Here is a 72,089-nt window from a genome sequence, read left to right as displayed (position 1 = left end):
GCATAATATCGTGATTTTAGCAGTAGAATGGTTGTATTTTTAATAGGTAGAGATTATTTACAAAAGCTATTTATATATGTGCTATGCATGTTTAATGTATTGATATGCATGTTTTAAGTGAGATTTAAGTAGCAATTACGTTTCGGTCATGTTGTTAATACATCAGATCCCATTTGTCTAGTTTCCCGCCAACTCTTGTATTTAGGGCATTCTTACAAACAATTAGGGGCCGATTCACAAAGGGTCGAATATCGAGGGTTAATTAACCCTCGATATTCGACTGGGAATTAAAATCCTTCGACTTCGAATATCGAAGTCGAAAGATTTTAGCGCAAATAGTGCGATCGAACGGTCGAAGGATTATTCCTTCGATCGAATGATAAAATCCTTCGCATCGAACAATTCGAAGGATTTTAATCCAACGATCGAAGGATTATCCTTCGATCAAAAAAAATTTAGGAAAGCCTATGGGGACCTTCCCCATAGGCTAACATTGAGTTCGGTAGCTTTTAGATGGCGAACTAGGGGGTCAAAGTTTTTTCTTAAAGAGACAGTACTTCGACTATCGAATGGTCGAACGATTTTTAGTTCGAATAGTTCGATTCGAAGTCGTAGTCGAAGGTCGTAGTAGCCCATTTGATGGTCGAAGTAGCCCAAAAAACACTTCGAAATTAGAAGTTTTTTTACTTCGAATCCTTCACTCGAAGTTAGTGAAACGGCCCCTTAGACACTTTGAGAAAGGCCGAAACGTCAGTCTCCCATTTTACAATAAAATCTTTTATTTTTTATCTAAGACCTGAGAGTGCAGATCGTTCTTGCTGGTTATATATTTGAATTTTAGATACTGCACCCAGGCAACTTAAACCATTTATCGAGAGTGCTGGCTACTTCGTGGACTATGTGTGTGTGTATATATATATATATATATATATATATATATATATTAACACACAGTATCAGCACTCTCCTGTTAATGGAAAAAGTTCGTGGTGCACAGCCTTTGGGGGGATTGCCGAGTCTCTCCTCCTCCTCATACAAAAAAGACACATTATGATCTATATCTCTTTCTATGAGTATGTTGTAAAAAACTTGATGCTGTTAGATACAATTTGGACTGAGCCTATCAATATATCATGTGCTTGCAAATTATGTCAGATATGGTAGATTAGAACAGGTACATGAAGGGTAAGGGCAATATGTATGAAACATAATGTAAACTTAGACCTGTAGGGGTTACAATTGTGCATTCAACGCTGATGTCACTTCTTGATAATCTCTCTTTAAAATCACCTGACCTTGCACACCTGCAAACTATGTGTAACTTTGGCTTGATAAAGGGCACGATGGATGCCCGAAACGTAGCCTGATGTTTTATATTTAATACACGTTTTTTGATTAAGTGAGTGCTGCCTTACCTGTGCCTTTTTATATATATATATATATATATATATATATATATATATATATATATATATATATATATATATATATATATATATATATATAGTTCTCCTTTAACATTGTGGTCCTATTACTGTAATATCTGCTCTCCCCACAACCATTCCATTAACCAAGCACTATTTAATAGAGGAAGTTGATTTACCGACTGTGGTTAAGTCGTCTACGGTATTTATTTAGTAATCCAATCCTCTATATTCCGTCCATGAGCTAGTGACCTCGAGTCAATTTAGCTTTCCCTCCTGATTTTATTTTAGCCTTGGTAATCTCTTTTACTATACTTTTACTATAAATTATACTTTTACGATAAATCATTAAAGGTTACGTTTTCATTACGCTCATATGGTGGGAACCTCTGGCATATATTGTGGGGTGGTGCAACTTCATGGGTCATTCTCTCTCTCCCCTTGATTTTGATTTACTGTTTCCTGACCCTGCCCACCACTTTTTTGTTTTTCTGCATTATATCCAATGGAAGGTGCTACCCTTGTGTGTATAATATAAACGGATGGAACCTATTGCTTGTATCTGATGGCAGATGTAAAATTGATATTTCAGCATGGGAAGGGTGTTGGTAAATTCTTTTCTTTTATATGGAATATTATGGCAGTATTGTGTGGGATATGTTATTTAAGTAGCTTGGTAGAGGGCTAGTGATAGCAAAAACAGCCTATAGTGGCATAAAAGTTTAATAAAGCCATGGGAAGATGTGTTATTACTATTCTAAGGGGTAATATTTTCTGACCCTCAAGGTCTGCATGCTTACATATGTGTTAACCAGTCACTAGGCCAGAACCATAAACTGGCAATTAAGTTAACTATCCCGCATGAGAACCTTGTTACACCAAGATTACATTTGTTTACAGCAAGACATTTTATCCTCAAGTGGAGCAGAAACTATTGTTTGAGCTACATGCAACGAGCTAACCCAGTACAATGCCTCTAAGGCTCCATTCTTGTTCAGGGATTGTGATATAAATCAATATGTATTATTATTGGCTGATAGAAGCACTTGCCTTCAAGTATCTTTTCTAAAGTGCCCAATGCATTTGTAAACATGCTTAATTTCTACCTTTGTTTACACATATTGTGTGGCCTGCTCATAAAGTAAACAACTTCACTGGATTATCATCTCAATAGGACCGAGATGGCTCAATGGTGTAAACAAACTTGTTGACTTACAGATGTATACGGCTTTAAGGAAACAATTTGTGTTGTTTATTTTACTGGCCTTTAAAGGTATGTCAGCAATGATATGAGGGTGTTTGGGTCTGGTTTGAGCCTTAAGAAACGCCAAACAATAAAGTGGTCAAAACACCGCCCCCATGAAGGAAAAACATGACTAAGGGGTGGTGCTATGATGACTCAAGGGGCTCTAAAGCTGAATAAAGGCTACAAATTGATAAACCCTATGGGGCAAATTCGCTAAGCAGCGAAAAAGCGTTAGCGACGCTTTTGCCACACTTCACTGCACTTCGCCAGGGCGCAGCTAATTCACTAAAATCTGAAATTGCGCTCAGGGAGGCGAACGGTAGCGAATTTGCGCTAGCGTTAATTTGTCAAGCAAAGCGGTTACGCTAGCGATGCTTATATGCATACGGCGCCAAGTTAAAGTTGAATGGACTATATGTAGCAGCAAATACATTAAACTACACAAGCCTGGGAAAGCTTCATTAAATAAAATAGAGTTGTTATTTTGCCCTACACATGTGCCCATTGTATAGTTGATTTGCCATATGTTAGAAAATGTAGGGGGGAAGGAGGGTGTACCCAAAAAAATTTACGATCTTTTTCAGCCTATCACCCTTAAAAAAGGAAAAGACGGCCAGCGTTTTTTGTGACTTAGACAAAATTTAAACTTTTTTTGAAGCAATCCCTATCTACTCTATTGCACTTCGCCTGGTCTGAGGTGGCGAAGGCAAGTCTGGCGCAAGAGGTAACGTTCAGCAAAATGCGCAAGTTAGAGAATAAGAGTAGTTACGTCGTCCCTTCGCCATAGCGCAACTACGCCTGGCGTAAGGGTGCGAAGTAGCGCTAGAGTAGGTCGACTTCGCTAGCGAATTTACGGCAGCGCCCGTTAGTAAATAGGCCAGTAACTAAATGACATCACGCTGGCGAATTCTCGCTAGCATTAGTCACTTCGCCCTTTAGTATATTTGCCCCATATGGTTATTCTGTACCAGCCAGAAACCATCACAGCCTTTTAACAGTGAAGATCTATGTTTCCAATTATGTCCCCAGTAGCACCCATCTTCTTTTCTGCTGACTTGCATCCCATGATCTGAGTAACACATGCCCCAATTTAAAATATAATTATTCAAGGCTGATCAGTGATCTATTTAAATTTGCAATGCATGGCAGCATTAGGATAATGTGCTTTCTACATTAAAATAGCTCAATAATCTGAAATCTCACAACATAGGAATATTTAGGCTGCTGCTGCATGTGTCTGCAGAAGACCTGGTAGTCAGATATTGTGAAGTTCTTTGGGTCTAGACAACCATTCCCAATGTAAAAGCATCTGCTAAGTAGATCAGGCAGATGTCTGCTTGCCACTTTTATATACCATGATAGCACTAAGGAACCCCAAACCGTATTCCACCTCCATTGCCAAAAATATTTACGGTCCAGGGAGTTTGTTTGCCTTTAGAATGATGTAGACATTGATCATTTGCAATTAGTTGTTGTTTCTTATTTTCTACAGTTATTCAGTTATCTAGCTGTTTGTTCAGCAGCTCTCCGATTTGGGATTTCAGCAGCTACTTGGTTGCTAGGGTCTTATATAGGCTAAAAACAGGCAGTAGTTGGGAAAAAAGAAGGGAATATGAATAGGAGCAAGACTTAAAAGCAAGATAAGTAATAAAAAGTAATAACAATAAAATTGTTGCCTCACATTTGATAGCTGGAAAGGATCAGAAGAAGGGAAATAATTAATAAACTTTAAGAAATAAATAATGAAAAGCAATTGCAAAGTTGCTAGGAATAGGCCATTCTATGATATAATAAAAGATTGATTGAAGGTGAATTATAACTTTAAGGGCTCCAAGAGAAAACTTGTGTAAAACTGGTGTTATAAATGGTATTGAGCTTGCTTGGTGATGGTTTTGCTTTTCTACTGCCTTTAGTTGAATGTATTTGTCTTTAGCTTATGCTTTAAATGTTATAGCAATAATAAATGCATCTTCAGTTTAACTACTACAGAAGCGTGCTACCACTGGTTTAGTTTGGTATAAATATTTGTTGGGAGACTGCAGCAGGATCGGCAGGAGTGAACTGGACTAAGGACTAATTTTGTTTTTTTTTACTTTTTAGGTTTAGTTTGGTATGAATGGAATGGACATTGGTCCAGATTCAAATCAATGAGAAATTATATTTTATGGTTTATCACTTTGTAACTTTTAGGCACTTTAGGAGAGAAATGCTTTCTGGCAGGCTGCTGTTTTTCCTTCTCAATGTAATGGAAGGAGTCTCAGTGGGACATGGGTTTTTACTATTGAGTGTTGTTCTTAGATCTACCAGGCAGCTGTTATCTTGTGTTAGGGAGCTGTTATCTGGTTACCTTCCCATTGTTCTGTTGTTAGGCTGCTGGGGGGGGGGGGTGATATCACTCCAACTTGCAGTACAGCAGTAAAGAGTGATTGAAGTTTATATGAGCACAAGTCACATGACTTGGGGCAGCTGGGAAATTGACAATATGTCTAGCCCCATGTCAGATTTCAAAATTGAATATAAAAAAATCTGTTTGCTCTTTTGAGAAACAGATTTCAGTGCAGAATTCTACTGGAGCAGCACTATTAACTGATTCATTTTTTCCCCATGACAGTATCCCTTTAAAACTGGATTTGTTTGATCATAATAATGATAATATTGTAGCCTATTTAGTTGTCCAGTGCTTCAAAGTCATATGATGGCAATGAATTTGGCAAAATCCAAATTCCTAGAATAACCTGCTGTCCATGGATTTGCCAGGGAAGGTTACGACTGAGAAATATGCATAGCAAGATATGATATCAAATGAATTCCATATATCAGATACTACTAGCAGAGCCCACACTTCTGTGTCAATCATCTTTTTTTCAAAAAAAACTCAACCCACCCGCACTAGGTTATCCACACTAGGAGGGAACTCCCTGTGCAGGCTGATATCTTGCATAGCACACATGCGCATAATAAGCAAGTCTCACATCATGCACATAATGAGCGAGTTGGCACGTTCGTTCATTATGCAGATGCATGTGCCCAAACATGGCTGCCTGGCACTGGCGAGGGCAGTTTTTTTGAAGGAAAAAAAAACTATTGTATGCCACAACCGGAGTGCGGTCTATGTTATCCCGCCCCAGCTACAAAGTATTCAGGAAAATAGATCCCATTCTGTATCTGTGCACGGCTAGTGGCCAAAGTGATTTTATCAGTATATGTATGGCCAGCTTGAGAGAAACGGCAACCCCTTGCTTTGGTATTTTCTTTTTCTTCATCTGGAGCCCAGAGGCTCTCAAAGGAGAGCTAAACCCTAAAAATTAATGTGGCTAAAAACGCAATATTTTATATAACTTATTGCACCAGCCTAAAGTTTCAGCTTGTCAATAGCAGCAATGATCCAGGACTTCAAACTTGTCACAGGGGGTCACCATCTTGGAAAGTGTCTGTGACACTCACATGCTCAGTGGGCTCTGAGCAGCTGTTGAGAAGCTAAGCTTAGGGGTCATCACTAATTATCCAGCAGAAAATGAGGTTGGTCTGTAATATAAGGTGATGCTACAGGGCTGATTATTAAATTCTGATGCTAATTGCACTGGTTTCTGTGCTGCCATGTAGTAATTATCTGTATTAATTACTAATCAGCCTTATATTGTGACATTTCTATTCTATGTGTACTGTATATTGTGAGTGGGTCCCTCAGTTCACTAAGTGACAGCAGCACAGAGCATGTGCAGTGAATCAGCAGAAAAGTAGATGGGGAGCTACTGGGGCATCTTTCAAGACACAGATCTTTACTGCTAAAGGGCTGTGGATCCCTTGGGCTGGTACTGAAGCACAAAACATAATATACAACATTTCTAGCTACTTCTTTAGATTAACTTCCCTTGTCCTTTAAATGGGACCTCTAGCCTCATAGAAAGAAATGCTAACCATGAACAAAAAAAACGAAGCTGAGGACAAAGTGATTGGTAGCATAATTTATATACATTTATGGCTTCATACAACAGATTGTTCTTGTGTCTGTAAGTACATCAGGCACTTGTCAGCAGATACTGAATGATGATTTGTTAGTACAGAAACATTACATTGCAGCGACTCACATAGAAAGCAGTTTACATGCGCCGAGAAGCGGTATTGCTGTTTTATTGTATCTGTGGAGAGTGAATGCTGGTTACAAAGAGCAGAAACGCTTTATTTCCTTTGCTTGCATGAACCACTTTTTAGCTTCTAATTAAGACTTAATACAAGATTAATTCAAAATCAGTCATAAGTTAAGAAATGTTATCAACGAAAATATGATATCAGTGGGGGGGGGGGGGGACAAAACAAAAAAACACTGATACCATTTCCAGTGGTTTAACAAGTGCAAACACATTATTTACAATTGCAACATTGGTCCGATCCTTCGCTTGCCCTCCATTTTCAGAAGGCAGAATTCATCTTTAAGCCGATAAGCAGATCTTACTCCAAGAAACTATCAGTGTCCCCAGCTTATTGGTCTATGTTCTGTAAATATCATCTCTGAAGTCCAAAGAACTTGTGCTTTAATCGCAGAATACCGACTGGTACCTACTCACTACCATGTCCTTAGTACAACTGAAGCTTATTTGGCCACAACCATGTGAACAAAGTCCCATGAGGTCGAGACAAGCCACGTTATTCTGCCATGTCAACAAGGAGATCTTTGTATGTAGATCCTATTAAATAAAAGGCTGTAGAGCTTAGTGAAGCAGAACAAGAACTGCATGTACATATGCCTATATAAACAATTTGTACATTATCAAAGACAATAAAGGTTTTCACTTAAAATGATCTCAATGTTCTAGAACACAATAAACAGAGCTATAGAATGAGGGATAAAAACGAAGCTGCATAGAAATAATCATCTGCACGTTTCAAGAAAAATGTAAAATCTGTACAATAATTGGAAAAATACACTGAAAATGTTGCCATTTGCAGGAGATCTCTATTCAGACTGAACCGAGGTTTGTTTTATAGTGGAAAGTAGGTCTTTCCAGCTGACGCTCGATCACCCTTTCCAATTAGAAGAAAAGAGGTTCTGCTTAAATATTCCGAAGGGTTTTTTTTTTACAGTGAGAGCTGTGAAGATGTGGAATTCTCTCCCTGAATCAGTGGTACAGGCTGATACACTAGATAGCTTTAAGAAGGGGTTGGATGGCTTTTTAGCAAGTGAGGGAATACAGGGTTATGGGAGATAGCTCATAGTACAAGTTGATCCAGGGACTGGTCCCATTGCCATTTTGGATTCAGGAAGGATATTTTTTCCCCCTCTGAGGCAAATTGGAGAGGCTTTAGATGTTTTTTTTTTTTATCCTTCCTCTGGATCAACTGGTTAAACTATAGTTAAAGGGTTGAACTTGATAGAAGTGTGTCTTTTTTCAACCTAACTCACTATGTTACTATGACTAGGAGGTCCCTCTGGAACCTTACAAGAACCTGAGGGAGAAAATTGCTGTGAAATATATAAAAGAAACACTATAGATCTCACAGGGCACAATATATTCCTCAGAAGTAATGTTTGTTACTGGCAGAAGAATACCGACATAAAAAGACCAACGCAACGAATTAGCTGCGACCAACGCTCCTCAGAACATGAGATGTGTTTTGGATGGAAATTAGTGGCAACTACTCTGTGGGTGGCTTTACAGCCCCGTCAGGATCTTACCGATAGGCCAATTCCAGGCATGGGATAACCATCGGTGTTAATTTAAGTCTGTATACACAATTTTATCAACTCTGTAGATGATGCACCCGGTTTGTTTTTGGGACAATGAATGCTCCACTTCAGGGATAGTCGGTACCCCTTACTCCATCTGTATAAGGATATCTTTATCTTTATCATACTGCTAAGCCATAGGGAGAAGCATTTTACAGATTGTATGGGAAATTTGGAGGCCCATTTATCAAAGGTCGTATTTCGTATTCATGTTTTTTTTCCTCTAATAAATTTTAAAAAATTTGAACTCTAACAAATTTGTTACAGACTCCAAAACTCGAATCGCTTTAGACAAAAAAAACTTGGATTGTCAGGAAGGCTATTAACATCTTCAAATGGGTCACTGGACCTCTTCCATTGACTTATACATGAATTCGCCAGGTTTTTAGGGGTGAATAGTCAACTTCGAATCGTTCCAAGAGTCAAGGTTTGATCAATCTTGATTTTCGAATTAAAATTAGAATCAAATTTGGATTATTCCCAATTCGAATTTGAGAGTTTTGACGGAAAAAAAAAAGTTCAAAAATCCAATTTAGAATTTACTATTTGACCCTTATATAAACATAAAAATTATATAGATCTGCCCCCTTAGCGTATAAGCTGTTAGTATATTTAACTCAATGTTGCAACATTCAAATATATTTTTATGTTCTGGACCACTGTATGCCAAAATCACAATGGTACACAGGCCGATTTCAGATGCTTTGAATGGCTTTTGAAATGCCAGCAATTAAAGGCAATGGGGTAACTACTGCACATCCCTGTAGTAGTGTGCCAGTTATGTCACTGTTCAAAGGTAAGTTAATGGGTAAGGCTAAAGGTGCTTTGGCATCACATAACATTTTTGAATACTTAAAGGAGAAACAAACCCTTTACCAAAAAAAAATCCTACCCCCTGTAAACCCCCTCCCTCCTCCCCGGGGAAATGGCCCTAATTTTATACTTACCCCTCGGTGCAGAGTCACAGCATTGTAGTTCACCGCAGCCATCTTCTGGGCCTTTGTGTCTACTTCCAGCAATTTCCATCCAATTCAGCGCATGCGCAGTTGTTGCAAACAGGTAAATTGCTCCAACTGCGCATGCGCGGCTTCACCAGTCTTCGTCTTAGCTTACCGACGACCAGGAAGATGGCTGCCGTGAACTCTTATGCTGTGACTCTGCACCGAGGGGTAAGTAAAAAGTGAAGGGCATTTCCCCTAGGGGGGCACATAGGATGGGGAGGAAAAGGAGGGAAGGGTCTATGTGGGGTGGGGGGTAGGGTTTTTTTTTTGGTAAAGGGCTTGTTTCTCCTTTAAAAACATGGCCATAAAGCACCCAGAATCACTAAGTGTATACCACTGCCCTAAATCCAGAGCAGAGCTTTGGATTTACCCACCTTACTTTGCCAAGGGGCAGTATGATTCCATGCCAAGACACAGCACAAAAGAACTCAATAACAAACTGGTTCCTTCAGGTGCAGGACAGGAGGTATCCTGTCCAATGATATAATACACATCTGTATTTAGCTTAAATGCCCCTATATTTGATAAAATATGAAAAGGTGGTCATTCAATTCAGTCCCCAATGTCTCTTTTCTAAGTAAGACTTGTAGCCTGGCCACCATAAGGCTTAAAATAACAGACAAAGGTTGCCCGTCAGTGAGAACACAGAGAAATAATTGAAAGACAAGATGGCGCACAAATAACTTCTAGCTGTACAAAAATTACAGGAAAATAGTGTGGACTTTGACATTGGCCCATTAATTACCATTGTTATAGTAACCAGATAGGAAAGCGGAGAACATGTAATGCTCTGGAATATCCTCCTGTGCTGCAAGTCTAACACATGGGACATGTGCCTAATTCATAGCATATTTAACATGAACAGCCAGGAATGGTGCCAACCTTGAAGTAGGTTTCCAATTTTGGTTTGAAATCACGGGCACAATAATGCTTTCACTTTTCTTAAATAACAAAACAAAAAAAACCTTATATTTCAAAAAAGTAAAGAAAACGCAGAAATAATAGTCTAAAAAGCAATCAGAGCCAATTTCTTGTTCCACAATGAATTTCCAATTTAAGCAGCTGACAAGTGCTATCATTTAAAAGGCCATTCCAGTTACTCTCCGCTTAAGGTTCAAGCCAGGAATGCTGACAAAACAGGTCATTTAAATACAAGTGAAATGGTAGATAAATACAATATTGAAATGTAAACTGGGTTTTGAGACCAGCATATGTAATAAAACGCGGGGCCACCAAAAAAAATAAATAGAACGTTCACTTCCCACTGCAAGAGAATCTAAGTTTACAAAGCACTTGGAATCACCGTGCCTTGGGAGGGGGGCAAGCATTATACAGGCTAATAAAGCATTTTAAACACTTTATGGTACTCATGGATATCAGTATAGAAGCTATATGCAGATGTATATGTAAAAAAAAAAAGGATATTTACCAGTCCACTTTTTACAGTCAGGACAGTGAGGTTGTGGAATGCACTGCCGTTAATGCCTTTAAGAATGGCTTGGATGATTTCTTGGACAGACATAATATCCAAAGCTATTGTGATACTAAATTCTATAGTTACTATAGATATGTATATATAGTTTATAGGGATGCACCGAATCCAGGATTCGGTTCGGGATTCGGCCTTTTTCAGCAGGATTCGGATTCGGCTGAATCCTTCTGCCAGGCCGAACCGAATCCGAATTTGCATATGCAACTTAGGGGTGAGGAGGGAAATCGCGTGACTTTTTGTCACAAAACAAGGAAATAATAAAGGTTTTTCCCTTCCCACCCCTTATTTGCATATGCAGATTAGGATTCGGCCGAATCTTTCGCGAAGGATTCGGGAGTTCGGCCGAATCCAAAATAGTGGATTCGGTGCATCCCTAATAGTTCATGTGAGTGTATGGAAGGGTCAGTGTATGTATATATAGATGTTGGGTTTCATTTGGAGGGGTTGACCTTGATGAAATTTGGTCTCTTTTGAACCCAATCTAACTATGTAACTTCCTCCGTTAACTCCTCAACCTGAAGGCAGCTAACCCCCAGCTTGTGACTTCACACCATGAGCACACAATTACGAGTCGGTTAATCTGCATATGTTTGTAACAATATTTGTTACAATTCGGCCATTTTTTTTTAGCCATCGTATCAAAGACAAATTAACCCGACTGGAAAGGGACATTCGCAGTTGCACGTTTGGTTTTTCTGCAACTGGGTGGTCGGAGCCTAGTGGGTCAGGGAATCATAGAAAACATAGAACCAGGTAAAGAGCCGTTGCAGTGGTCTTAAAACATCTTTAAAAGATCAATTAGATAAATGTATATATTGACACTGGTCGTTCATATTTGGACATTTGTCTGAAAATGAACATGAACTTTAATGCAAAATTATTCTCATTTACATAATTTTCCTCATTTCGAACCCATCATTTCTTATTTAAACATGAAAAAAGCGCCCAATTCCAGTTCCGTTGGATCAAACTTCATTATAGAGGAGTGGGATTTATTCTTGGTACCACCCATTATCCAGAAAGCTCAACAATATGGTTAAGTTTCCATATTAAGTCCTATTTAAACTTCATTTTTGACCAATTTGGTTTTTTTTCCCTCTCTATAATAAGACAGTACCGGGTGCTTGATAGCAACTAATACAGCTTTATAAGACCCTTGAATTCAGAAACCCCTCTGGTTACATGCAGTCTGGATAACTGACAACATACCTGTATTACATAAAAACAAAAACAGTGCAGATATAAGCTTAGAAGATTAAATTCATACATTTGTAATCATGGTTGAAAATACCCCAAGAAACAGATCAATAAGAAACGGCTTAAAAATATTATACATATAATAAAAGCATATTTGTCATTTTTTTACATTTATTTCTTTTTCAATTTATTTTCTACATAAATCATCTGAGGGTATGCTTGGCACGGCAATGTATCACTCTAACTTCTGTGCCTACGAGGAGGATACAGACTCTTCTTACTGGGTCAACGGAAAAAAGCAAAACAAAGCTGTATTCATTTAGGATGATTCAGTAAGAAATCCGAAAACTCTGATTTAAGACACTCTTGCTGTTGATCAAAGCTGAATAGGTCAACTGCTGCATCAGAAAGCACAGGAAAGGCTTGCCATGTTTGCATCAGCCCTCGGGAACATGTGTGCTAAAAAAATGTCAATCTTGCGGCTAAATAATAAGGATTTGGTGATTAAGAAAGCAGCAGGCAGCATTAATACATTGCAGGAGGTTATGTGGTTCTGAACTGCCACTTTGTGATGGATAGGACATTGTTTTAGGGTGTATTTCTGAAGCATCAGAAGTGTATCTTGCACTGCAGATTTTATTTGAACCCCTTTTGTTGCACGGCAGGTCTCAAACCCAATGCAAGCACCTGGAGCACCATGAAGCGACCTGCATTTATCCCTTAGATTCTCTGCTGCCTTTGCACCCACACAGCAGAATATGATGGCGGCCATGTATTCATTACATGTTCTAGTCAGTTTGGCACTTTAAAGTGATAAGAGGTCCAAGAGCAGCACAAAACCTGCATGTCCTGGTCAAAGTTCTGTTAAGAAAACTCAATTTCTCTGTTAAAATATGTACAGTTTTTTAAAAAAAAGCGACTGGAGAAGGGAACGGGACATCTTTGGCCGTTTCTTCCTCTCATCTCCATAGGGTCTGTCAGAACACCTACAAGAAAAAATAAGAGGAGGGATCAGGGCAGTTTTTATGCTCATTTATATACAGTGTACAAGTGTAAAAAAGACAAACTTGTCTACTTAATTCTATATAGTGGGACGGTTATCCTTAGCTTTACACTCAAGTACATCCAGTATGCACACCCGTCATTTGGTGGTGCAGGAGTGACGGTAATACAGTTTGTTGTTGAGTATTCATTAATTTGAATCAAACCAAAGTTATAGAGTCTTTAAATACACAATATTAATTATTACAAAATGTATATAGTGAATTAATAAAGAATTACGTCTACTCTGTTTAAAAATATAAAGGTATTGGAAGTTCATGGAGCTATCAGGGAGTCTTAAAACAGGTGGGACATTATTTTTCGACACAATTTTAGTAGGTCATGTGACAAGTGATAATATCACCTACATACATGTTTATTCAAGTAGCCCAATCTACTTCTCTTGACTGTGATTCTAGCTCAGTCTCATGCTAAAAATAGATAGCCCCCTCAAATCCTTTTGTTCCCTAATCTGTACCCACTAATAAGGGCTATTCCACACGGGGAGATAGCGACGCGTTTGCGGTCGCGGCGACAAAGCGCCGCGACAGTCGACGCGACCGGCGCAGGCGACAGTTTTGTATGGGCGCCTATGTAAAAACGCCTGTGCTAACCACACGAGGCGATGCGCTTTTCAACAATCGCCTGAAAATGCCTCGCCAGGCTTTTTCAGGCGACTGTTGAAAAGCGCATCGCCTCGTGTGGTTAGCACAGGCGTTTTTACATAGGCGCCCATACAAAACTGTCGCCTGCGCCGGTCGCGGCGACTGTCGCGGCGCTTTGTCGCCGCGACCGCAAACGCGTCGCTATCTCCCCGTGTGGACTAGCCCTAAAAGATCGGGAGAGAGAATAAAAGTCGATGGAACTTTTCAGATAGTTCCAATACAAATGCTGTAACCTGCCTAAAGGTTGACATACATATAAAGATCCCCTCAACTGGCAGTGTTGCCAAACAAGCAGATCTTTTACGGATATGCCCAATAATTAATTAATATTTGCCAACATAGACCATTGGGGAGAGTACTCCATCAAAATCAAACCTGATGGATATGATATAGCTTATGGACTGCCTATACAAGTGCCAATATATTTTCATCGCCTCATATCACCTTAATACTGATCTACGCAACACTACTACTACTGGTGCCTGCACTATTAAAGTAAATATCATAATAGTATCAATTTATCTTCACTTATCTCCACTGGCTGCAGATATTTAAAAGACCAGTATCTAAAAGTATCACCAAAAAAAATTAACATACATTAACAGACTGTATATATTTGTCCTGAAACTACAAATAAGATAATAGTAGGAAATGTATTATTTTGTATAAGCTTTCTTCCTATAAATGTGAAGAGAACCATGAGTGGCATGGCTACATGGTAGTTTATCTATATTACATCTCTAGAAACAGTTTTTAGACGAACATGGAAACATAAGGTTATGCTACAACAGATCCAAAGCCCTTTGCTGGCAAACCACCGATCAAGACTAAGATTCTGCTACACACAGAATTTTAGAAAAAAAAAAAAAAAAGGAAGAAGTGGTTCTATCTTTCGAATAGTATAACACAATCTAATTGCTTCCGGAATAGTATCTGGCTGTCTCTTTCATAACCACACACCTCATACCAATAAAACATTATATTGGTAGTCAGGTCTCCTTTAGCCATGAGAAACCATCTCAGTGTTGACTCCATTGTGATAGCCATCCCACATTGACCATAACCCACGACCACCTATGTAGCATATCTACTGATTTTAGTGTATAAGACTTAAAGTGTTGTACTAACAGGATACTTACCATTTACCCAGATACCCAGCTGTGTGTGGTTGTTGCTACACTGTGAGGAAAGCTTTGGTTAGGTAATATGCTATCAAAGTTAAAATCTGCTTCTCCGTCTTCCATAAGGTCATTGCGAATAATTGACTCCATGTCACAGTCCAAGCTTTCAATCAACATGTCATCCAAGTCACTGGGAAGGATCTCCTGGTGAATGGACACAATACCAACTCTTCCATAGCCATTACAGCTGTTCACTGGATAAGAACCCATGCTTGTCATGTGAATGGGTTGAGACATAGGCACTTGTACTGAAGTTTTCACTGTAGATAAGCGGGTAATGCCAGAGTTATGGCTCATGGGACGACCATTGACAGACGTCAGGCGATTAGGTTGATGTGAGTGAGGATGATTGCTCATTTTATTGTGGGATGGCTGACTGCCATATGTTGACATTACCGAGGGTCCCATTAATGGATTCTGTCCCAGGACTCTACTGTTGGCTTGTGAAACAGCAGGATCTACTGGCGTTAAAATATCATTATGCGGGGGCGAATCGGATGTTAGAAGTTCCTTAAGAAGTCCAGCAGGAACAGGATATTGGCCAACAGCTCTGTAGCCTGACTTATTCTCTGGAACGGTTTGAATAGGCATCTGTGAAATGGGGTTTATGCCAGTTTGAGCATAACCATATTTTCTGTATTCAGAATTGGGGGAACCCAAACTTGTGTTTGGCGATGTAAATAAATAACCGCTTTGCTGCATCATTGAAGCAGGTGAGGACTGTGTTGAAGTGTTTGGTGATAGAAGGTTTAGGTTGTCCAAAAGGTTCTCCATATTTTCTGAATTTCCCATTTCGGAAAGGCTTGGCAAAGTAGAAGTCAGTTTGGTTGCTGATGAAGGATACACCAGATTGTGTACATCTGCATCTCCAAGATCATCCTGTTCCGGCATAATAGGAGAGAGTCTCCCACTGATTGTGCTGGCATTGGAACTTGTTCTAGGTCGAAATGTGCTCCATGTTTCAAAGTCATCATTACTCTGTGAGCTAGGGCTTCCAGGCCATTTGGAAAATTGTGATCCAGGGCTATCACTACTGGCATCCTGGCCAGACTGCATTGATGCCTTTTTCTTGGCAGCTCTTCCCCTACTTTTGGCAAATTTGCTGTTGTTGTCCATAGAAGCGGCTCTTCTTCTAGGAGATTTGCCATTTTTCCCTCCTTCAGGGTTGAGGATCCACCAAGAGCTTTTACCAGTTCCTTCATTTTGTACTCTCATAAATTTACTGTGCAGGGATAGATTATGGCGAATGGAATTCTGTAAGGTACAAAAAAAATAAAATTGTTAATATAACAATTGAATAAAAATTTCAAATATAAGAGAATAAATCATGTGAGCAAATTATTTCGACAAGTAAATTTATAGAGATTTAAGTCTTCTGAAACAACTGTACCATGGAAATAGTAGAAAAAAAATAAACACTGTTTTCCTGGTGTAACTTTAGCTTAATAGCTCCATCATTCAGATGAATAAGAGAACAAGGGGCAATGAAGTTAGACTATTAAACGACAAACTCCTGCAAGATAAATGCAGTCTAGTGTAAAGTTGAGTCATCATGAAGAATCTCTACATGTGATTAAACTTGTGGTTTTACCTGGCACTTGTACAAAACAAACCTGTAGAGAAGGCAAAGAAGAACAAGACTACACTAAAAAAACCACCAAAATCCCACCCTTCCTGTTCAGCAGGCAGATGACATAACCATTGTAAATTATTCTCAACACTGTGTCCCCTGTGTCATATGCACAATTACTGTATATAGAAGATTACTATATAGCATTTAGAACAACTTTTTAAAATATCTAAAAACTGTTAAGCAAACAAGACTGGAGTCTTTAGGTGGTCACCAATGTGTTCAACAAACAAATAAAAAGGCCGCAAACCAACTAAATATTTTCTCCTAGCCTAGGCAGTGGTTTCCAAAATATGGGGGGTGGCGAAAAAACCCAGTCAGGATGAAATTTGAGGAGAATGCATCTTTGCTGTCCTAGATGCACCTCACATTTTTAACATCATTTATGTTGTGTCCTAGATATTCTTGGAACCTTGTCCGAATGGCTGATACACCGATGATGCACAACACTTCTCTGCTACCTTAAAGGGGAAGGAAACCTAGTTGGCGCAAAACCCTCCCCCCTCCCGTGTGTTGCCCACCCTCCCTCCTCCCCCCTGGCCTACCCGTCCCACTGGGCAAATGCCCCTAACTTCTTGCTTACCCTTCTGCGCAGGTCCAGTCCATGGAGTTCACAGACAACATCTTCTTCCACGCGATCTTCTTCCTGCTTTGAACAGCACAGGCGCAGTAGGAGCATTTCGCCGGTACGGATCTACTGCACATGTGCCAAAAGTACTTCGTGACTTTTGGTGCATGCGCAGTAGATCCGTACCAGCAAAATGCTCCTACTGCGCATGCGCCAAAACGCCATTCAAAGCAGGAAGAAGATTGCGTGGAAGAATATGTCGTCTGTGAACTCCCTGTGAGGGATCGAAACGTTGAGGCTTAATAATAAAACATTTTTTGTTTTTTCACTAAAACCCTGTGAGTGCCGCAATCCTTTTTCACTATATATATATATATATATATATATATATATATATATATATATATATATATATATATATATATATATATATATATATATATATAAAATTATGTTAAAAAGTAGGGTAATAGATGTTAAAGCACCTTTCAAGGATAGATGGTTAAAAAGAACTATATTTTGTATTTACCAAGGGCAATTATCCTTAAAACCAGACAGGACTGCACAAGCACATGAGTGAGATGCATGAAGGCAGCTTCATGTCCAATTGTTCTGTTACATTAAAGTCACGGCCTTACAGGAAATCCCTGCAACTCAGGAAGCAGCATATTTACTAAAGGAAGGTTCACATAAGAAACAAAACGACGAGAATTCCCATTTACATGTGCTACGGTTCTACCCTTATTTTACAGATGCCCCATCACCACCACCAACACAATAAATAGCATCTCTTCCTTTTAGGTGGGGGTTATTTCAGACCAAAAGAATCGCATGTATATACAGTCACAAAGAAAATGCCAGGACTTTCTAAATGTCTGGGGCAATAAATACAAGCATTTGTAGATTGTGTTTATGTACCTGGAATTAGAGGACAATAATGAAGAACTGCTGAGCTAGCTAAACAAAGAGCTAGTCAATATTTCCTAAAAATCCCATGTGCTTTCACTTTTAGTTGAACTCAAATCTGGACACATATTTTCTGAAGCAAATATTATGAAATCCACTAGAGCCAAGAGTCCAATGAAATGGATCAATATAATGTTCTGCTTAGCCGGAGCACTGTTGAAAAATATAAATGATCATGTGGATATAAGGCCTAAAGTCACCTGTAGGTGTGGGAATATAAACTCATGCAAACCTTTAAGAGTCTGGAGACAGGACTGAATTTAGGCCATGGATTTATGGCTAGATACCTAGACAAACAGATGCATAAATAAACAAAAACAAAAAGTGGAGACCACAAACTATTATAGCAATCTGCTTCACACCTTAGGGCGAGATCACATGGGGAGTTTTTACATTGCATTTTTAAAAATAAATGCGCAGTTGAGCGTCTATACGCCAATGAAACCACATTCGCATAATAAACTATGCTATTCAGCCTGTAGTTTTCTTTTCCCAACATGCATTTCTGTTTTTCTGTTGGTGTTTCTGCTGAAAAAAACGCAAATACTGGCGTTTCATCTCAGATGTTGGCTCTAAAACGCACAGTGGGAATTGCTATAGTGTGTATTCCATTCTCTTCAGTAGGGTGTTATTTAGTGCGTGTTCACGCTCAACCGCCCAGTTTGTCCTCCCCATTAGGTATAATTCATGCTGGGTCTGGAATTTGCATCTCTCTACTTGTAATACAAATTATACTGATGTGTTTTTCCTTTTTTTTTTGTATAAAAATGCCATATATATGTCAGAGCCAACATGGCTTCTTTTTAATCAGCTTTGAAGAAGAAACTTCCTTTTTCTGAAAGCTTGTTGTGATTATCATCTTAAGGTGGCCATATACAGGCCGATAAAAGCTGCTGACAGACCGTTTGGCCCGTGTATGGGACCCTCCGATGGGCTTCCCCGATCGATATCTGACCAAAAGTCGATCGGACAGGACTAAAAATCTCGTTGGATCGCGGCCGCATCTGTTCATTGATTCGGTCCCGCAATCCGACCACCCGTTACCCTTCGTTCTGATTCGATCGTTGGGCCCTAGGGCCCACGATCGGATCAGCCGGAAATCTCCCACCTCAAGGTGGGCAAATCGGGGGGGGAGAAATCCGCTCGTTTGGCGTCGTTTGGATCTCTCAGTGTATGGCCACCTTTAGTTAGCCAATAAATTTATCACCTTTACACCACTTTTGTTATGGTTCATATCAAAAGTTCTACACTAGAACGAAGTTCAGTAAAGAAATTAAGTTTATAGAATATTTGACCAAAAAGTGCCATACCATAAGACGTATGACTGCAAAACAATATAAATATTGCCAGTTCTCTAGAATAAGACGTTCTGAGACATTAGAACCATAGCCAGAATGTAAATGAGAAGGAGCAGATTTGCCCCTGTCCAGATGCAACCAGTCAGCAGTGAGATTTGACCGGTTGAGTTCAGTTAAAAATATCAAAAGCAAAAATGGATTACAGATTTTCAGATGTTTTTCTCTGGAAAGGAGTGGAGTCTGTTGTGTAGCAATATTATGGTTTTATAACACTATAAACACCCATAGATAAACTTATCTAAAAATCAATATTTTAATATGCTACAAAGTGGAGAGCAATATTTGCGCAGATTGAAATTGGATTAGTTGCAAATCACAATGCTATTGTTAACAATCAGCTGCCCCCTAGACCTTATGTACTAAAGAACCTGCCTTTCACCCAGCCCTTAGGATTGGCAGTAGGCAAAGAAGTTATCTGAATAAATTGTCAGGGGAAATACGATCAACCCTGCACAGGAGCATACAGTCGGCTCAGCTCTTACTTTTCCATTGTTCAATGCAAAACAAGAGCTCTTCGTTTTACTCATTTCAACGATTTACAAAATGAGAAAGGCATTTAAGATCATCCTTTAGTATTAGATTGCTGGCACTGCCATAATTAAGCAAAATAAGATTATAGTAAATTCTATATTAATTAAAAGCAAACACTGTGCTAAAGAAAAGTGTGAGATTACTGGGTTGGATTTGCATTCCATAGGGCTATATTACATGGAACATATACACATATCAGAATGATTATATGCATTACTTTCTCTACTAAACTGGGTCAGTGTATATGCCTTAGCTCTTAAAGTAGCCTTACGGTTATTGGTCCAATATTGTCCATTATCAATCTTTATTTATAAAGTGTCAATTTAGCCAACATTTCACAGAGATTGTTTATCACGCACAGCAGTCCCTGCATCAGTGGAGCCAGTAGAGAACAACTTTTTAGCCATGTTTTTAGTTTAAACCCACAAATATTCTCAGTCAATTTTTTAGAAGCCAGTTACTCCCTCAAAGTATGAAAGGAATCTAGGGGGTAACTGGAGGAACCCACTCAAGCACAGGCAGAAGATACAGACTCCTTTACATTGTGCCCAAGTACAAATTGAACTCACGACCCCACGGATGCACTAACCACTTTAAACACTTTCTTTCCATTTCAGCTGATTTCACATAGTAGAGTTCTGCGCGGAACCAATTTCTAAGACCCGGACCCGACCCCACAACCCGAACACTTTTATCCACTGCCCAACCCAGACCCGCAACTGCCTTATCCACAACCCGACCCGCCGACCACCATTAAACAGGAAGTGATGTTATGCAAACCGGAAGTGACATCATCAAAAGTGGGCGGGAAAGAAACAAGTTTTGTAAAATATAGACAATAGTACATAAGAAGAAATTTAGATGAGACCCGTAAACCGACCCGCATCTATACCTGCACCTGAAAATCCTCAGCCTGCTTTTTTGTGCAGGTAAACCCCGGGTTACCCGACCCGCTGCAGGACTCGCATAGTTCACCAGAAATAAAGACCTTTTCCAATTACTTTCTATTTTCTACTTACTTATGTAGCACCTGCTAGAATTGATAAAATAGCTGCTAATATCTCACAGATGTTCCGGAGAAATGTATCAACTAGGAAGGCACCGAATCCACTATTTTGGATTCAGCCGAACCCCCGAATCCTTTGCGAAAGATTTGGCCAAATACCGAACCGAATCTGAATCCTAATTTGCATATGCATACTTCTTTGTTTTGTGACAAAAAGTCATGTAATTTCCCTCCCCGTCTCTAATTTGCATATACAAATTAGGGTTCGGATTCGGTTCGGCCAGGCAGAAAGATCCTGCTGAAAAAGGCAGAATCCCAAACCGAATCCTGGATTCAGTGCATCCCTAGTATCAACCAATTGTATCAACTAATATAGCAAATTGTAAAAGTTCAGATTCTGCACCTGAATCACTGAGCTGCAAGACTAGAACATGGGAATATTAAAAATTAAACTTCCCAATTTGAAGTATAAAATTTAAATGAAATTTAATTTAAATTTCAAATTGGAAAAACAACTGAACTGAAAACAGTGTTGGGAAGGTGAACAACCATTTTAACACACTGGTATGATACTGTGCCTTGAGTATATGTAAACGTGATGTGAAACTTGAAGGGAGGGGGGGATTAAAAGTCAACTTTGTATATGAACTATATTCATATTAAAGATTTCATACTGAGAAGCCACTGTACAGCTCTACATAGGCATGTCTGGTTTATGGTGAAATGTTTCTGGTTAGCCTGTAAAACTGTAAATAGCATTTCTTTTTTTACGTTTTATTATACGAAAACTTGGCCCTAGGGTAGCAGAATATAATTTTCCAGTATGTGTTTGTGGAAACCAGTAATTGTTTCATTGTTTTGTTGGGCCATGTTTAGTAAGTCACTCTGCTGCTCAATGAACCACACTGCTGAATGTGTTCTTGCCTGAAGAACATTAATTAGAAGCACGCAGTTTAGCATACCGTCAGGTTATTAATGAAGATTTACTTTCAATTAAAGCTGCTAAACCCCTTTAACGTTTAGTGGAGTAATATACACACTAGAGGGAATCTAGCCCTAAGGTCTGAAGATGAATAAATACATAGCTATGCTACTGCTCTACACATCAGTTCCTCCAGAGCTTGCCTACCTCGTTTAATTACTCTTTTCTAGAAATTAAATATAGTTCATCACAGTAGGAGGAAAATGCTAATGTATTTGAGATGGAATTTAGTGATCTAAATACACAGCTTGGAGATGGCCTAGTAAAGTCTGAGCATGGGGCAGAGGATTCCAAGCCCTACTGCTTACTCCTTGTTCCTATTCTGAGTGATACTGTAAGAAATTAGCGAAGATTTAATTATTGTGAATTCCTCTGCACACAGTAGGATGAGTGCAGTGTATTGCCATCAGATTGCTGTTCCTTTAAGCTAAAGCAATCGTCTACAGCAATACACATTGGCTTTGTGTTAAGTCTTCTGCATAAAGGTTTCCAAAGAGTGGATCTTTCCCTAAACATTCTGGATACTAGATCTTATCCTATGCATAGCGATCTAATTAAAAGTGGTATCTTTAGCGGACACATTCTTATCTTGGAGTGGCTGCAGGCCTACATATACCCTAGACCCAGATGTAACCCTAAAGGGGTTGTTCAACTTTAAATTAACTTTTAGCATGATGTAGAGCGTGATATTCTGAGACAATTGGCAATTCGTTTTTATTTTTTCATCATTTGTGTTTTTTTGAGTTATTTAGCTTTTTATTCTGCAGCTCTCCATTTTGCATTTTCAGCAATCTGGTAGTTAGGGTCACAATTACCATAGCAACCATGCACTAATTGGAATAAGAGACTGGGATATAAACAGGAGAGGTCCTGAATAGAAAGAGGAGTAATAAAAAGTAGCAATAACAATACATCTATAGCCTTACAGAGCATGTGTTGTTTAGATGGGGTCAGTGACCCCCATTTGAAAACTGGAAAGAGTCAGAAGCAGAAGGCAAATAATTAAAAAAAACGATAAAAAAAGAAATAATGAAGACCAAATGAAAAGTTGCTAAGAATGAGTCATTCTATAGCCTACTAAAAGTTACCATGAAAGTGAACCACCCCTTTAAAGGAATAGTAAAGGCAAAAAATGAAAGTGATTGAAAGTAATTCAAATATAAGGCACTGTTGACCTGCATTAGTAAAAGCTGTGTGTTTGCTTCAGAAATACTTTTATAGATTATAAAAGCAAGCTGCCGTCTAGTTACGGGGGCAGCCATTTAAGATGAAAATTAACAAAAGGCATAGGTTTACATATAGGACAACAGAATGCAATTGCAACAGGCAGAGTTCTGTCTTTTGCTTCCACACTTCTTCCTGTTACAGTTAGAGCTGCAATATTTCTGGTCAGGTGATCTCTGAGGCAGCACACAGACCATCACAAAATAGTAGCTCAAGGCAAGAGATGTAAAAGGGCAATATTGATTTAAATATATATTCCAGTTTGGTAAGATTCTTTAATATGTCACTTAATATGATATCTGTTGCTCATTTTCATTTTTCATTCATTTTGGGAGTATAGCCTTTTGGGTCTTTCCTATTTGATCAAATGTTAGACGTTCCAAGTTTTTTCATCCATTCGAATTTATTAAAGTTAAAAAAAAAAAACTTCTAAATTCGACCTTTGATAAATAACCCCCTAAGGGTTGACTCCTAAAGCTGCATCAGCAGAAAATATAAGACTTATATCTGTAGGCTTTTCTTCCAACAAAGGGAATCCTTGTCCTGATATGGCCTTTTGCACTGTACTATGATTGTGCCTAAATGACATTATTAGCCAGTAAAACTGAAAGTAATTAATTGTGGCTGTTCCTGCCAACTTGCTTGCCAGCTTTTGCCACACCTAATTTTGAAATAAATAGTATCTAGTGTGTCATAGCCGCAACAATTTACAGTGGCTATAAATCACAGTGAATATCACAAATGAAAATATTCCAGATACATGCACACAAACCCGTGATATTAAAGGGGAACTATCGTGAAAATGAAAATTTAATACAAGCTTCCTCATACTGAAGTAAGAAACTTTCTAAATACAATCAATTAAAAGTTGTTGCAGTTGGGTGTCAGATGAATGATCCAATATATCTTATGGGGAGTGGGTTCCTTTCCTAGTAGATGTATTAGAGCTCACTCAAACAACTGATTCCAGTACAAACAAAATCTAACAAAATTACTACCTTTTGCACAAATTCTGCATGTAGAGAGACATGATGTCTGGTGATTTTAATAGAATGAGCTCTAATACATCTTCTAGGCATAGATATATTGGATCATCATCTGATACCCAACTCCTGAATGAAGACAGAATGAGGAGAAACAGATGCTGAGAGAGGAATAGTGAAGAGAAACTTGATTATTTCAGAAACAGTACCGAATTTTAATTGATTGTATTTAGAAAGTTTCTTATTTCAGTATGCTAAAGCTAATATTAAATTTACAGTTCCCCTTAAAAGGGCAGATTTATTAATTCAATATTTCAATTTTTTTTATGGTCAAATTCGACTAGGGAATTATCCAAACTTGATTCAAATTTTTTGACAAAATTTGAATTCGACTATTGCCACCTAAAACCTGCCGAATTACTGTATAAATCAATAGGAGAGGTCCAGGAGTCAATTTGGAGTTGTTTGTAGCCTTCCTGACATTCGTAAGAATCAAATACGAATAGAGTTTGAATCGAATTGGATTCGAGTTTTCGGGTCGTTTAAATCGGATGACTTTTAGAATTTCGATTTTTTTAATAAATCTCCCCAAGTTGAATTTCTAATTCATTCGAATAAGGGAATTTAAAAAAAAAAAAAACTCATATGAATTTGAAATTAGACCCTAAGGGTTGCTAATAGCCAAAATGGCCATTGTGGTTAAAGGTATTTAAGGTTCAGCTAAAGTCTGCTTAAACTGTATTTGTGGAAAAACAAAAACCTACAGATCTTCAAAACCAAATGAAAAAGCTGATGTGCAGGCTACACATGTTCATAGGTCAGGAATGACTTGAGAGATGCTAATAAATAACAAGTATGTCAGCAGCCTGCTGGGGCGATGCCCTCTGACGTAGCTCAGCTGGATGGCTTGTCCCGTGCAAGGCTGGCGCATTAAGGAAAAACACAAACAGTGCAAAACATACAGAACAGGTAACTTTTTACTTAGCAGTTACTTTGTTCTTTGACCCACATAATCCTAGCATTATATTAAAAACATAAAATTGAAAAAAAACCTTTTATGAAAGGAGATCCCTGGCAGTAATTGGGTATGAGAGAGGAGAAGGTATGATTTTGTGGGTTCATTTAACTTTTGCAGGCACTCCACTACTTGCTTTTTTAAGGTCTGCTAGAATCAATTTCCACTGTTTACTTAATATAGTCTGCTATAGAAAGCAGGTACTACTGGCTCCTATGTAGTAAGGTACATTAACCAGTATCAGCAACTATACAAATGCAACTGTCAGTCTGTTTTTTTCTGGTCTGACTTTTAAAGGGGAAAACACCAATTTTTTGTACAAAAAAAACAAAACTGTTTTTGTGATTTAAAAAACCCAGATGATGTGAAAAGTCAGAATAAAAAAGTTCTCCATCTCAGACCTGCTGAGTTCATGTAGAAGTCAACAGCAGATGTCCCATTTACAATTGGAAGATATTATGATTTACGCTGGGTCTCGTTCAACAATACAAAGGTTTTGTGGTTTTCAGGCAGTAATCCGAAAAGGTCGCAGTTTTCGAGCATCAAATCCCATAAAAAAACATAAGAATCCGAAAAGGTGGCAGTTTTCGGGCGTCAAATCCCCCAAACACCGTAAGATTCTGATTTTTTCACGATTTTGGGCCTTTTCCCGCATATAAAATTTTAGTGAAAATGTATTGATAAATACCGTGAATACGGATTTGGTAGGAGTGGTTTTCAGAAAATAGTGAGAAAATTTCACATTTTGATAGATAACCCCCTAGTGTCTTGCAAAAAAGTGTATACGTTTTCCATCAATGCTGTTGGTTCATCACTTTCTTCCCACCTGAGAAAGTGGATGCTGGGTGACTAAAGTTGGCAGTTACTATAACAGAGAGAGAAAACTAATTCCTTTGAACAGACATACAGGTATCTGTTATCTGTAATCCCATTAGCTCCAAATTACAGGATGGCCATCTCCCAAGATGATTTCCTTTTTCTGGGTTATATAAAAACCATACCATACACTGGATCCCAACTAAAATAGAATTACTCCTTACAACAGGCAAAACAGCTCCGAGCATGCCGGATAACAGGTACTATACCTGTACTAGTAAGTCATTGTTCATATGGAAAGGCGCATTATAGGCAGGCATTATCTACTACATAAACATGCACCCACAAATTCAGTGTTTGTCCCATGGTTTTTAATTGAGCTATGCAGAAAGTATGCAAAAGTATTCAAAAGAGCACACTAAGCATATATTACTGGGCATTTAATTTTTTTTTAGTCTTGACACCAATATTAAATTCTGACAAGCCAGTAATAACCTTAGCCGCAAGTCATGATTTCTGCTAGCTGAATGCTTGAGACCTGGGGTTTTCCAGATAAGGGATATTTCACAGAAATACCCTATATCTGCTAAAAACAAATTTAAACATGAAATAAACCCAGCTGGATTGTTTTGCCGCCAATAACGATTACTGCAGCATAGTTACCATTAAGTACAAGCTACTGTTTTATTATTACAGAGAAAAAGGAAATCATTTTTTCCTTTTAAAAATTGTATTTTATGAAATTACTATTTGCTTAACATGGAAAAGCCATCACATAATTCGGAGCTTTCTGGATAGCAGAATACAGGTATGGGATCCTTTATCTGCAAACGTGTGCTGTGGAATAGGTCAGCACTTTATGTAAAATAATAATAAATTTCCTTCGGACGTATTACACAAATATATGGGCAGTGTTTCTGACTTCGTTAAGAAAGTAATTTGGTGAATCTATATATGACCAGACAGGAATGCATTCCATTGGACAGGGTTTGGTGCAATGTGCTATTAAAGAAAAATGAAAGAAAGTACCGTATATACTCGAGTATAAGCCGTCCAGAGTATAAGCCGAGGTACCTAATTTTACCTCCAAAAACTGGGAAAGTTTATTGACTCGAAATATAAGCCGAGTATAAGCATAGGGTGAGAAATGCAGCAGCTTCTGGTACGTTTCAATCAAAAAATTGAGGGTTTCTGCTCCCATTGGAGGTGCAGGCGTCTCGTTTTTGGACACCGGCGACCATTCTTAAATGCCGGCGATTATTCTTGGAGACTATTCTTGAATGCCAGCGACTATTCTTGGAGACTATTCTTGGAAGCCGGCGACCGTTTTTGCGCTTGACCTGAGTATAAGCCGAGGTAGAGTTTTTCAGCATATTTTGGGGGCTGAAAAACTCGGCTTATACTCGAGTATATACGGTATGTCAATTTAGTGTAGCCTCAATCTGAACAATGCCTGGGCCAATATATGTAAAGGTGGACATAGACGTTACAATTACAATCTTTCCTGGAAACGATCTTTCCAAGAAAGATCGCTTGTTTCAAAATACACGTGTAGAGTTGAATCGTCACATATAGAAACAATGTAATTCTAATGGGCAATGTTTGGGTGCCTTCAAAGGAACCCAATCAAAGTTTTCCGGCCGGCTCGATCGATGAGCCGACCAATATCCAAGTCTTCTGCCGACATCGGACGGCTCATCTCCAACCATAAACGCACCGAATATTGTATGAAAATTCGTATTGTATGATATAAGCGGTGCGTCTATGGCCAAAAAAGTCTCCAAAAAAAGTACTTCGCACATTCAGGCATAGCCCTCAACCCTTCTTACTCATCTTCTGTCAAGTATCTGTAGATGTATTGCTGTAATTAAGCCCTCAGCTAAACCAATATTATTGGAAAAAAGTAATTATTTTCAAGAGGCAAAATGAACTCTGTTTGGCACCATCTAACGAATGAAAAGGGTGAAGGGGAGAGAAAAACACCCCAGATATCTGAAAAGAAAAACTAGAAAACAAAGCAATCTGCTAGTAAGTGAGTAATAAGCAGGTTCTCAGACTGGCGTCCACAGATTTTGCCCTAACCTGTTCCTTGTGATTATGTGTTAAACATCCCAATGTCAGCAAGTTCAGGGTGAGTCAGAACTGAAATAATAAATGGCCCATTTCCCCCCCCCCTTCAAGGAGGAAATACATCATGGCTTATTGTGGATCGCTTACAGGAGGTGTTTTTACAGGAAAATGTAAAAATAACCAAGTTATTCCACTTTAGTGCTCTTATTTGTGATTAACAAAGCCCCTGCTGAAGTCCATTTCATGAAACTGAGCCTGTTTTCGCTTACAGTTTTCAAAAACAATAACTTGTCGCTTCAAAAACAGAGAAACGGCACAAACAGTTTTGAGGAAAATTAAATGGGGGACAAATACAAGCACATGCCAAAAGCAATTGAATTGATCAGAACAGCAATGTCAACAACTACTGCTTATTTGTGCAGCCAGCTCGTGTTATGGTACATATTTAGAATAATGGCCATATCTGGTGCCATCTGATTCCTACTTGACCTTGCTGTTTTGCAGAACAAAATTCCAAAACTCACTATCAGCACGGACTCAATGCTTAGCAAAATCAAACTAAAAACATCAGCATAACATTGACCACCATCTGCCGGGGGAACTGAGGACAATCTACAGAATATTCCACCAGGAAAATGAGGTCTTTCAAACACTAGAATCGGTCCTAAAACAGAAGACCACAAATCACAGGTTGCATTTGAATAGAACTTGAAAATAGTTGCGTTTATGGTTTCCATGACCAGGTCCATAGAATAAGAAGACTGAGCGCTGTTTTCATCTTAAATGCTGCATGTAAAGTCAGAAGATTTATTTTATTGGGGAAAAAAAAGTAGAGAAAAAAATTAAAGTTTGCATTATTTTAAACAAGGTAACTGTTCTACATGCAGCCTGGTTTCTGTGTCTTCTTCTAAATGTCATAGATGGGGCTAAATGATATTGGCAGGTTGCACAACTCCACAATTAGAGTTATACATGCAGAACTAGACCTTTTTTGGTTAACCTGTACTAACCTACAAGAAGCAGGTATACAAAGAGCAAAATCAGCCGGCTAGTTTTCACAAATCATTAGAACTTTCATTCCCTGGGTCTGTCATTGCCCTCGGTGGAGCATATTCTTGTGAGCTCCAGGTGAACAGTGTTCAACTTTGATGCACATTCCTCTAATCAAGGTGAACATATCTCTCTTGCAGTACACACAAAAAATCCTAGTATAAAATAGTTTGTGCCTCCTACACTTGCGATTTCATACTTACCTTCTGGGCCACATATTTTCCTCATTGTGTTGGCCATATCCATATCGTAAAAATCAGACAGTGGGTATCCCAGGTACTGACCGAATCAGATTTGAAAACCAGATATGGAGAAATCTGGAGCAAACACTAACCTCAACATTCTTGGACAAACTGTTGAATGGATGACATTTTTTATGGTCATCAAGACTCTTAAATTCTAATTCTGAATTATCCAAATTTGATTCGAGTTTTAATTAAAATTTTGAGATTTATCATACTCTGGCTCTTTAAGAACTCAAATTTGACTATTCGCCACCTAAAACCTGCCGAGTTCATGTATAAGTCAATGGGAGATGTCCAGGGACCAATTTGGACATGTGGGTAGTCTTTTTTTTTTGGAGAATTCGAATCGAGTTTAGTCGAATTTGATTTTAGTTTTCAAGACGGTAAAATTAGTCTGAGTTTTAAATATTCGACTTTTTTTTATAAATAACCCCCCAGACGAATTTCGAGCATATTCAAATTTAATTTAGAGTTTAGAGTTTTTAATAACTCACATGAATTCAGAATTCGACCTTTAATAAATGTGCCACCAAATGTTGGACCTCAAAGCCTGCAAACCACTGTCATTAAGAAAATGTCTGGTCAAATCCTTCATAGGGTCTTAAATGTGAATTGTCACAGTAGAGGAGGACTCTGTAATGAGTTATGGAAGGTTGTGGCCACAGAGGTGGTGTAGTTGCTTCAGAACAATGCCTAAACAATGCCTAAAGTTGAAATGCATGCAGTGTTAATGACTTTCATAGACTCTAGAAGGAAATAATGGGAATACAATGGGATTCTTCAGTACTTATCAGTTATCTACTGTGTATCCTGTGCTTGAATGGCTGCCCCCATGGCTACACAGCAGCTTGTTTATATGAACTAAAGTAGAGTTTCTGAAGCAACTACACCAGTTGTACCAGTGCAGGGCATCAGTTCATTATATTGTCATTCCTTTCAAACATTTCATTTTCATTTTAAGGATGCCCCTCAAAAAAACGAAAATCCTTCTCAATTAAGGATGCTCCCAATACTATATATATTTGCCATATATGACCAGTATGGTTAGTTTGCAATGGAGACTTTACAGAAGAGACCAAAAAAAAAAAAAACATACACCGGTATGGGATCCGTTATGTGGAAACCTGTTATCCAGACAGCTCCGAATTATGGAAAGGCCATCTCCCATAGACTCCATTATAATCAAATAATTCGGATTTTTAAAAATGATTTCCTTTATCTCTGTAAGAATAAAACAGTACCTTGCACTTGATCTAAATGGATATAATTAATCCTTATTGGAAACATAACCAGCCTATTGGGTTTAATGAACGTTTACATGTTTTTATCGTAGAATTAACGTATGAAGATCCCAATTACAGAAAGATCTGTTATCCGGAAAACCCTAGGTCCCAAGAATTCTGGATAACAGGTCCTATACCTGTACCACACATTTATGTACAAGCATGTCAGGGAGGTTTTACAGCTGTATATATTATCAGAGAGTGAAATATAGAGTTCACCACAGGGGTCTCCCAAGTTCTATTTTTACAGGCATATTTAGCAAAGGATGGAAACAAAGACTGTTTTATTTTCACCCTTTGATGACTATATTCCTATGCAAGTTTGATAGAGAACTGTGAAATTTCAAACTTTTATTTTCACCCTTTTATAAATATGCCACTACATATATTCAGCATTTCGGAACTCCGCCGATTTACTAACGGGTGCTGGCATAACTTCGCTAGCGAAGAAGATAGACTCTAGCGGTAATTCACACCATAACGCCAGGCAAAGTTGTGCTCTAACGAATGAACGCAACTACGCTAATTCACTAAGATTGAGATTTGACTGAACGTTACCTCTTGTGCCAGACTTGCCTTCGCCACCTCAGTCCAGCGAAGTGCAATAGAGTAGATAGGACTTCCTCAAAAAATTGTTGAAAATTTTTCTAAGTCCCAAAAAACGCTAGCGTCTTTTCCAGGGTGATAGGCTGAAGAATATCATACATGTTTTTGGGGTAACTGGCTTCCCCCCTACATTTCCTAACATATGGCACTTAAACTATACACTGGGCTCATGTGTAGGGCAATATAACAACTCTATTTTATTTATTAAAGGGATACTGTCATGGGAAAACATGTTTTTTTCAAAACACATCAGTTAATAGTGCTGCTCCAGCAGAATTCTGCACTGAAATCCATTTTTCAAAAGAGCAAACAGATTTTGTTATATTCAGTTTTGAAATCGGACATGGGGCTAGACATTTTGTCAAATTCCCAGCTGCCCCCAGTCATGTGACTTGTGCTCTGATAAACTTCAATCACTCTTTACTGATGTACTGCAAGTTGGAGTGATATCACCCCCTCCCTTCCCCCCCCCCAGCAGCCAAACAAAAGAACAATGGGAAGGTAACAAGATAACAGCTCCCTAACACAAGATAACAGCTCCCTGGAAGATCTAAGAACAACACTTAATAGTAAAAGCCAAGTCCCACTGAGACACATTCAGTTACATTAATTCCATCCTAAAGTGCAGGCAGGCAATTCCATGGCGAAGTGTTGCGATGTCATCTAAGCTGTCGCTGGCACAATTTCAGAGGTAAGTAAATTTGCCCCAATATCAGAACAAGACTGCCAATGGAGTAAAGTAGGCTCTGGAATAATGAAAAAATATATTTAAGGGTAGTTGGGTAAAAATAATTGAGTCAAAAAAATTTCGCAAAGAGCCCTGTGCGACATTAACCTAAAGGGAAAATACATGCTAGGTATCGGAGACACTCCAACCAGAAAAACATTTACCATTGCAACAAGCATACCTTTATCTCAAATAAAACCAATAGGAAAAAAAACAAAAACCGTGAAGCCCAGATAACAACTCAGCATCAAATGTAACTTCATGATTACTGCAGTGGAGCAAAGGTTACTCTTCAGGCCTGAAACAGTTATACCTACAGAGCAGGGTGATAAACATGACATGGCAAAGCTGAATGGGACAGAGGTTAAAAAATACCCTGTGTGATTGACACGGCCCTGCAAGGTGGAGTTGTTCTGGTATGGGACCCATTATCCAGAATGATTGGGACCTGTGTTTTTTCGGATAACAGATCTTTCTGTAATTTGGATCTTCATACCTTAAAGGGGTGGTTCACCTTTAAGTTGCCTTTTAGTATGTTATAGAATGGCTAATTCTAAGCAACTTTTCAATTGGTTTTCATTATTTATTTTTTTATAGTTCTTTAATTATTTGCCTTTTTATTCTGACTCTTTCCAGCTTTCAAAGGGGGGGTCACTGACCCCTTCTAAAAACAAATGCTCTGTAAAGCTACAAATGTTTTTTTATTGGTACCTTTTATTACTCATCTTTCTATCCAGGCCTCTCTTATTCATACTCCAGGTCTCTTATTCCAATCAATGCATGGTTGCTATGGTAATTTGGACCCTAGAAACCAGTCTGCTGAAATTGCAAACTGGAGAGTTGCAGAATAAAAAGCAAAATAACTAACAAACCACAAATAATAAAAAATGAGGACCAATTGCAAATTGTCTCAGAATATCACTCTCTACATCATACTAAAAGTTAACTCTACCGGATAGGCCGGTGTTGCTTCCAATAAGGATTAATAATATCTTAGTTTGGATCAAGTACAAGGTACTCATATTATTACAGAGAAATAGGAAATTTAGGACCATTTGATTATAATGGAGTCTACGGGATACAGCCTTTCGTTAATTTGGAGCTTTCTGGATAACGGGTTTCCGGATAATGGACTGGGTATAATTTGAAGAATCATAGCACCTGCTTCCAATTTATTTTGCATGTCATTTACTAATGGCCTTCCTTTATATTGGAAATCACCTGTACCATGACTTGGACACAATGCAAGAAAAAGTCAGCATTAGACAATTCTCCGTAATAGAAGTCTTTTGGGCATAAGCCCAAGGTTTTATATCTGCATTTGAGAACACTGCGGGATGACAAGTACCAATTATAATTGGATAATAACTATAGTGATGAGTAATTACTGTCTGTTTAGCTTTGCTATGCACAGATTTAAAGCTCTTTATAATTACAAAGTTATTAGTTATACAGCAAGCTAAACAGAATTGGAAAGACATTAGCAATTCATTTCACACGTATTACAATATCTTTATCTCATTATGAAGTGATTTTCATTCTTACAACACACAGCCAGGTTACATTGTGATGCCATTACAGTATATTATATCAATTACTGCATGCATGCTTTAAGAACTCCAATTCGACTATTCGCCACCTAAAACCTGCCAAATTGCTGTTTAAGTCAATGGGATACGTCCAGGGATCAATTTGGAATTGTTTGCAGCCTTCCCGACATCTATTTGAATTTGATTCGAGTTTTCGGGTCAATTACATTTTGAAAAATTAGAATTTTTTTAAAAATAAATTTTGATTGTTCGAATTTATTGGAGTTTTTAAAAACTCACATGAATTCGAAATTCGACCTTTGATAAATGTGCCTCCCCGTAACTTTAAATGAATGGCCATCAGGGTCAGATTTACATAGCAGGCACCCCTAGGCCCACTGTTTTTCTTCGGCCTATCCCCTCCTCTTTATTCGTGCAAATTTTCATCATCGAGACTGGAGCAAAGGGGATTGGTGCATGGGAAATTTAAAAAACTATTATATCTCTTCCACATTCCCAGTGTTTTACTGTCTACTTGTACAGAATGTGTGCATGCAGGCAGTGTCTGTATTTCTTTTAAAGATAATAAAGAAATAAAGTGTCTTTATTTTTCTTTTAAAATGGGATACATTTATTGTTGCATACGCTAGTTTGTTAGAATGTGACTGCTTTGAGCATCGAAACAGCATTGACAGTTAGGGGCAAAGTTACTAAAGGGCGAAGTGACTAACGCTGGCGAAAATTCGGCAGCGTGACGTGATTTCGGAACTTTGCAGATTTACTAATGGTCGCTGGTGTAACTTCCCTAGTGAAGGAGATAGACTCTAGCGGTAGTTCGCTCCCTAATGCCAGACGAATGTTCCCTCTGGCGAATGGACGTAACTTCGCAAATTCACGAAGATGTGGATTTACTGAACGTTACCTCTTGCGCCAGACTTGCCTTCGTCACCTCAGACCAGGCGAAGTGCAATAGAGTAGATAGGAGTTCCTTAAATAGTTGAAAATGCAAGTGTCTTTTCCTTTTTTATAGGGTGATACGATTTGCAAAAGATCGTAAAATTTGTTTGGGGTAACCAGCTTCCCCCCTAGATTTCCTAACATATGGCACATTAACTATACAGTAGGCTCATGTGTAGGGCAATATAACAACTCTATTTTATTTTATTAAGGTTCCCTGGGCTTGTATAGTGTAATGTATTTGCTGCAACATATACAGTATGTCCATTGAACTTTAACTTCCCGCTGTATGCAAATTAGTCAACGCTACCGCAACTTCGATTTGCTTGCCGCAGTAATGCTAGCGCAACTTCGCCAGCGTTTGGTGCCAAGGACGCAACTTCGGATTTTAGTGAATTATCGTTGTCCTGACGAATCTACGCCTGGCGAAGTGTTGTGCTGTGAGCGAAGCAGTCACTGGTGAATTTTCGGAGGTTAGTAAATTTGTCCCGTAGAGTTCAGTGGAGGCACTGAGCTCCTCACGCCTTCAAATCTTGAATTCCCAATGCAGATTGCAAGAATGAGATCTCTTATCCTGAAAGCTCTGAATTAGGGGAAAGAAATTTCCCACATAGTTCATTTTATGCAAATTATACATTTTTATTTTTCCTTTTCCTCTGTAATAATAAAACAGAAGCAAGTACTGGATCCAGAAAACACCAGGTCTCAAGTATTGTGTATTGCCTAAAATACGTGTAGACAATAATGTTTTTATCGTCATCATTCTGTTGATTTCACAAACTGCTTATATGAAATATGACGACATACACTCTATCATAGGTGCCTTGTAAGAACAACACAAATCCTTGACACGGTTACATTAATTTTTATTAATACAATTGAAGCATCTAATCTTTATTTTTAGCATTTTCTTATTGAATAATATTTCCCCTATTTAGCCAATGTCCTTCCTTCAGGCACAGTTACCACAGTAATTCTACAGTAAGGAAGTTCCACATTGTAAGGTCATTTAGCTAGAATGGTTACACTGATTGCAATGAAAGGAGAAGGAAAGGCATAATCACTGGATTACTAGTGAATGCCATGATGCCATCTTTCTTTCCCATGGGCAATAGTGCAAAAGGCTCACTTTTCACACTTAAACGGATTCTGTAATGATTTTTATCATGTCATTTTTATTTCTCAATTACACTGCAAATAATTCACTTTACAATATAAAATGTCATTCCTGAACCATTCCTGGTGTGTAGGCGCCATCTCAGGTCATTTTGCCTGGTCATGTGTCTTTAGAGCCAGCACTTTAGGATGAAACTGCTTTCTGGCAGGCTGTTGTTTCTTCTACTCAATGTAACTTAATTTGGGACCTGGATTTTAACTATTGATTGCTGTTCTTAGACCTATCAGGCAGCTGTTAAGCTGGACATAGATGCAAAGATCCGATCGTATGAATAGAGGATGCGTGCGATTTTCAAACCGTGTGTGGAGAGTCCCGACATTCGTCCGGCGGAGATCGGTCGTTTGGTCGATCAGACAGGTTAGAAAATTTCTGTCGGCTGCCGATAATATCTCTGCATGTATTGCCGATCGTACAATTTTCAGTGGGAGACTGTCACCAGCTTTTGTCGGACATAACTATCGTACGATTGCTGTCAGGGGCAGAACATCGGCTGATCTGTTCTTTTACTACTTTATTTGATCTGAATGGTTAATGGCGGTTCGGGAGATGAGGAAGTCCGAACGTTCAAGGATTCGAACGATCGGATCTCTGCATCTGCATCTATGGCCAGCTTTAGGGAGCTGCTATCTTGTTACATTCTCATTGTTCTGTTGTTTGGCTGCTGGGCGGGAAAGGGAGGAGGGTGATATCACTCCAACTTACAGTGCAGCAGTAAAGAGTGACTGAAGTTTATCAGAGCACAAGCCACATAACTGGGGGCAGCTGGGAAACAGACAATAGGTCTAGCCCCCATGTTGGATTTCAAAATTAGATATTAAAAAATCTGTTTGCTCTTTTGAGAAATGGATTTCAGTGCAGAATTCTGCTGGAGTAGCACTATTAACTGATGCATTTTGAAAAAAATATTTTTCCCCATGACAGTATCCCTTTAAGTTAGGCTTTTACTCTACTGCATGTGCCCATAGGGATTCATTGGAGAGTGAAGAAGATGGTGGTGCTTAAAGGGGACCCGTCGCCCCAAAAAAAAGATTCAAAATCCTATTTTTTCACATTAGTCAAGCAAAATGAAATTTAATTACACTTTATAAATTATTTGAATCTTGTTTCCTTCAGTCTGGGAATTCATAATTATAACAAGCAGGCAGGAGCCATTTTGTGGACACTGTTATTAAGACAAGCCTTGCATCATCTCTGAATCTTGTTTGTGAACCAGAATGGGGGAGCCGATGTCCATCCCCATGCCCTGGCTACACATTTAAATGGTAAAGAGAGAGGGGGAATATGTGGAGAGAGCAGTGACATCTAGGAAGTGCTGAATGGAAAGTTCAAGTAATTTTCTGCCCCGCCTCTATGCCCAGGGCATAGAGGCGTGGCAGACAATATTTGATTGACAGCTGAGATGTTTAAATGAGCTTACAACAGCTATGAATGCTTTAATAAAAAATACAAATTGGATTTAATGTTTAATTTGAAAAGGACTTTTATTATACAGATTTGTGTTTCTGGGTGACAGGTCCACTTTAAAATGACAGTGCCACGGGTCAGTGTGTCCAAATGATTTAGTAGCTGTTCTTTGCCTATTATTTGAGGGCAAAAATAAAAAAGCAACAGAGAAAAAGCCATTGGTTTGTTTAAAAGGGATACAGTTCTATAAAGGCAAATTGCCCCTTTAAGTAAGCCCAGTACTTTTAAAAATGTCACTGATTTTTTTAAAGGCATCCTTCACATTATCAAATGCCATAGAAATTCTTTTGTAGTGCATCAGTGCAATTTTGTTCCTGTTCCTTTTTTTGTAATCACTGGAATTACTGTAAAACTGTACAATACCTTAGCAATAGCCTTTCAAAGAAAAAATTGTCCCGTGAAGTTACAAAGACTGTTTAATTGCAGCTCAGCAAGGCGAGGTCTATAGACGCCTAACACAGTGGCACAGTGCTCCAATTCTAGGTGCAGACTAGACAACCCTGTTATTTTCCTAGGATTTAAGAACAAGTATTCATTTTCCTGACACTACAGTAAAAAGCCTGCAGGAAGCAATAAGAGGTTAACAGAAGAACAGCATTACTCTGTCTATGCTAGTAACAAGCACTATTAGTAGCTGCTAAGAAATTAGAGGGGGGAAAAACAAAGAAAAAACAAGTCCGACTCGACGGAGCTGAAGCATTTAGACAGCAATCTGCTATTCTATCTGGACACACACATCATCGTGGTTGAACAGAGGTGCCAAAAATTGGTTTTCTTAAAGTTCATCCAGCAGCCCCAGAACCCCAGTTATGAATCCAGAACTCTAAATGGTTCAATCACTCCCATTTTAACCATCGTATATTGCAGAATCAGTCATGTAACACAATGTTACTCTTCTTGTGCTTTGGGGTTGGGTGAATCAGTTGCTGCCTCAGTGTGTTGCTGGGTTTAAAGCAGACAGGGATGTGGAGTTTATTAAAAATTCTTCTAAGTTTTTCCGACACCCCAGCTACACATGGGAGAACCACATTTTTTTTTGCCTGTGCTGTTTTCCCCCTTCACTAGTAGTCTTGGGGGCAAATTTACTAAGTGACAGATTCGCAGCCATCGCAACACTTCACCAGGAAAATTTGCTCACACAACGCTAATTTACTACTTTTGCAGGCTTTCACTTTGAAAAAGGGAAAAAGACGACAGCGTTTTTTGGCCTTAGAAACTTTTTCCACAAAAAAATATGATGTAAGCAACAGAAAAATGAGGAAGATCTGTGCACTCCAGTGCACTTCACCTGGTCTGAGCAGGCGAAGAAAAGTCTGGCAAAAAAGGTAACGTTTAGTAAAATCCGCATCTAGGTTTCGGATTCGGTTCGGTATTTGGCCGAATCTTTCCCAAAGGATTCGACGATTCGACGGTTCGGCAGAATCCAAAATAGTGGATTCGGTGCATCCCTAATTTATAGGGGAGAGTACATGTGGCATGTGGAGAAACGCATTGTCTCCAGTCAGAAGCAGAGGAAATTTCATGCGACTTCGGAAATAAAAGCGTCGCGAGTGCATTGCCGCTGGCGTTTTCTCATTATAGATAGGCGGAAGGCAGTTTGGGGAGATTGTCACCACGCAGAAGAGGCGATTAGTCCCCTGAATCTGCCCGTGTGCTAAAGCCCTAAGTTCTGAGATATCAGCTCTCACAATTATTTGGACAGTTACAATAGCCTGTTATATGGTCAACGGACAGATTTCTGTGGTCATTTCTCCTTCCAGAAAAATGAAAGCATAAAACACAGTTACATATTGTCACGAGCGCCGCCCGGAGCAGGTCCAAGAGCTCCGGGCGGCGCGTCCTCTCCTGCCGGCGTCGCTCCCAAGATGGCGGCGCCCATGGCCGCCACGTGGGTAAGCGGCGCCGGCGCGATGACGTCAGTGCGCCGACGTCGGCGCAAGGACGTCAATGACGTCACTAAGGCGCCAAATTCAAATAAAAAGCCTGTTTAGACGCCAGAATGGCGCCCAAGTATAGGATTACCTTCCCTAAAGTGTATCCTGGGTTTCCTGTGTACCTTATTGCCAAATCTTGTTCCTGATCTGTTTCCTGACCCCTTTGCCTGGACCTTGGACCTTGTTGTATTCTGCCTGCCTGTGAACTCTTGCCTGATCCTGACTATTCTTCGTTTAACCCTTTGGACACCGCGACCTTGTTCCCTCAAGAGGGCTTCCTCCTTGATCCTGACAACCTCCCTGGAGGGAGCTCCCGGCTCCCTGACATTATACTTGGGCCATGGATCCTTCTGAGGAAGCCACACCTCATGTCGGACGAGCGCTCCGCGGACTGGCATCCCGCATGGAGGACTACGAAAACCAGCAGGTTCGCATTGGGCAAGCACTCGATGTCCTGCTGGCTCAAGTGCCTTCTGCGTCCTCCACTGCTCCACCTACTGGGGATCCCCCCATGGCGGCAGCCCCCACGAACACAAGCTACCCGACAGGTGAGCCTCGCATTCCACCTCCCCCTCGTTTCAGTGGGGACCCACAAGCCTGCAGGGGATTTGCCACGCAATGCCAAATTCAATTTGAGTTCCAACCCACACAATTTCCTAGCGAGCGTTCCAAGGTGGGGTATGTGATGTCTCGATTGGAAGGCAAGCCACTAGAGTGGGCCACGTCTCTTTGGGAGAAGAATTCCCCGCTGACTTTTGATGTTAAAGACTTTCTCCAGGCTTTTCGTATAGTTTTTGATGCTCCAGGTCGGGTTACGAACGCCCCTGCCCGTCTCTTGCAGCTCCGGCAAGGAAGCCGCAGTGTCAATGAGTATGCTATAGACTTCCGAACACTGATGGCGGAGACTTCCTGGTGTGATGACGCTTACAAGGCCGTATACTACCAAGGCCTATCCATCCGCATCAAAGATGATCTCGTCTCCAGAGAGACTCCTGACACCCTGGAAGGGTTGATCGCTCTATCCATTAAGGTGGACACTCGTCTCAGAGAGCACCAGGTGGAGAGAGAGCGCAGTAGACGATTTTCTCCCATGTTGGCCCCTCGCTTTCAAAGGCCGATTCTGCAAACACCCGCTGTTCCGGTGACCCATGTGTCGACGTCTCCCTTGGAGGAACCCATGCAAGTAGGAAAGACTCGCCTCTCCGAGCAGGAAAGACTCCGAAGACGTATGGCAGGTCTCTGTTTATACTGTGGTGGGCATTCCCATTTTGCCAACGCCTGTCCTGCCAAAGCCAAGAGTTTTGTACCCCGAGGTATGTCTCAGGTTTCTCATGTAGGGGGCATCACTCGAGGTTCTCGGGAGAAGTATCAAGAAAATTCACGCAGGCTTCTTCTTCCTTTGCAGATTCACCTGGCAAGTAAGTCTATCTTCGAAAGGGCCTTCCTCGACTCCGGAGCGGATGGCAATTTCATGGATGCCTTTTTTGCCGAACGCATGAAGATTCCTCTGCTTCCATTGTCTTCTCCCCTGCGAATTACTGCCATAGATGACAAACCCCTGGAGTTTGAATTCGTCACAAAGTTCACGGCGGAACTATCTGTACAAGTTGGGGCGCTGCATCAAGAAAAACTTTCATTCTTCATCATCCCCTGTCCTTCTACTCCAGTGATATTGGGTCTTCCATGGTTACGTCTGCATAACCCCACCATAGACTGGTCCACTGGGCAGATCTCTCGTTGGAGTTCATTTTGCCTGCAACATTGCCTTCCGCCAAAACCCCTCGAGAAGGTGAATGTCTCCTCTGCGGAATTAAAGACTTTGCCCTCCACTTACAAGGGATTTTCCGATGTATTTTGTAAAAAGTCTGCAGAGTTCCTTCCCCCACATCGCTCCTACGACTGTCCGGTTGAACTCCTGCCTGGAGCTATGCCCCCCAGAGGGCGCACCTACCCTCTCTCTCCTGCAGAGACTACCGCTATGAAGGAGTACATCCAAGAAAATCTCCAGCGGGGGTTTATCCGCCCTTCTACCTCTCCTGCAGGGGCTGGGTTCTTCTTCGTGGAGAAGAAGGACGGAGGCCTTCGGCCTTGTATAGACTATCGGGGTCTGAATAAGATCACCGTGAAAAACAGATACCCTCTGCCCCTGATTGCCGAGCTCTTTGACCAGCTGAAAGGGGCAAAGATTTTCTCCAAGTTGGATCTCCGGGGGGCCTACAACCTCATTCGCATCCGGGAGGGTGACGAATGGAAGACGGCATTCAACACTCGGGATGGGCACTATGAATATCTCGTTATGCCCTTCGGCCTATGCAATGCCCCTGCCGTCTTCCAGGAGTTTGTGAATGATGTGTTCCGAGATCTCCTAGGAAGGTTCGTAGTCGTATACTTGGACGACATCCTGATCTTTTCCAAGGACCTTGAAAGTCATCGCTCCCAGGTGAAGGAGGTACTCTCTCGTCTGAGGAAGAACTCTCTCTTCGCCAAGTTGGAGAAGTGTGTTTTCGAGGTATCCAAGATCCCCTTCCTAGGATACATTATCTCTCCAGAGGGATTTGAGATGGACCCCGTGAAAGTGTCGGCCATCCAGGAGTGGCCTCTCCCACTGAGTACCAAAGCAATCCAGAGATTCATCGGATTTGCTAATTATTATCGACAGTTCATCCGGGGGTTCTCTTCCCGCATTGCACCTATCCTGGCCCTCATCCGAAAAGGGGGTAAACCCAGCCTGTGGCCTCCATCTGCCATAGAAGCCTTTCAGTCCTTGAAAGAGGCCTTCACGTCTGCTCCTGTTCTTCGACATCCCAATCCTGCACTACCCTTCTGCATCGAAGTTGATGCTTCTGAAGTCGGAGCCGGAGCTATCCTGTCTCAGAGACACTCCTCTGATGGAAAATTGCACCCCTGTGCGTTTTTCTCCAAGAAGTTCTCATCCGCAGAGCAGAACTATGATGTCGGAAATCGAGAACTCCTGGCAGTCAAGCTTGCCCTTGAAGAATGGCGTCACCTCCTGGAGGGTTCTGAAATTCCTGTCCAGATTTTCACTGATCACAAAAATCTGGAGTTCATACAGTCCCTCAAGAGGCTAAATCCCAGACAAGCCAGGTGGGCCCTTTTCTTTTCCCGATTTAACTTTGTTTTGACTTATCGCCCAGGTTCCAAAAATCTGAAGGCCGACGCCTTGTCTCGTAGCTTCACTCCGGTGGACCGTGACCCTGAGAGACAGGAACCAATCATTCCACAAGTCAAGATCATTGCCTCTCTGTATCCCCAATTTGCCGACCAGATTCTGGCTGGGCAGTCCTCGGCTCCTCAAGATACTCCGATTGGCATGGCCTTCGTCCCTCCAGAACTTCGCCTGGCCATCCTGCAACAAACCCACTGCTCCAGGCAAGCTGGACATCCTGGTCCGGCCAAGACCCTTGAACTTTTGAGGCGCCTAGTCTGGTGGCCTGATATCCGCAAGGATGTAAAGGACTTTGTGGCTGCTTGTAATGTCTGCGCCACTTCTAAGCCTAGCCATTCCCGCCCCAGTGGGTTGTTACAGCCTTTGCCGATACCCTCTCGTCCATGGACGCACCTCTCTATGGACTTTATTGTCGAACTTCCTCCCTCCGGTGGGAATACTGTGATCTGGGTTGTTATTGACCGCTTCTCCAAAATGGCCCATTTCATCCCTCTGAAGAAGTTGCCCTCTGCGGTGGAGTTGTCCCAGCTATTTATCCAGTACATCTTCCGCCTGCATGGTTTCCCGGTGGAGATCGTCTCCGATAGAGGCACCCAGTTTACTGCCAAATTCTGGCGTTCCCTATGCAAAGACCTGGGAATTGTTCTTCAGTTTTCATCTGCATACCATCCGCAGACGAATGGGGCAGCTGAACGTGTCAACCAAGCCCTGGAACAGTTCCTGAGGAACCACGTATCCCTCTGCCAGGATGACTGGTCTGATCTCCTCCCATGGGCGGAATTCGCTCATAATAATGCTTGTCATTCCTCTACAGGGAGGTCTCCGTTCATGTCGGTGTATGGTCTGCATCCTCAAGCTTTTCCCCAAGACTTTGTGCTATCTGATGTCCCGGCTGCTGACGACTCCGCAGCCCATATGTCTGCTATTTGGGCTGCTACCAAGTTGAACCTAGAGAAGAGCGCTCTTGTTCATAAGACTTTCGCGGATCGTCGTCGAAGATCCTCTCCTCCCTACAAGGTGGGTGATAATGTCTGGCTCTCTTCCAGGAATATCCGGTTGAAGATACCATCTCCCAAGTTGGGTCCAAAATTCTTGGGTCCATTTCCCATCTTGGAGATAATCAACCCTGTGGCTGTCAGACTCCAACTGCCACCAGAGATGAGAATCCCCAACGTGTTCCACGTGTCTCTGGTGAAACCCGCCATCACCAACCGGTTCTCTGGCGGTCAATCTCCTCCTCCTGCCATCTCTGTGGAGGGTCAACTCGAGTACGAGGTGGAGAGAATCCTAGACTCCAGGATCTCCAGAGGGTCTCTTCAGTACCTCATTCAGTGGAGGGGCTTTGGCCCTGAAGAATGCTCCTGGGAAGGTCACCGTGATGTTCACGCTCCTCGTCTGGTGAGGGAGTTCCACTCCAAATTTCCCCAGAAGCCAAATCCTGGTGGTCCGGAGGCCCCCCGTGAGGGGGGGGGTACTGTCACGAGCGCCGCCCGGAGCAGGTCCAAGAGCTCCGGGCGGCGCGTCCTCTCCTGCCGGCGTCGCTCCCAAGATGGCGGCGCCCATGGCCGCCACGTGGGTAAGCGGCGCCGGCGCGATGACGTCAGTGCGCCGACGTCGGCGCAAGGACGTCAATGACGTCACTAAGGCGCCAAATTCAAATAAAAAGCCTGTTTAGACGCCAGAATGGCGCCCAAGTATAGGATTACCTTCCCTAAAGTGTATCCTGGGTTTCCTGTGTACCTTATTGCCAAATCTTGTTCCTGATCTGTTTCCTGACCCCTTTGCCTGGACCTTGGACCTTGTTGTATTCTGCCTGCCTGTGAACTCTTGCCTGATCCTGACTATTCTTCGTTTAACCCTTTGGACACCGCGACCTTGTTCCCTCAAGAGGGCTTCCTCCTTGATCCTGACAACCTCCCTGGAGGGAGCTCCCGGCTCCCTGACACATATCTTATACTTGCCACCCAAGGTTATGCAGGGCTGCTAATGCATGAGAGAGGGTGGGGAGAGGTTATTATACTGTCAGAGTGATGATTTTACACAATCCTTCACCTGGCTGCACTAAGGTGCAGTAATTTATGCCACACCTTTGGGTGTTCAGAGCCAAGCATTTTACCCTGGGAGGTGAATTCAATGCCTAGAGAGTGAAAGCCAGAAGGGACACTGGAACTGTGCTGGTAACCTGGGAACAGCATAGCTGGTTTGCAAATTATAGTAAACCTACATTTGTTCATTGCTTCTGGATTTTTTTGTTTCATGATCTCAAAACTGTTACGTCCATGGTAATCCCCTACCCCCAATAGATTGTTGTACGCTACAGCAGATATATGTATTGGACAATTCACCTTAACTCTAGGGGGTATATTTATCAAAGAGTGAAGTTAAGATATCTCCACAGTCCGCTAGAGTGAAAACCCACCCCTCGCCATTCATTTCTATGGGATTTCGAAAGGCTTATTTATTAAAGGGGGAACTTTCACTTATACCCCTTGACAAATACTCTTTTAAAAATCCCATAGAAACTCATGGAGCGTGGTTGGATTTCACTCTAGCGGACTGTGGAGATCTCAAATTCACTCTCTGATAAATAGGCCCCTTAGTATGATGTAGACAGTGATAGTTTGAGACCATTTGTAAGTGGTCTTCATTTTTAATGTTTGTGGTTTTTGCATTATTTAACTTTTTGTTCAGTAGCTTTAGGGTGGTGGCACAAGTTAAGATTCGGGGGAGCCTAGTTGCCCAGCGACAAATCTCCTCTTCTTCGGGCGACTTCAGCGATCCATATGCCATCCTGGCTGCGATTCTCATTCTTGCCAGCAGGATGGCATTTCGGGGAGGTCACCCGAAGAAGAGGAGAATTGTCGCTGGGTGACTAATCTCCCCCGAATCTTATCGTGTGCCACCAGCCTTAAAGATAGAATAGATAGATAGAAAAGATAGATAGATAGAAATCTAGTTGCCTAGGTCCAATTTACCCCATCATCCAGGCAGTGTTGGGAACCATTCCATCAGGTCCCCCAAACTCCTAATAATGAAACTTGGAGCCAGCCTACACTTTGGATTAGAGTGGGGAGCGGGCATAGGTCAGCGGAGACAACAAAGGCCAGGGCCCACCAGGTTTTTTCCAGGATCCTGCCAGCCCAGTGTGAAGCCTGACTGGAATATGTAGGTGGAACTATAGGTGGACTAAATAGAAAGAAAAGTAATAAAAAGTAGCAATAACAATAATAATGTAAGCTAACAAAGCAAGTGTTTTTTTGGCTGCTGGGGTCAGTGAATCCCATTTGAGATCTGGGAAAGGTGGAAGAAAGTCAAATATTTCAAAAACAACAGATAATAAGAAAAGAAGAGCAATTGAATAGGCCATTCTATAAAATGCTAAAAGTTAACCTAAAGGTAAACTACCCCTTTAATAGACAATTAATCAATAAAAGGGCAGCTCAGTAGTGAAGACTGAATACAAGGAGACAGGTGGGTGGCAATAGGGCCAAACAGTAAAAGGCAGTGAGTAACCAAAGGAATGTATTACTCACATATACGGTTGTGCTAAACTCAGAGCTATGAGGAAATTACCCATCCCTGAAACTTAATGTCAACTCAAGGCTCAGATAAAGTCGCCTTCAGAAAAAGTGTCGCCCAACACTTTTGTAGGTTAGAAAACAATGGGCTGCCCTATCCAATGAGCAATAGGAAACAACAAATAAAACTATGCAGGTAGACACATCACAAGAGGTGGTACCAGAAATAAAAGAGAAATATGGCACAGACCCAAAAATCTTATACTCAAAAGAGATACACTGAATGCTCGTAAAGCAAGGCTGAGGGACCAAATCCTAATTCTTCAGCCAAACTCAATGCAAACCCTTAAAGTCACGTGACTTGTTTCAAAAGTCTCCGAATGGGCAATATTAAGTTATTAGAGGCCGATGACAAAAAGTGACCTAGGGCTTCCAGCTGTCATATTACCCAGCATTCAATAAGGGCAATGGCTGCTTGCATGCCTGCATTGCAGTCAATAGGAAGCGATACACAACATTTCCAAGAAGAGGTGCCGCAGGCAAGATTCCCAGGAATCACTCATGTGGCTTCGCCCCAAGTGATCATGTGACATAATCAAACAGAATACAGACAAAATATTTGGAAAGGGTCATCGCAGGAGTCGTTTCATAAACCCAAAAGCCTTGAAATAGTATTGGAAATTCTTACAGTATATACGTCACAGAAATTATTTCTCCAATGGAGCATTTTAAATATCAAAACAAACTATAAACAAAAAATGTCAACAAAGAACAAAAAAATGAGAAGATGATGTGTGGCATAATTTGTCTGGAGGTGAAATGCTTTATAAAGCCTTTATGTAGAAATGCAGCAAACCGTGCAATGTGCTGCACAACACTAGAGATTCATGCTAACTGAATATTATCCATGTAAGAACAGGGCAATTATGAAGATCTCCAACAGTTTGAAAAAAAATCCAGTCAAACTGGTCTTCTGCTCCATACACTGAGCAAAGGATAAACCAGGACACACACCCTGAGCTGAGAATAAATAGATTATCTTACAAAGCATATGTCAATCATGGAATTTCAATAGCAATGCATCTTAAAGAGGGTTGAAACTGAAAGGCACCACCATACAGTACTCATACAGTAGTTGCTATGTTGCTATGTTCATACATCATCTGATAGTGAATGCTCATTGTACCAATGTGTCCTTGGACTTTTCGTCTAACTTGTCAATTGAAAACAAAAGCTCTGGAGTTCTCCAGGAAGAAATGATATGTTTGCGTGTATTTCCAACATAATTCAGAATTCGTAGCAGTGAAAACAGGAATTTGAAAAACAAATAGGAAGCGATTTATGGTCACAGACTACCCAGAAAAACATATCCTGTGTGGAACCGGAGCAGGTGCCATGCATTCATCCAGACACCATCCTGCATAGGAACATGCGGCAACATTTTCCAGAATAAACTGAATTTTTAAAATAAATAAGTTGCAATTCCCATAGCCGATTATTTTGCACCTAACCCAGTAATAGCATCAGACGATGATATATACCTCACATAGAGGCACATAGTTGCTCAGAAAAGCTTAAACTCAAGCCATTCACAAGGTTTTTAAAAGTGCCTCTTAGAATAAATACTGCCCCCAGACTGGCTGAGCAAAGGTGAGGCCCTTCAAGTGAAATAAAATCTTTTAAGTAAGCTTTTAAATCCAAAGCTAAACCCGAACACAAACAGTTTCCTTAAAATGAAACAAAGCACGGCTATGGAAGTATCACACCCACACATCTACCCCAAAAAGACAATCCATAATAAATATATCATATACCAATGGATAGCAGAGATATAGCCCACAATATTTAGAAAAATGTAGAAATAGTCCTAAGTAAAGCTAGAGTATATATATATATATATATATATATATATATATATATATATATATAAAAAATACCTCCAAAAGAATCCGCACCAATCAGGACTTATAGATGAATAAAATTGATGTTTATTTACAGAACTTCAGTCTGACGTTTCGGCCCTATCCAAGGCCTTTCTCAAAGTACTGAAACATAGCAAGTATGCATTAAATCTGCATTTCTGGCAGGAAACAGCAGTTACCACTAAGCCAATTCAGTAAAATGCGAAGTTGCATCTTAGCAGCCAAACTCTGGCAAATTTTCGCTAATGTTACTTCGGCAGTGTGAGCATTTCATATCGAATTTTTGCTAGCGTTCATTTCTGCCTAGCGAAACTTCGCTAGCACTCTTGCACTTAGGTTAATTTGAATAGGAGGGGTACCTAAAAGTCGTATGGATGTCTTTAATGGTAATGTTGGTGCAAATGCTTGAACTGGCCACTTTTTCAAACACATGTCCAATGAGCCTTAATAAAGACAGAAGAGATCCTCTAATGCCCTAGACATGAGCCCACCCTTATATAAATGTGGCATGCCCCTCAAATTAGTTGGAAAAAAATTGTTCACACATAAGTATTTAATAGTGTGGACTTTTGAAGGCAATCAGTTTATAAAAACAAAAAAGTCACTAGCGTTTTTTTACAACTTTATGCATTTCCGGCAGACAGGATATGATGTCACTGACATAAGAAGAAGATGTAACTTCATTTTAGCAGTTTGCCTGGTCTGAGATGGCGAAGGAAACTCTGGCAAAAGAGGTAACGTAAAGTAAAATGCGTGTCTTAGTGAATTTGCAGAGTAACGACTGTTCGTCAGATCGTAAAGTCGCCTTTAAATGAACGCTAGGGACAGTCTCATTTGCTAGCGAATTGTCCTCTACGACAGTTAGTGAATTGGCGGTGTCCCTGAGGATGAGATTTTTGGCGAAATGTCGCTAGTGTTAGCCACTTCGCCCTTAAGTGAGTCTACCCCCTTTTTCGGATCATGCGACCCAAAATGCCAGTGCTTAGGGTAGCAATTAGACACACAGCAGAAAAGTCTATTTACAAAATAAAATTAAACCCCTGCTTTTACGTATAAATGGACACCAAAACCTCTTATTATATAAAATGACTGAAAGCAGAGAACTGTCAGGGTCTGGTTGAAACGTTTTTGTGTTGCTTTATGGCATAAAACGCTTCTTGTTGCCCAGACAGACAGAAAAAAAAAAGCCCCCACACCATCAATATTGGTTTCCGTTATATAAATTATTTTGTAATACATCTACTAAATGAACACACTGTCCAAGAGAACACTTGTTTTATGCCTTAACCTTCCCTCTAAACCACTGAGATTATTTATAGTCCCTTTTTATGATGTGGTTTACGAGGAAAGTTTCGAGTCATGGGTCACTACCGTATGTTACAATCAGCCCTCGTGGCAATGAAAAGGTTAGCATTTCTATTGGATGGTGAGAGAGGTTAAATCCCAGAAGGAATGTGAAGGAACATTCCTATAAAGCGCAGGCACATTTCCTTGGATGAAGCCTCTGGTGTGCAGGGTTTGTTGCTGTTCTTTACTTACTTACTTACTTACTTACTTAACTTACTTACTTACTTACTTACTTACTTAACCAGCAGAGCAGGAATATACAGAGGATTAGAACCCTGGACATGGAGGTTAAAGGTCACAGGTTCATTAGGCATCAGTGTCCCTATATGCATGTATTTATCAAATTTATTTTTGGGTTTGTATCCCCCTCTTCAAAAGTTTGGTTAATGAAAGACATTGCTATTCCGAGCAACTTTCCAATGCAAAATGGCATTGGTCATAAATGAACTGCTACTGAAAGCAGTATGCTTACCCCCCAATATTCACTGCTTATGTGGTTCTGACTTTAGAAACAATGTAGCAGCCTATTATTGAACCATGCAAAGCTGACTTCTGCTGCCTTGTTTCAAGAACCATAACCAGCGGTGCAGAAAGTGCAGTTTAAAAACAACTTAAAGCCATTGAAAGTTTTGTATAAGGATCGGGGCATACGGGCAGATTTGAGGAGATTAGTCGCCAGGCGACAAATCTTTTCTTCGTGGCGACTAATCTCCCTGATCTGCTTTCCCCTGCCTTCCACCGGAATCGGAGCGATTTGTTTTCCAAAGTCACCCGTAATTGCCACACGAGGAAACGTCGGAAAACAAAGCGCTCAAGTGCCTGCCCCCATGCGTTTTTCATTTTAGCAATCGGAAGGCAGATCGGGAAGATTAGTCGCCCATAAGAAAAGGAAATTTGTCGCCTGGTGAATCTGCCCATGTGCCCTGACCCTAAATATACAGGTAAGGGATCAGTTATCCGGAAACCCATTATCCAGAAAGCACCGAATTACAAAAAGGGCATCTCTCATAGACTCCATTTTATCTAAATAATCCAAATTAAAAAAAATAAAAATGTCACTGTAATAATAAAACAGTACCTTGTACTTGATCCAAACTAAGATATAATTAATCCTTATTGAAAGCAAAACCAGCCTATTGGGTCTATTTAATGTTTACATGATTTTCTAGTAGACAAGTATGAAGATCCAAATTACGGAAAAGATACGTTATCCGGAATACCTGTGCTTGTAAAGTTGCTCAGAATTATATCTTCTTCCATTAGGTACAAAATGTGGGGGGTTTGCATCCCCATTAATGTCCTTGTTACCACAAGCAACACACACACATATGTAAAGAAACCGCCCACACAGTATACTGACATATTTTTAGCTCAGGAGAGAGAGCTTGGTGTTTTAAGGTATACAGAATGAGAAAACAATCACAACAAAAGAATTTGATAAAGAAATTGGCCTCAACAAACTGGTACCCATCCAGAGGCTAATATGACTAACTCCTGACAGTCATTACCTAAAAGCAAATTACTGTGTAAATAATAAAAAAGATGAAAGGTGTTACCACTGTAGCCAAGAATTAAGGTATCAGATCCATTCTGAAGTGCAAACCGTGACTAATGAGGTGTTGCAGATGGCTAATGAACCATGTTAATTTAACTATGGCTTCCAGTGTGTGATACTAATCAAGAAGCAAAATGATCAGACATCTTCTCTTTACTATAGAGAGCTCTTTAACCAAAATCCCAAAAGCAGAAAAACTGCCCCCGAATGTAACGAAGGGCCGGATAACACAGCGTTAAAGCAGTTCATTTAAGGGCAGAAGCGCAGCGAAACGACAAAAATGATCTATTTGTGGTAATGCCACATTCTTTTCAGAGATGTTTTTTTCCAGGCTGGAGGAAATCCCTAAAAACATGGGAGGTTCTGAGAGACATGCTCACAGCAATTATACTCTACGCAAGATTTCGCAACATTTATCCCAAGGATGACAACATTATATTGTAACAAGTCTGCCAACTTGTACTCTCTTCTACACTGCCAAAGTGGGAGATTGAGATGGTCTTTAAAGAATAAAAGATACTTTTCTTGATACGGAGAATTGTTTTAAAGGTCATTGCAAGACATCAAACAGAAATGCCTATCCTTCCTGAGGATACATTAGGAGGAAATACATAGTGGAAAGGACTTTTCATTGAAAACAATACATTATTGTGAGGGTCTTCTCATTCACACACATGAGCATGAGATTACATGGGACAGAAATATTCAATCTATGGCTCTTCCAGCTGATGAACTAGAGCTCCCTGCATTCCACTTCAGCGTGAAAGCCACAAAGTGAAAATCACTCGCATAAACATAACGAAAATCTTGATATAAAGCATCCGAATGATGACTGCAACTCCCACGAGCACCAGTCAGATGCTAAAAGTTGTAGTCCGTACCAGCTGGAGGATAGCCAGCTTGGCATCCCCAGTGACCTCCTCTAATTTCAAGGGGCTAGTTAACTAGCAAGCTGTCTTGAAGATTTGCCTGGTAACATGACACTGTAGTCCCTGGAGACTTTTTAAAAATGTGATCTCTGTATCAGCCCCCAGATAATTATTGGGATGGATAATGACAATGTAGAATTGTGCTTATTGTATTCTGCAAGTTAGGTGTACAGTTAAACTAGCATACTCTACACCGTCCACTCTTTAGACAGCGGGCATTCTTGTACAATACCCCACCCCCTAGTATCATGCCTACCCGTGTGAATTAAAGTGAACACATTCACTTGAATCCCTTTATAGTTAAAGGGATATACGATCATTTTTTTCAAAACGCATCAGTTAATAGTGCTGCTCCAGCAGAATTCTGCACTGAAATTAATTTCTCAAAAGAGCAAACAGAGTTTTGAAATCTGACATGGGGCTAGACATATTGTCAATTTCCCAGCTGCCCCAAGTCATGTGACTTGTGCTCTGATTAACTTCAATCACTCTTTACTGCTGTACTGCAAGTTCGAGTGATATCAACCCCCCCCCAGCAACCTAACAACAGAACAATGGGAAGGTAACCAGATAGCAGCTCCCTAACACAAGATAACAGCTCCCTGGGAGATCTAAGAACAACACTCTATAGAAAAAGCCAAGTCCCACTGAGACACATTCAGTTACAATGAGTAGGAGAAATAACAGCCTGCCAGAAAGTAGTTTCATCCTAAAGTGCTGGCACCAGTCACATGACTGGGGCAGCTGGGAAACTGACAATATGTCTAGCCCCATGTCAGATTTCAAAATTTAATATAAAAAAATCTGGTTGCTCTTTTGAGAATTGGATTAAAGAGCAGAAATCTGCTAGAGTAGACAGTATCCTTTTAAAGGATAAGTAAACCCTAAAAATAAGAGAATGTAAAATTAACGAGGGGACTATTCTAAGCACTTTTATAATTTACATTCATTATTTATTTTGTTGTAATTCCAAGATATTAAGGGACACATGTACTGTTAATATGAATGAATTTTGTTACAACAGCGCCACCTGCTGGTCAGTTTCCCACCAGTCTGACCACCAAGTAGTCAAGGAAGTTGTCAGGAGAAAGAAAGAGGCTGCTCTGATGTTTTTCTGCTTAGGAATAAAATTAGAAACCTTTCTCACATCTTTCCTAAGCAGAAGAACATCAGCCTCTTTCTTTCTTTCTCCTGACAACTTCCTTGACTACTTGCTGGTCAGACTGGTGGGAAACTGACCAGCAGGTGGCGCTGTTGTAACAAAATTCATTCATATTAACAGTACATGTGTCCCTTAATATCTTGGGATGAAAACAAAATAAATAATGAATGTTTATTACAAACAATCTTAGAATAGCCTCCTCATCAATTTTACATTCACTTATTTTAAAGTTTTACTTATCCTTTAAGAAATAACCAGTATCCTTTTAAGCAATAACAACCAGTATAAAAGCATCACCACCATATGCAAACTCATTGAGTAACTATGCAGGTACTCTGTTCTCTAGAAGCCCATATAGAAGCTGTTGCCAAACTTTTGGAAACTAATGTGGAACTGTTATAGCTCTAACTCCCCCTCTATCCCCAGCCTTTAGGGAGCCGATTGTGCAACACAGATATCCTTTAGAAGCCGCTTGTAAATCTATGTGTCGATCAAGCTGTCTGGGGACGGAGTGGGCTGTAGTTCCACAAAAACAGGGTTGTTTTTTAAAGGCCTAACAATCATACACAATTTTTAAAACTTCCCAGGTAATCTCAACCCACAGAAATAACCAAGGCTATATAAAAGTAACTGGATTTATTTTATGCTCTTACACGCATTAACCCCACGGATGCTCAGCATAAAGATCTCTGCTTCCCTCCATCAGTAGGTCCTACAATTTGCAGTTCACAAAACAACAAGAAGACTGCCGGTAATTTACACCATCTCTTGTGGAACAGGTGTTCCACCGTCACAGAAAAAAATGTAAATCATGGTTATGCCCTGTTTTGGAAAGGAGAGTAAACAAACAACAACTTGTTTGTTTTTTACCACCCTTAAAGGGGAGCCATCGCTGAAATGAATTTAATGTAAGCTTCCTCATACTGAAATAAGAAACTTTCTAAATACAATCAATTAAATATTCTGCATTGTTTCTGAAATAATCAAGTTTATTTTCACTGTCCCTCTCTCAGCATCTGTTTCTCTTCATTCTCTCTTCATGCAGCAGTTGGGTGTCAGATAATCATTGACAGTTAGATCCAATATATGTTATAGGGGGGCTCCTTTCCTAGCAGATGTATTAGAGCTCACTCAAATAACTGATTCCAGTACAAACAAAATCTAACAAAATAACTGCCTTTTGCACAAATCCTACATGTAGAGAGACAGGATGTCTGGTGATTTTAATAGAGTGAGCTCTAATAGATCTTCTAGGCAAAAGGAGCCCCCCTATAAGATATATCGGATCTAACTGTCAATGATTATCTGACACCCAACTGCTGCATGAAGAGAGAATGAAGAGAAACAGATAATGAGAGAGGGATAGTGAAGATAAACTTGATTATTTCAGAAACAGTACTGAATGTTTAATTGATTGTATTTAGAAAGCTTCCCATTTCAGTGTGATGAAGCTTAAATTAAATTTTCATTTTCACAATAGCTCCCCTTTAAGATGCCACCTTCCTTGACATGCTACAACTGTGAGGATGGGTGACCTTCAGATAAATGTAACACCCAAGAACAAGCTTCACCAATGGAACTCAAAGTGTTGGGGGGCACACTGGGGTCGCACTTGGACGCTGCATCTTTAGCAGGCAGTATACATTTTGAGAGCGAAGGGGTCCTAGCAGGCAACACTTTGGAAGCAATAAACACTTTATTACACAACTATAAGGGCAAAGACACACACTCAGATCCGGGGAGATTAGTCGCCCGGCGATAAATCGCCTCTTCCTCGGGGCGACTAATCTCCCTGAACTGCCTCCCGCTAGCTAGAATCTAAATGGTTGCGGGATGGCACTCAGATCGCTTTGTTTTTCGAAGTCGGCCGAAGTTTCCTTTGGAGGAAAACAAAGAGCACCAATTGCCATCCTGCCTGCGATTTACATTCTAGCCGGTGGGAGGCAGTTCGGGGAGATTAGTCGCCCCGGAGAAGAGGCGATTTGTCCCAGGGGAGACTAATCTCCCCGGATCTGAGCGTGTGTCTCTGCCCTTATAAAGTGGTTCAGTATGGTACGGATTTGTGGTGCATCCATCAGCAGTCACGACTGGAAGACAGGGCCCTGGCAATGTGAGAAAGTAGGGCCCTATTGGGAAATAAGGGAATTACATGAGAAAACTAAAACAAAGAGCACCCACCGATTGCCATCCCGCTGGCTATTTATATTCTAGCCGATGGGAGGCAGTTCGGGGAGATTAGTCACCCAGATTAGTAGGGATGCACTGAATCCAGGATTTGGTTCAGGATTCGGCCTTTTTTAACAGCATTTGGCCGAATGTTTATGCCCGGCTGAACCCGATTCCTAACTTGCACATGCAAATTAGGGGCGGGAGCAAAATAGTGTGACTTTTTGTCACAAAACAAGGAAGTAAAAAATGTTTTCCCTCTTCCCACCCCTAATTTGCATATGCAAATTAGGATTCTTTCGGTATTCGGCCGAATCTTTTGCAAAGGATTCGGGGGTTTGGTCGAATCCAAAATAGTGGATCCCTTCCTAGTAGTCGCCCTGAAGAAGAGGCGATTTGTCACTATCTGACTAATCTCCCCGAATCTGAGCCTGTGTCTCTGCCCTTAGAAAGTGGTTCAGTGTGTGCAGATTTGAGGTGCACCTATCAGCAGTCACCTATCAGCAGTCACCTATCAGCAGTCACGACTGGAAGAAGACAGGGCTCTGGCAATGTGAGACGGTTGGGCCCTATTGGGGAATAAGGGAATTACAGGAGATCTCAGGGCTGCAACCCCACGCTGTTGTTGTTGTTGAACTGCAAGCTTCCACATTAAATCCTTAGGACACCCCTAAAGAATATTTTAAGAAGTAAGATGTACCAAACTAGGAAGGGGGGAGGCTGCTGTGATGCTGGGCTTCCCTAATACACGTGTGCCCCTCTGGCTCAGCTGCAAAACCTACCAGGGATATAGACTGGTTATCTAAAGATGTTGTTGAACTACAACTCCCAGAATGGCAGCTAGATGAAGCAATAAAGCAGCTTGATGGCGGGTGCGTGTGCCAGGCTTACCTTCCAGCCGGCGGAACTGTTGCTGTCGCCCTTATCCTTGAAGTAGGGCACATTCTTGACCATCCAGTCGTAGATCTGGGACAGGGTGAGCCGCTTCTCCGGGGAGCTCTCGATGGCCTGGCTGATGAGGTCGGCGTAGGACAGGTTGCCCCAGGCGTTGCGGCGGGAGGAGCTGCTCTTGCGGGGCTGTTGGGCTCCCAGGGGGGACGGGGAGGAGGCCGGGGACAGAGCGGATGGCACGGAGGGGGCAAGTAAAGTAAGGGCCTCCTGCTGCTGCTGCTGGGGGTGTTGCTGCTGGGGGATAGGGGGCTGAAGCTGTCGGATGTCCTGGCACGGGAAATCCCCACATACTCCAAGCGCCTCTGCCGGGTCAAAGTCCTCGCTCTCCTCCAGCAGACTCAGGTTGCTCAGAAAGTCCACATTGCCGGCTGCCGGCTCCGGTTGTAGGGAAGGCGCCGGGGATGAATTGGCCGAACTGCTGGGGTTAAACTCGGGCCGGGGTAAGGGCCAAGTGCAAGACCTGGGCCGAGAAAAGGGTTCGAAGTCCGGGTCTATGTCCACCACAGGTGGCGACGGCGCTTCAGCCATGTCTTCCCAAACAGTAAGGGGGTTACCCACCGGAGAAAGACTTACCACCAGGTGGGCACCCCCCTTCAGAGAGAGTGGTACAGTCAGGGGCAGCACAGGAACCAACAGAAAGTTTTAGTCACTTCATCCGCTGGCGCGGTGGGGGGTGTCTCCCTGTCAATGAAAAGCTGCCAGTCCGCTGACACCTCAGATCCAAAGAACTGTCAGTAAACAAAAAGCTGCCCCAAGATATTACTGGGCTCCCTGCGTCACAGCGCTCAGACCCACGCAGGAACCGCTGCGAACTCCTCAACAGCCTGTTGAATATCTGAAGCTACTCCGACCTGCCCCCGGCAACAAGCAGCACTTGACTGGCACCCGCCGACAGTGTCACGCGCCAGCCCCTCCCACCGCTGGCAAAGAGGGCGGGGACCGATTGGTCCGAAAGGTGGCGGGGCTCGCCCAATGGTCGCGTTTGGTTTGCCACCCCCCTCTTTTTTTTTAGTTCAGCCTACAGTGAGACCTACTGTGAAGCGGGTTGCGTACCTTGTGCTATTCTTTATACACCAGTAAAAGTTCTGTCTGTCAGCAGTTAGTAAAAAGCGTGGCGTAAGCCGGCGACCCGATGCATGCTGGGAGTTGTAGTTTAGAGAGAGACATTTGGTTCGTTCCAGATGATAGTATTACACATGGGGCCAGTGTCGGACTGGGATGCCAGGGGCCCACCAGAAAACCTTAGACCATGGGGCCACTTTCCAAACTATTATTCCTCCTCTCCTCACTCAACATCTTTATTCTCCTAGTCTTTCTATATTTACTTAGTATATTCTTCCATTATTAAGCATTTGTCCCAAAAAGAAATAAGGAATGCCCATGAAATTGGCCACATAGTTATAAGCAAAAGGGCCCACCTGGGCCCACCGGGAGTTTTCTTGGTCTCCCGGTGGGCCAGTCCGACACTGCATGGGGCAGTTTTACTAAAAGGCGAAGAGGCTAACGCTAGCGACAATTCACTGGCTTTACTTCCCGCAGGGACAGTCATCGCCGATTTACTAACGGGCACAGGCTAGGGTTGCCACCTGGCCGGTAAAAATGAAGGTTGATCCCAAATGTTATTCATAGGGAAAAAAGATAAATATATAGGAAGGCCGGTATTTATTTCCAGAAAGGGTGGCGACCCTAGAGCAGGCGCCAATCGCTAACAAAAGAGACAGGCGCTAGCGGTTATTCGCCCTCTATTGCCATGCGACAATTCGCTCTGGCGAATGGATGTTACTCCGCAAATTCACTAAATGTTGATTTTACTAAATGCTACCTCTTTCGCCAGAGTTGCCTTCGCCACCTCAGACCAGGCGAAGTGCTAAAAAGAAGCTACATCTTCCTCAATCTTCTGTCACTTACATCATATCCTGTGAGCCCAGTGTCAGTCTGGGACACCAGGGGCCCACCAAAAGACTTTAGACCAGGGGCCCACTCTCAGTACTATTTTATTCCTCTCCCCACTTAGGGTGTGGCCACACAAGCAGATTCGGGAGATTAGTCGCCCCCAGCAACAAATCTTCTCTTCTTTCGGGCGACAATCTCCCTGAACTGCCTTCCGTCAGCTAAAATTAAAATCGCCTGCGGCAATGAACACTCAGCGCTTCGTTTTCCGAAGTCGCCCGAAGTTTCCTCATTGCTGGGGCAACCTTATTAAGGAAATAGGGAATGACCATGAAATAGGCCAAATGTTTAAAAGCAGGAGGGCCCACTGACACCTGGGCCCACCGGGAGTTTTCCTGGTGTTCCGGTGGGCCAGTCCGACACTGTGTGAGCCGAAAATGCATCAAAGTCCAAAAACGCTGGCGTCTTTTCCTTTTTTCAGCCTGCAAAAGACCTAACAAACTTTTTTAACTGGTTTTCCCCATACATTTGCAAACATATGGAACAATAATTTTACAGTGGCCACATGTGTAGGGCATTAGAATAACTCTCTTGTCTTTATTAAGGTTCCCTGGACATGTGTTTTAAAAAGTGTAATTTGTAAGTATATGCACCAACATTTAACATACAGACGTCCATACAACTTTAAATTTCCCGCCTTATGCAAATTGACCTGAGCGCAAGATCCCTAGCGAAGTTTCGCTGGGCATAAATGAACACTAGCGGATATTCACTATCAAATGCTTGCATCGGTGAAGTAAAGCTAGAGAAAAGTCACCAGTGTATGGCTCCCACAGCGAAACTCCGCATTTTAGTGAATTAGTGTAGCCTGAGTGAATTTTCGCCTGGCGATGTGTTGCACTGGCTGCGAAGTGGACGCTGGCGAATTTTCACCAGTTAGTAAATCTGCCGCTTGGAATGTGCAAAGTTCGCTTGTGAAGGGTCGTGGTGTTAAAAACGCTATAATAGCTGATTGAGGTGCTTCCTCCTTCCAACATCTAGGGTTGCCACCTGGCTGGTGTTTTATTGTAATGATGTAAAATGATGTTTGATGCGAATGTTAATCATTCGGAAGAAAGATAAAAGTATAATATAAAATATATTTTCCATCAGAACATCTGGTAACCCAACCTGCACCTCAGTATGGGGGTCTTTCTGCATCTCCACGGTCCCTTCTCCCCTCTGTCTCTAGCCTTGTGTCCCCTCTCCAGTGAGGGCAAGATGGCACATAAGGGGGAGGACGATAAAGCAAACACTCAGGTGTGGGAGTCACAATTCAACTGTAGCCAAAGAGCAGAGGGGAATGACACCAGCAGATAACAGATGTGTAAATCACAGGCAGCATGTTGTCTTCATGTGAAGACACACACAGTTTAGATGCCTTATACTGAGAGGCTGAAGTACAGGGGCTCCCAGTCCATGGCCCCCCATGTTGTTGGAGAGCTACAGGTTTCATATACCTGGCACTGCCAGTGCTACCGTTTAAATACAAGCGGTGATTTTGTGTAGATAAAGCTTACTGGGCCTGTGACTGCTTTAGGGCAGAGACACACGAAGATTCGGGGAGATTTAGTCGCCCGGCGACAAATCTCCTCTTTTTCCGGCGATTAATCTCCCGAACTGCCTTCTCGCCTCACGAGGAAACGTCAGGCGACTTCGGAAAACGAAGCGCTCCGAGTGCCATCCCGCCGGCTAATCGAAATTAGGCTGCTTTCCTGGGAGATTAGTCACATGAAGAAGAATCGATCTGTCGCCGGACGACTAAATCTCGAATCTTTGCGTGTGTCTCTGCCCTTAAGCTACAGTACTACTAATAAATCAGACAATAAATGAAGCAACCCAGAGAGGTCTTCCAGCTGGGGTCAGTCATTTCTGGGGGATACTACATGTAAATGTTACAGCAGATGAAAGTTTAGAGGGTGGGACCCCTCTCCTCATGGGTCCTCTGCAAATGGCTCTTTTAACCATTTATTAAAATGACTTACATGGACCCACAGTTGCCCCAGTTTTCCCTTCTTTATTGCCCCATAACATCTGTCATTATTATTATTACTAGTTTCCTAATTCCACCTACATTTCTCAGTTTGTGCTCCAGTGGTATTTCCATGCCATGTTGCAGCGCTGGGGTCTGCAGCAGTGGCATAACTAGATGTTACTTGGCCCCACAGCCAATTATATTTGGGGCCCAAAAACAGTAAGTCCTATTCTACCAAAATTGCTCATTAATTTGGGCCTTACTGGGCACTATACACTCCTGGGCCCCACTGCAACCGCAGGGTCTGCTTCCTCTGTAGTTAAATCCCTGGTCTGCAAGGCATCTGTAGGTTTGTTCTGTGTCTGTGTGGGCTTCTTCCAGGTACTCTGGTTTCCTCCCACAATCCAAAAACAGATAAGTAAACTGGTTTCTAATTAATGTAATAGGGGCCAAGCTCTGCTTGGGCAGGGTCTGATGTGAATGATGCGTAAGTTCTGTAAAGCACTTTGTACATGTGTCTTTGCTTCTTCGTATTGCAGTGTCGTTTTGGTGAAAAATAGAATCAATTTATTGGCCCACCGGGTCATCTCAAGTCCTTAGTGGGGATGTGGTTGGACTCTTTGTAGTTACAATGCAGGTCACACAGCCTTGGGGTATTATATATTTCATGGGTTAATAGAATGTGGGCATGAGCTGAACTGTGCACTCTGCTATACATTACAGCATCTGGTCACCTGGAACTATGTGCCCATTTGTGTATAAGTCAATGGTACAGATGTACAGCTCGAGCTAGCATACGGAATGCTTCCATATTCCCTCACATATATATCACTGCACACTATTCACAATGTTTGTGGCTGGAGACATAATATATCATAAAGGACATATTACAAACCCAGCCTTAAAAATAGAAGTGTTTGTCAGTCATGTTACAATGAATGTGGCCAAGTTAACATTTATAGCAATCTCCACAATGCAGCCTAATGTAGGTATAACTAGATACTCTTGAAGAACAATAGCCATGAATGGACTTCTAGTTAAAGACAATGTAAACAATGTGTTCTACATGCGTCGGGTGAATAAGGCTTGGGCTGAACAAAATATATACCCATTGTTTTAATACAATACATGAAAGTACTTTTGTACTCCAACTTCCTGGTTCTTTAGAACATTTGTTGGAGGAGAAGAAGAAAATTATGTAATCCTTCCCAATTTAACCCCCCCCCCATATAACTACTTAACAAAATTACTCCTGTTGCACTTTTAGGTGCTTCCAGTAGATGCCAGATTGCTCCTCAGAAATCAAACCTCAAAATAACCCATAGACCTGGGAAAGCTAAGAACAGAGACATCAGACAAACGCTGGTACTTCAATTGACATTCTCCAGTGTATAAGATGCATTCGTTTGGATAAGGTCTGATAATTCCATCTGAACTTTTACTTTGTGGTGACCATAATAATGTACAAATATGGGATCCGTTATCCAGAAACCAGTTATCCAAAAAGCTTAGAATTATAGGAAGTCCATTTCTCATAGACTCCATTTTGATTAAAAATTTAAAAAAAGTTTTTAATATAATAATAAGAAATTACCTTGTACCTTGACCCCAAGATATAATGAATCCTTACAGAAGGCAAAACAATCCTATTGGGTTTAATTATTGTTTTAAATAAGGGATCCCCAACCGTTTGAACCCATAGGCAACATTCAGAAGTAAAAGGAGTTGGAGAGTAACACAAGCATGAAAAAATGTTCCCGGGGTGCCAAATAAGGGCTGTGATTGACCATTTAGTAGCCCCTATGTGGATTGTCAACCTACATTGAGTCTCTGTTTGGCAGTGCACCTGGTTTTTTTGCAACCAAAACTTGCTCCGAAGCCAGAAATTCAAAAATAAGCATCTGCTTTGAGGCCACTGGTAGCAACATCCAAGGGGTTGGAGCGCAACATGTTGCTCACGAGCTACTGGTTGGAGATCACTGTTTTAAGGATTGTTTGGTAGACTTAAAGCAAGGAGATTAAAATTCCTGGAAAACCCCAGATCCCGAGCATTCTGGATACCAGATCCCATACCTGTATAGCAGTTTTTATAAACAGCATCTGTTGAAGTTATAGGCAGAGGATATTTTGCAGATAAAAAAACAAACCTTGGTTGAAAATATATGAAATGATTCCAGTTTCAAGTTGTCCTTCAGGAAAAAATATTTAAGGCTTAAAGAGCTCTAACTAAAATGAAAGGAAGGAAAAAAAGGTCATTTTTAATCTACAAGAAATCAAAAAAAAAACTTGGTGGCCAGCCCCCTCAAGTTAAAAAAAAACATCAGCGGCCAGGGCCCCCCAAATTAATGAAAAAAAATTGGAGGGCTCAGCTCCTTCTTCGGCACAACTTGGCTCCTACTTTGGCACAACTCAACTCGTACTTCGGCAGTTCAAGGGGGCCCGGCTAATCCAGGAAAAGCAGCACGTTCAACCTAAACATATAGAAGCCATCGGGCTTGGGACAATTGTCCCCCCAGTGCCCCCCTGATGTTTGCTCTGGCACCCACTTTGTAATGCTTACACTAGAGCAGTACAGAAGGAGTAGCATAGACAAATTATCAGTGGTTGGCTCATGATGCGGTTTTTGGGTACATTGGGTTTATTACTATGAATAATTCCAATTATTATTATGGATTTATTTAAGCATAATAAAGATGAACAGGCATCTGGGATGTGGTGGGATTGTACACCCACGTTTACTTTAATTAAGTCAGATTCATTCCAAAATACTGAAAAAGTGTATGGTCTTGTACGTACTGGGGGGAGGGGTCAGAAGCAGAGGGAGCTGTTTAGGATGCAAGTGGGAAGGAGGTGCTATTAAGAGAAAGAAAGCAAGTGAGTGAGCGAGCAAAGGGAGTGAGATAGAGAGCTTCCAGCAGAGGATTGTGCCAGTGGCAGCAATGGAGTCGTGAAGTCAAGGGAGCAGGTAGTGCTTGGCCAAGTCTACTTGACTCTAGGCTCAGTCTATAAGTTACAAACAAGTAAGGTTGCTGGATTTTATGCAATATTACTTTAAATGTTAATAATAATAATAATAATAATATCAAACACATGTACAAGTCTTGATTTATCAGGCAGTGTTGCAGTAGAGCTACTTACATTTTGCTGTTCTCATACAGTGTGACATAAACATGTACAATTTCATCTAATATATGTAGTTCTAATTTTATTAATACATTATTTATACATTAACACAGCACTGGCTGAGGATTGTGTGCAGATGGTAACCGTAAGTAAGTTACCTGGTGGTCTAGTGGGCAGCGGGGTTCAGCGCCGCGTCCCTGGTGTGGACGCCTGCTGCTGCGCTGCTCCCTTCCTGGTTCTGGGTTCCCCTATGGCGTGTCCGTTTCTTAAAGGTACAGTTTAGGTGTAGTAGAGTTATAATAAACCAACAGACCCAACAGTCATGGATGCTGCTTATTCTGTGTCATTAAATAATTAATTGAGTCTTGTTCAAATTAATAAAGCTTGTTCAAAATAATATCAGTGAGGAGATCAATTAGTGAGGTCATTCATTCTCATCAAATGTTGTGCATGCTGGTTATAGTGCATTTCTCTTTTCTCAGAGTAAAATGGCTTGTTCCAGAAGAACAGTGTACTTGGATTAAAAAGTTGATTAGAGAGGGAAAACATATAAAGAAGTGCAGAAAATGATAGGCTGCTCAGCTAAAAATGATGTCAAATGCTTTAAAATGGCAACCAAAACCTGAAAGACATGGAAAAAAACTACCATTCGAATGGATAGAAGAATAGCCAAAATGGCTCAGCCAATGATCAGCTCCAGGAAGATCAAAGAATGTGTACAGTTACCTGTGAGTACTGTTACAATTAAAAGATGCCTAAGTGAAGCCAAACTTTTGGCACAGAGCCCCCACAAAGTCCCAAAGAAAAAGACGTACTGAAGAGGTTACAATTTGCCGAAGAACACATTGACTGACCTAAAGAGAAATGGCTCAACATTTTGTGGACTGATGAAAGCAAGATTGTTCTTTTTGGGTCTAGGGGCCACAGACAGTTTGTCAGACGACCCCTAAACACTGAATTGAAGTCACAGTACAGAGTGAAGACAGTGAAACATGGTGGCACAAGCATCATGATATGGGGATGTTTCTCATACTATGGGGTTAGGCCTATTTATCACATACCAGGGATCATGGATCAGTTTCAATACATCAAAATACTTGAAGAGGTCATGTTGCCTTATGCCGAAGAGGAAATACCCTCGAAATGGGGTTTCAACAAGACAACGACCCCACACCAGTAATTGAACAACATATTGGTTCCAGACAAACAAGATTTATGGAGTAGCCAGCCCAATCCCTGGACCTTAATTCAATAGAAAACTTGTGCGATGTTGACAGATGTTTAATACCATAACTATGTATAATTATAAAACAACATTTCTGTTTCCTTATTCACCAGTACATATATCTTTCCAGAAGACATACTTTGCAATTAGTAGAAAGGAGATTTCATCTTAAGAAACAGAAACCTCTCAAAGTTATAAAAATGCATATGTGGTCAATTATATCATGTCAGTTGTATTTGCCTAATGAATATCTAAATATATGAATTCCCTAGATACTATGAAGGTGTTACTGACCCAATTTGCTCAGACCATAAAGATATCATAAGACATCGGTATTCCCCCTAAAATGCTCAGTTCAGCAGGAAAATATGAGAGTTTTCTTGTCCTTTCGAATCCAGCATTCTTCTCACCTCCTGCAACTATTTTCTCAAGCTTGTAATGTCCCTTGCAAGAAGCCAGGCCTGGGGACTAGCATACAGAGTGGTAGTAAGTACAACCACCTTAAATTTGCTGTTAGAGCTGTAGTATAAAATTATATTTGTGTGTATTCCCCTATATGGAGCTTAATTCAGCCAGAACATTTTAGTATATAGTATGCCTGTTATATGGTTACAAGCTGGAACATCTGTCACCAACAGACATACGAGGTTACAGTACAGAATGGTAATGCAAAATGTTAAAATGTAGGCTTTACTGAAAGAATGATTCAACTTCATGGCCACAAGAAGGTTTTGACTTCCTGTGAGGTTCTTATTATAAGGCTGACTTTATGTCTTCATTGCTCTTCCGAAGGTGCATAAAAGACAACCCTGCAAGAAAATTAAATAGATTTGCACAGTTATCTGTTGTAAATACGCATACATGTTCATTTATTAAAATTTCTTTTTAATGAACAGAGAAGCAAAGGTAGCACCTATTGAGCAATCATGGATTTTGTTTGCTGCAAGTTTATTCTTCTTAAAAAAATATGTACTTTTAACGCTATTTATGGTATGGGTATTGGAGTGTTAGTAAAGTCACGCAGAGAGGATGTAAGCAGTGGAAACAATGGAAGGCTGGTGTTAAGTTTTATGGGTCAGACATATGTACAGTTGCTTGTGGTTATAATGTTGTGCATAGGTTGCAATTTAGTGGTTTTTAAATATCTGTCTTTGAACAATGGTCTTTTATAAAAATTCACAGGCCCTGTGCCCCCCTGAGCCACTACTACAACCATGGCTCTGTTAGGGAATAAGCGTTAGCATGTACTGTACTCTTGTGCCTCATACCGCTAAGCATTAAGCTGAAAACTCTAGCAGCTGCCGGTATAAAATATGCTGTGCAGAATTAGAGGTGTGGTATGGCGCGCGGCGCGCCTTTGCCACGTATGTAGCCATGTAAACACACAGTTGCAACTACACCTCTGACACCTGTACCAGGGATGCTTCATTTGTGTCATGCCACTATGAGGCATAACAAGCTTTTTACACACAAACAACTTGCACTGATTTAGCACCTAGGCCACAGGCCCCCAGTGCTACTACACTGACTTCCCCAGGGCCTGACAGAAATGAAGCAATGGAGACACCAGGCCATTTTACACAGTCACATATCCCTTGCAATTGCTGTGCAAAACCTCAGGATTTCCTAGCTGATAACAGAGCGACTTTCTAGATCAACCCCTAAATGTAGTTGTGCTATACGCATTGTTTTATGATGTTTCAATACAGAATGCTCCATAGAGGGTTAGGGTGGTGTCACACACTGCTACTTGGGGAGATTAGTTGCCAAGCGACAAATTGCCTCTTCTTCGGGCGACTAATGTTCCCAAAATGCCATCCCACCGCCAATTTACATTGTAGCCACTGGGCGACTAATCTCCCCAAGTAGCAGCGTGTGCCACCACCCTTATTGGGTATGCCTTTGCACATGTGTGTGATGTCAAATACTGTGAGTGTGAGAGTTTCAGGGTCCTATGTGGAACCGGCAGGGCCAAGTCATATGCTTAATATATTAAGGAAAGTATCATTAGTTTAGTCATAAAAGCCTGAGTGGAGCAGGCCCAGAAGAGCTCACCTTCTGGGCAAGAGGCCTTGTGAAGTTACTTAATTTAGGTGCCATAGGAGCATAAAATAGTAGGAGCCATCTAAAAAGAAACAGTAGTTAGAGCATGTACGCCTTGAGGCGCATGAGCGTTTTTCTGTCCTAGGCACTACTGCCCTAAATGTAAGTACTGAGTATCATGACTAATGTGGAGTTGACTCTATTGTGTCACCATCATTGCCCAATATCTAATGGCACACCCGTTATAAATTATACATATGCAAGAAAATTTCTCCAAATCTGTTGCCATAATTCACTAGTTCATTGAAGAATCCAGCAATCCTGTAAGGGGCACATGCCAAAATCCACCGAGAACTGCAACATAGTTGGAGAATCCCACCAGCACTGGTCATCACTAGTGCCATTTTGCTGCAGCAATGATGAGGATTGCACTTCATCAGGAACTGTAGGGAAGAGATTTGTTCAGGCAGCAGATTAGAAGGAGCTTCTGGATGAGACTGTAGGTCAAGGCTGCAAGAAAAGGTTCACAGTCAAGCCGATGATGTGATGTGATGCAAGCACAAGAAAAAAATAATCCAGTAAATGGACAAGGTCATGCATAGCATGCAAACAGGATTTAGGGTGATTAGAACAGGTTTAAATAGCTATGTAAAGGACAAGAAGATTGCTACTTACAATAGTGGTGACACATTCCAATACAGTCAGGAAAAAATGCGGGAAACTTCAAAGATGGCTTCCATCATAAAATTATTATTCAAGGCTACAGCCAGCCAGTGGCCTGTTGCTCAAGGCCGATTTACATTAAGGGCGCACACTAGGCCTGATGCCGTTCATCGCCCCGTCCCCTCCCCTTCGTGCACATGCTCAAATTTTCATCATAGGGGTCCAGGGAAGGCACTGGGAATTGACATACAGGAAATTTAAAAAAAAAAATCATATCTCCTGTGCATCCCCAGTGCCCCCGAACCAGTGTGGATGGGGTTGGGCAGGATGCCGCCCCCACAAATCCTGGCCTGCTGTTGCTAGTTCCGAAAAATTTACAAACAAAGTAGGACAGAGGTTATATGAACAGGCTAAATAAAATAGCACATTAGCACTATAAAATGATACTGAACAGTTATGAATATTCCAACTGAATGTAAGACGGGCAAAGTGATCCATTATCTACAATGTATTGACCACAAAGGGAATTAGGGCACTGAAGTTAATCCAAATAGTGTTACATAACCAATCACCCTCAAACCAAATCTGCTTGTCATTTTCTCAGGGCTCTCACTAATCCACCCTGGAGTGGGCGGTAACCATACAGGTAAGCATTCTCTGCAGGAACATAATGGAGCTGTGTATAATTACTCACCCCACTGCTGGAGGAGACTCAGCTGATTGTGCAAGTGTCTATCACAGGAAATATTAGTAAATAAAATGCAAATAATCAGATGCAATTAATCTTGGGAGATTTGTCATGCATTTCAATTCAATGCAAAAACAGAATCAACAGAAATAAGCACAAATAGTAATAGCAGGAACCTAACCAGGGATGAATGGTCCAGCTTTCTGCTTTTTATATTCGCATAAGAGTCCTTTTGAGTCCATCTCTAAATAGCTGGCAATGTGAATACAATTTATGTAATACCCTTATTGTTACTGCTGGTAAGTGGCACAGTATGTTAAAAATGACTTCTCACCAGGTAGCCTGTCCCATTTTTTGTGCATTGCTGTTGGATTTAGCCTACTAATGGGGGAACTGATGTTTTGTTAGCGCAAAAAACATTTGCAAATACCTTTGCGAACATTAGCGACCAAGATTTTCATTGTTCGCGTCCTCTATGACCAATTTGAGACCTCAATGACTTCCTCTTTTACGGACATGTGCAGTGTATGTAATAAAATGTCACAATCGCAAAGGGTTTTTTGTGACAAAATATTTAACAAAACCCTGGAGCAGGTGTTAATGCTAACCTTTGCTTAGGGATAATGAGCAATGTAATATTCGCCAGCGAATGATTTTACATTGCAACCAGCGCTAAACATTCGCAAAAAAAGGCAATTTTAAACAACAATTTTAATTACATTACCCCTTAAATTCTCCATTTAGTGAAATGCTGATATAGATATATAGCATCGGACAAGCTCCTTTGCAAGGCTTCCTATCAAATACTACTGACTGGAGAGATCCTAGCACTGCTGTCCTGTCCTACATCTGGGCCTTGACTGTTTCAGATGATGGCAGGTAGCTACAGTCCTCCCTTTTTGCAGTTTATACTTTTTACATATTCTGAAGCCTTTCATCCTTTATAAGCATGAATGTCCTTCAAAATTCTGTTGAAGGAGACCGCACAGGTACACAATGTTTGGACTAGGTGTGCACCAAATCAGGATTCAGTGCTAAATTAAGCCAAGATTTGGCCTCTTCTAGCAGGATTCGATTTGGCCTAATCCAAATGCCTGGCCAAACCAATTCCTAATTCTTAAAATCATGTGACTTTTCGTCACATGAACAAGGAAGACATTTTTTTATAGCACACAATACATAAATGTCTCTATAATTTGCAAATTAGTGTTCAGATTCATTTGGGATTTGGCTAAATCTTTAATGAAGGATTCAGACAAATCCGAAAATAGTGAATTCAGTGCATCCCTAGTTTGGACAAGACTGAGTAGACTCTCTTGCTTCTTCCAACAGTCACATCTTAAATGGAGTATTTATTTGAATGTAACATTTCTTTCGGATATTGGTGACTTAACCGTTTTCAAGCTACTGTTAGAAATAAAACTACAAGAATCTCTCAACAGAGATGCTGGGTAAGGTAGATAGCTTGTGGAAATTGAAGTGTGGACAATAAGAAAGCAACTATGGTCAAGCATATCAAATCTGAAACTTAACACATTATACTGTATAGAAGATAACACTGTATCAATAGGGAATTGTTTGGCAATAGGATCTTTCGTTTTTTACCAATAAATGTTTTACACTCTTCGTTGACTGATGCATTTGGGGCGACAACTTGGTTTGTAGTTGTTCATTATTTTTTATATTGCACCAGATGGACAGCTTCACAATGTGGGCTCGGGAGAACAGGAATCTGCAGTGAAAGACCATGATGTTGACCAAGAATTTCCATCCAAGTTTTCCAGATGTCTGAGAATTCAGGGAGTGATAGTTCTACAACTGACTCGATTGGTCTTTAATTCTCAAGGGTTGTTATTTAAACATATGGCCTTCCAATATTGTACTATAACTCCCAGCATCATCTGCTGGAATTCTGAGAACTGATGCCCAACAACTAGAGAGATGTCGGCTGGAACCCGGTGGCTCTCAGTCAAGATTAATATTCCTGCAAAGAACGAGAACTGTATGTGACTTTTTCTTTCAGCAGAATGTCAGGGACAGTCCATGCACAGCACACAGGAGCCAGCTGGCACACGCTAAGGCCTGTGTAATACAGAGGGAGCTTTCATAGCAGGACCCTTCTCCTCTGGCTCCATTCTGACTGAAGCAGTTTGCTGTGGCTGGACGTCAGATCCAGTGAACTCACTCTTGTCATAGCTGGCAATATGAAGCTCATGCAATAGGCAGCTCTGAGAGAAAAACAGCTTCCCTGTCCAGCTAAACACATGACTCGGCATATATTCAGCAACACCAGAGTAAGCAGCGGCATGTGTAACAGATCAGCATGCCATGGACAGGGTCCTGTATGCCATTACAAACCATTTAATTAGTTAATGAGCTACTACAAAAGAACACCTAGGGGCAGATTTACTAAAGGGCGAAGTGGCTAACGCTTGTGACTTTTCGCCAAAAATCACATCCGCAGGGATATCGCTAATTCACTAACAGGCGCAGGCGACTTTTCACTCTGGCCAGGGTCGGACTGGGGGGCCCGGGGCCCACTGGGACTGCTGTCCAGGGCCCCCTCCGGCCCCCCTACTGGGACACGAAGGCGCCGCTCGGCACACTTGCCCAGACGGCACATCGCGCATGCGCAAACAACATCTCTTGGCACGCAAATGGTTTTTGAAAAACTGAATGTCGGGAGAGGGGGTCTGGCCTGGCGGGGGCCCACTGTGTTTTTTCCCGGTGTCCCGCTGGGCCAGTCCTACACTGGCTCTGGCGATTGGTCGTTTCTCCGCAAATTCAGTAAAGTGCGGATTTTACTGAACGTTATGTTGCAAGATTTGACTTCGCCACCTCAGACCAGGCAAAGTGTTTAAAAGAAGCTAGATCTTCCTCAATCTTACATCATATCCTGTGTGCCCAAAAATGCATTAAAGTTCAAAAAACTATGGCGGATTTTCCTTTTTTAAGTGCGATTGCCTGCAAAAGTCCAAACAAACTTTTTTTGGGGAACCGGTTTGCTCCACATTTTGCCTACATATTGGGACATTAATTTTACAGTGGGCTCATGTGTAGGGCATTATATAAACTCTCTTGTCTTTATTAAGGTTCCGTGGACATTTGTAATAAAAAGTGGTAACTTCAAGCATTTGCACCAACATTTATAATAAAGACGTCTATACAACTTTAAATTACAGCAGTATGCAAATTTACCTAAGCGCAATATCACTAGTGAATTTTCACTAGGCACAAAGGAACGATATTGCAATCTTTTACTATGAAATGCTCGCTCTGCCGAAGTAACACTAGCGTAAAGTCACCAGCGTTCGGCACTCAGGGTGCAACTTTGCATATTAGTGAAATTAGCTTAGTGGTAGCGAATTTGTGCCTGCCAAAGTGGTGCAATGTGTGTGAAGCGGTTGCTGGCGACAATTCGCCCAGAACAGCTGCCATTTTAACCACTGGTGTCGTAATTTTTAGTGGCTGGCGAATTTCCGCAATTCGCCACCTGTGAATTTCTTCGCAAAACTGCAACAAACATTTGCGTGGAAAAATTTGGTGCAAAAAAAAGTTGTGCATGGAAAAATTTATGCTTTTAAAAAAAATTTGGACGCCCATTGACTTTAATGCATTTGGACAAACGAGTAGCGCATGTGAAAATTGCTGCACGCATAAAAATTGTTGCGTGTCAAAACGATTTTGATGCCAATTGACTTTAATGCAGTTAGACAAAAAAGTTGCGCGTGTAAAAATTGTCGCACACATAAAAATTGTTGTGCGTCAAATTTATTTTGACGCCCATTGACTTCAATGTGTTTTGTGAATTTTTCACAGTTTCAGAATTTTTGCTCATCACTAGTAATTTTACTTACGTACTTATAAAGACATATGTCATTAATTTACATTGGATTTCTCTTCTACATATGCAATAATGTATTGCTTATCTGACTGCCCGAAGCATTAATTACTGCAACACAGTCATATATTTATGACAAATTGAGGTTTTTTTTTTTACTGGGGTGGACCACAGTGGTGGCTCCATTTAATATCTTTACATATGGGGTGTCATCCTTTACTATTTCTAGGGTTACTTAGGAATATTATACATATTCTTTGTACTGTATGTATCAGAAAAATATTTCCATACACATTCTTACCCCAGTACCAAGATGATTTTATATTATTTATGAAGTTCAAATGATGAACTGCATGAGTTTCTGCAGTAGATTAGGTCACTTTGTTTCATGTGAGTTAGAGGGCCCCATTGTAGACTCCAGTTAGTAAGAACAACATGGCGCACCATGGAAAATCATCACAATCTACCAGATTTTTAGATCCATAATGCAGCATTTTCCCCTAATTTCCAATGTCTTTGTGCTTCCCACAAAACTTGTCTGCTAGAGAAGTACTTCTTCTCCAACTCTTCTACAACTGGCATGCTATGTCTGCCCTCCAGCTGCATTTGTATTATGTTGTCAAGCAGATGCATTTCCAACTGCAAATACAGCAAAGGAAATTTTACTCCTTGGACAAAGCGGATGTAGCAGCATACGCAGAAGAAAGTAATGTGACTGGAGAATCTCTCCAGACAGAGAGAGACTGCTCTAAAATACTTATTTTTGTTTATA

At 41.1% G+C, this 72,089-nt stretch overlaps 1 protein-coding gene across 1 annotated transcript; it reads right to left on the bottom strand.

Moving 5' to 3' along the window:
- Window positions 1-12,993: 12,993 nt before the first annotated feature.
- foxo1.S (forkhead box O1 S homeolog) lies at window positions 12,994-56,732 on the bottom strand. The gene is made up of 3 exons (XM_018250206.2): window positions 55,771-56,732; window positions 14,931-16,226; window positions 12,994-13,071 (listed from the first exon to the last, which is right to left on the bottom strand). The coding sequence occupies exons 1-2, from the start codon at window positions 56,356-56,358 to the stop codon at window positions 14,934-14,936; spliced, it is 1,881 nt and encodes a 626-aa protein (XP_018105695.1). The 5' UTR covers window positions 56,359-56,732; the 3' UTR covers window positions 12,994-13,071; window positions 14,931-14,933.
- Window positions 56,733-72,089: the final 15,357 nt, after the last annotated feature.

Source organism: Xenopus laevis, chromosome 2S (assembly GCF_017654675.1).
Source record: "Xenopus laevis strain J_2021 chromosome 2S, Xenopus_laevis_v10.1, whole genome shotgun sequence".
Classification (NCBI taxonomy): Eukaryota; Metazoa; Chordata; class Amphibia; order Anura; family Pipidae; genus Xenopus; species Xenopus laevis.
The sequence above is the reverse complement of the archived record's forward strand: the minus strand, read 5'-3'. Positions and strand labels throughout refer to the sequence as shown.

Bases quoted from the DNA above. Each gene is read 5' to 3' on its own strand.
- foxo1.S (XM_018250206.2), bottom strand. From the start codon at position 56,358: ATGGCTGAAGCGCCGTCGCCACCTGTGGTGGACATAGACCCGGACTTC. The intron at 16,227-55,770 runs GTAAGCCTGGCA...TGTACCTTACAG, and splicing joins ACAGTTCCGCCGGCTGGAAG to AATTCCATTCGCCATAATCT.